At 53.1% G+C, this 69,445-nt stretch overlaps 4 protein-coding genes, 1 long non-coding RNA gene and 1 pseudogene across 6 annotated transcripts; 1 reads left to right on the top strand and 5 right to left on the bottom strand.

The window, feature by feature from the left end:
- Positions 1 to 7,353: 7,353 nt before the first annotated feature.
- On the bottom strand, positions 7,354 to 20,114 carry LOC138102160 (uncharacterized). 2 transcript variants are annotated; one of them, XR_011147335.1, is made up of 3 exons: positions 20,013 to 20,114; positions 19,446 to 19,553; positions 7,354 to 19,087 (listed from the first exon to the last, which is right to left on the bottom strand). It is a non-coding gene; the product is annotated as an uncharacterized lncRNA (long non-coding RNA). The 2 variants fall into 2 exon arrangements; XR_011147334.1 differs by lacking the exon at positions 20,013 to 20,114 and having other exon boundaries at positions 19,446 to 19,770.
- Positions 20,115 to 26,515: 6,401 nt separating this feature from the next.
- LOC138102158 (N-acetylmuramoyl-L-alanine amidase-like) lies at positions 26,516 to 29,483 on the bottom strand (annotated as a pseudogene).
- A 90-nt stretch (positions 29,484 to 29,573) lies between these two features.
- On the top strand, positions 29,574 to 34,692 carry LOC138102163 (ultra-long-chain fatty acid omega-hydroxylase-like). Its single transcript, XM_068999891.1, has 12 exons — positions 29,574 to 29,790; positions 30,576 to 30,720; positions 31,108 to 31,161; positions 31,629 to 31,756; positions 32,175 to 32,305; positions 32,574 to 32,841; positions 33,135 to 33,201; positions 33,276 to 33,405; positions 33,476 to 33,609; positions 33,691 to 33,755; positions 33,834 to 33,916; positions 34,010 to 34,692. Exons 1-12 carry the CDS (start codon positions 29,605 to 29,607, stop codon positions 34,188 to 34,190), a joined length of 1,572 nt encoding a protein of 523 aa, XP_068855992.1. The 5' UTR covers positions 29,574 to 29,604; the 3' UTR covers positions 34,191 to 34,692.
- LOC138102164 (zinc finger protein 892-like) lies at positions 34,598 to 37,356 on the bottom strand. Its single transcript, XM_068999892.1, has 3 exons — positions 37,062 to 37,356; positions 36,334 to 36,412; positions 34,598 to 36,147 (listed from the first exon to the last, which is right to left on the bottom strand). Exons 2-3 carry the CDS (start codon positions 36,383 to 36,385, stop codon positions 35,297 to 35,299), a joined length of 903 nt encoding a protein of 300 aa, XP_068855993.1. The 5' UTR covers positions 36,386 to 36,412; positions 37,062 to 37,356; the 3' UTR covers positions 34,598 to 35,296.
- A 6,584-nt stretch (positions 37,357 to 43,940) lies between these two features.
- Positions 43,941 to 46,045, bottom strand: LOC138102161 (inositol 1,4,5-trisphosphate receptor-interacting protein-like 1). Its single transcript, XM_068999888.1, has one exon. The coding sequence runs from the start codon at positions 46,043 to 46,045 to the stop codon at positions 44,135 to 44,137; it is 1,911 nt and encodes a 636-aa protein (XP_068855989.1). The 3' UTR covers positions 43,941 to 44,134.
- Positions 46,046 to 58,492: 12,447 nt separating this feature from the next.
- On the bottom strand, positions 58,493 to 60,410 carry LOC138102162 (inositol 1,4,5-trisphosphate receptor-interacting protein-like 1). Its single transcript, XM_068999889.1, has one exon. It carries the CDS (start codon positions 60,408 to 60,410, stop codon positions 58,500 to 58,502), a length of 1,911 nt encoding a protein of 636 aa, XP_068855990.1. The 3' UTR covers positions 58,493 to 58,499.
- Positions 60,411 to 69,445: the final 9,035 nt, after the last annotated feature.

Here is a 69,445-nt window from a genome sequence, read left to right on the forward strand (position 1 = left end):
CAACCCAATGTCACCTTTGTTATTCAACCTGGCGCTGGATCCTCTCCTATGTAAACTGGAAACGGAAGGGTGTGGATTCCATCTTGGTGGATTTAAGATTACGGCCATGGCCTTCGCAGATGATCTGGTGCTTCTGAGCGACTCATGGGAAGGCATGTGGTATAACATCAAAATTTTGGAGACCTTTTGTGAGCTTACTGGTCTCCGAACTCAAGGGGAGAAATGCCACGGCTTTTACATCAAGCCGACCAAGGACACGTATACCATCAATGACTGTCCTGCTTGGCAAGTTGGAGGGACTCCCCTCAACATGATCAACCCGGGAAGCTCAGAGAAATATCTTGGCACACAGATTGACCCTTGGACCGGTTTCGCTGATCCTGGCCTTCCTACGAAACTTGAAGAATGGCTTCATCGGATTGGTAGCGCACCACTTAAACCTCTTCAGAAAGCCGATAGGACATATACCATCCCTAGACTGATATATCTGGCTGACCATACCAATGTAAAAACTGGGCTCCTCAAATCCCTTGACTTGATGATAAAAAAATCGGTCAAGGAGCGGCTTCATCTCCCAACTTGTACATGTGATGCCATCCTGTATTCGAGATTTAAAGACGGAGGGCTGGGGTTTATCAAATTGGCGGCGCTTATACCTAGTATTCAAGCGCGAAGATTGCACAGATTAGCTCAATCTTCGGATGGGACCTTGGTTTCTTTTTTGAAGGGTGAACATCTAGAATTGATACATGAGAAATTATGGGTTAAAGCTGGGGGTGTACGAGAGTCCATCCCCCAAATTTGGGACCCCATCCCATTGATGGAAGTTGCTAGCGAGGGGAGTGAAGCCTTGTCTGAGTGGGAGGCACCACGTTCCAAGCTTCACCTTCCTAGGCCCTGTGACTGGCAGAAGGTGGAATTCAATAAATGGAAACATCTGGTTGCCCAGGGCCATGGGATTGAAAATTTTGAGCATGATAAGATCAGTAATGACTAGTTGATGCATTACCGCAGCATCCCTCACAGAAAACTCATAACGGCGCTGCAATTAAGAGCGAAGGTCTACCCCACTCGGGAATTCTTAGCAAGGGGTAGACACGATGTCTGTGTTCGATCCTGCAGACACTGCGGCGCCGAATATGAATCAGCGTCCCATGTCATCGGAAAACGTCCAATTACTCAGGACGCCAGAATTAAAAGGCATAATTTCATCCGCGAAACCCTTAGCCGAGAAGCTAAGAGGGAGAATTGGACGGTTTTCCAGGAGCCGCATTTGAGAGATGAAGAAAATGAGTTATTTAAGCCTGATTTAATCTTTGTGAAGGATGCTAAGGCACTTGTAGTGGACGTAACAGTGAGATACGAGCACAGCAATTCTTCACTGAAAGGGGCCGCTGTGGAGAAGGCAAAAAAGTATCAACACCTTCTTCCACAGATTTGTGACCTCACTAATGTAACATCTGTAGAGTTCACTGGTTTCCCCTTAGGAGCGCGGGGGAAATGGTATGAGAGGAACTCTGAATTGCTACAGGCCTTGGGACTCTCTAAAACAAGGCTAGGGAGACTAGCCCGGGCCCTAGCATCCAGAGCACTCTTCTCTTCTGTAGATATCGTACATATGTTCACAAGCAAAGCCAGATTGTTTGTACCTTTACAATAAAGGCCCCTTCCCTGAGTGGTTCGAGCTGGACAGTGGAATTGGTTTTGGGTGGGAGGGGTTCACCCGTCATAACGCGTCTTGCCCATATTTGGGCTACAAATTTGGATTCGACCAGGTGGACGGGCCACCTTTACTTAACCCAGAAAAGAAACATATCATTTTATATGTTTATTAAATAGCCATAGTTACTAACTGGGCATAGCTGCAGAGGTCACACCTCCCCGTGGTCCTGCTGGATGCCTGAAAGGGTAACTCAGTTGACCTCTGCCCCAGTGTGAGTGAGGGGGCAGTATCTTCCCCTCCCTATTGCTGGACTCGCCCCCCAGTGGTAGTTTCACAAATCGCAGAAATAAAATTATTGGTGCAGCCATTCGCTGTAGCCCAGAGCCTTGTTCACGGGCTTGAGTTGGACACAGTCAGCAGCCTGGTGGAGGGCTCCAGTTGTGGACTTTGAAAACCCTTACTTGACTTTGACTAAATGCCATCTCAAGGTCTTACAATGGTACAGTCTGTGGCATTGCGTTATGTGTCAATGGCCACTCAAACTGACCCATTAGATCTGAGGGTCAGAGGAGCTGGAACTCCATCTCCTCCTGTGGTGGTGTATGAGGATAGATTCGATCTTGTGTCTTTGGAGTTTGTAAACTCCAGACTAGCTTATAAAGTTGGAATCCATTGGGGTAACGCCATGGAGTGTTTGGCCATACTTCCTGAACCTTATGAGATCTTGCCCTCTGGGCCTATTTAGGAAGAGGAATTTGAGCGTGAAATAAGAGAGTCTGAGGAGCCTGCAACACCTGAGGCTCCTCCCGGGACCAGCAATGTTGTGACACTAACTGGAACTGCTGTTGTGTCCATCCTGGACAAAAATCCATCTTGTCAACGATGTTTCAGCCAGTTTACATGGATGCTGGGGCTGACTGACCATCTGAAGAAGGCCCATGGGAAGAAAAAGATCTTTTTTAGATGCACTAAATGTGGTAAATAAAATCTTAAATACCACAGTATTGCCTGTCATGTCCCTTGGTGCAAGGGTGATGCGTGTGTGGTTCCTGCGGGCAGCTGGGTCTGTGAGGTTTGTTCTCGCGGTTTTGTTACCAAGATAGGTCTGGGCCAGCACAAGAGATTGAAACATCCTCCCGTGCGGAATGAGGAACGGATTGTAGCCTCCCATCCTAAAGGGTCATCTTTAAGAGGGGCCCATAAGAGGGTATGGACTGAGGAGGAGGAGGCTCTTCTGAATCAGTTGGTGGTGAAGTACATCAGTAGCAGGAACATCAACTAGTTAATTGTGGAGCACATACCATCAAAGATGGCCAAGCAGATAAGCAATAAGAGATCCCTGCTGGGAAAAGGTCCCTCTGAGAAAGTTCGATCTGCAGAAGGCGGAGGAATAGGGAGAGAAGAACCTCTCCAGACTGCTAAAGGGCGTAGTAAAGGACGCCTGAAGCTCCACTACTTTGATGCCATCAAGCTGAGGCTATTGGCTGGTGGATTCACCATGTGCCAGGAGGCCTTTGGGAAAGCATTGGATGGGCAAGATCTGCAGGTGGTGGCGAATGAGGTGTATGAGAAGTTTCGGGATAGCCTGAGTGGGCTTGGCCTTAAGGTTTCCAGTGGTCTAAAGTCGCAAAGGCCTCGTGGCCAGAAAGCATCCAAAACAAAAACTAAGTGGATGAAGAAGAGAGATGTGAAGCATGGGAAATATCTAAGATATCAGAAACTGTTTCAGTTACACAGAGGAAGGCTGGTGCGTATTATTTTGGATGACACGGAAGCCCTGCAATGCCAAATACCATCGGGCATTGTCCACAGCACATTTAAAGAGAGATGGGAAACATCGGGGTTTTTTTAATGGTCTTGAAACCTTCCCTGTATACAGGGAAGCAGATAACACCATGTATCAGGACCTGATTACTGAAAAAGAGATTGGTAAGAACATGGAAGACATGCGTAAAACCTCTGCTCCTGGGCCAGATGGGATTACTCTGGGTCACCTTATTAAAACAGACCCTAAGTTTTCCCAGTTGACAGAGATCTTCAACCTCTGGCTTGTTACCAGAACTATACCAGATGCACTATGGGACTGCCAGACAGTTTTGATACCCAAGTCTTCCAATGAGGCGAGACTTGGCGATATCAATAACTGGAGACCTATCACCATTGCTTCGGTGGTGTTTAGGTTATTTTCCAGGATTGCTACGGCGAGACTGGTCCGAGCATGCCCCATTAAGCCCAGACAACAGGGTTTATTAGTGCTTCTGGTTGTCGAGATCTGAGGGTTCTTTTTGTGGATATTGCCAAGGCCTTTGACACTGTTTGTCACCAGCATATCATTGCTGGTTTAGTTAAGAGGGGGCCTGATTCCCATGTGGTCCATCTGGTTAGTGAGATGTACAGAAACATCACGACGTACGTTGTCACTAAGAATGGGAAAACATACCCAATTAACATCTGCTCCGGTGTCAAGCAGGGCAACCCTATGTCACCTTTGTTTTTCAGTTTGGCTTTTGACCCTCTTCTCTGTAAACCTAAAGCAGAAGGCAAGGGGTTCCATCATGGTGGGTTTAAACTTACGGCCACAGCCTGTGCTCACGATTTGGTGCTGCTGAGTGACTCCTGGGAAGGTATGTGTCATAACATCAAGGTTCTGGAGACCTTTTGCAACTTTACTGATCTCTGGACACAAGGAGAGAAATGCCATGGCTTTTACATCAAGCCGAAAAAGGACTCATATATCATCAATGATTGTCCTGTTTGGCAGATTAGTGGGTCTCCCCTCAACATGATCAACCCTGGGAGCTCAGAGAAATATCTAGGCACCCAGACTGACCCCTGGACCAGTTTTGCCAATCCAGGCTTGCCTGGGAAACTAGAGGAATGGCTCCATCGGATCGGAGACACACCACTCAAAACTCTTCAGAAAGTTGATATACTTCGGACTTTATACCATTCCTAGACTGATATATCTGGCTGACCATACCGAAGTAAGAGCTGGGCTCCTTGAATGCCTTGACCTGTTCATTAGGAGGATGGTCAAGGAGTGGCTTCACCTCCTATAGAGTACGTGTGTTGCCATCTTTTCCTCGAGGTTTAAAGATGGAGGGCTAGGACTCATTAAATTGGCGGCACTTATACCAAGTATACAAGCAGGGAAATTGCATGAGCTGGCTCAATCTTTGGATGGTGCTCTGGTTGCATTCTTGAAGGAAGAACATCTAGAACTGATATTTGAGAAATTATGGTTGAGAGCTGGTGGGGAAAAGAAGTCCATCCCACCAATTTGGGAGCTTATCCCTGTGATGGAATTTGTTGTAGAAGGAGGTGAACTCTTGTCAGAGTGAGAGGCTCCCGGTTCCAGAACCCGCTTTCCAAGACCCTGTGACTGGCGGAAAGCTGCAATTCCAGCTTTCTAAGACCCTGTGATAGGTGGAAATTTAATAAATGGAAACATCTGGCTGCCCAGGGCCATGGTATGGAGAATTTTGAGAATGATAACATCAGTAACGGCTGGCTGGTGCATTACTGCAGCATTCCTCACAGAAAACTCGTAACTGTGTTGCAATTAAGAGCTAACGTCTACCCCACACGTGAATTCCTGGCAAGGGGTAGGCATGATGTTTGCGTTAGATCTTGCAGACACTGTGGCGCTGATTATGAAACAACCGCCCATGCCATCGGGAACTGTCCGATTACTCAAGATGCCAGGATTAAAAGACACAATTCCATCTGTGAAACCCTTAGCTGTGAGGCTAAGAACGAAGATTGGACAGTGTTTCAGGAACCACACTTGAAGGATGATCAGAATTAATTATATAAGCCGGATTTGACCATTGTTAAAGAAGCAAAGGCATTTGTAGTGGACTTGACAGTGAGATATGAGCATAGTAATTCATCTTTGAAAGGTGCTGCTGCTGAGAAGGCCAAAAAATATCACTGCCTTCTCCCACAAATTTGTGATCTTACAAATGCAACAGTCATTGAGTTCGTAGGTTTTCCCTCAGGAGCGCGGGGAAAATGGTATGAGAAGAACTCTGAATTGCTACAGGCCCTGGGACTCTCAAAAACAAGGCAGGGGAGGATTGCCCGAGCCCTAGCATCCAGAGCACTCTTCTCTTCTGTTGACATAGTACATATATATACTAGTAAAGCCTGACTGTGTGTACCTTTGAATAAATGAACGCCCCTTCTCTGTGTGGTAAGAGCTGGACAGTGGAATTGGTTTTGGGTGGGAGGAGTTCATCCATCATAATGTGTCTGGCCCATATTTGGGCATAAAATTCAAATTGGACCAGCTGGACGGTTAACCTGGAATAGAAACATATAATTTTATATGTCTCTATGATTCGGGACGTGTGTTGCTAAATGGGCTCAGCTGCAGAGGTTGTACCTCCTCGCAGCCCCACTGGATGCCCTGCGTAGGGTAACTGAGCCAACCTCTGCCCCAGTGTGGGAGTATAGAACGCTCTCACCCTACCCTGTGGCTTCACCACCCACTCGGTATACCGTTTCCAAACTGGTGAAACAAACTCATGCAACTCATGACACTCTTGCTGGTGGTACGAGACATGAGCTGTGAGCCCTTCACCCACAGGGCGGTAGAGTTAGTTAGGGTAGGGCAGGTGCTTGGAGGGTAGAGCTGCCATGATTTATGGGACCCTCCACCTTGGAGCCTGGTATTGCTGTTTGCCTGTCAGGGCCAGCTTGTGTGACCTCTAAGTTGTGAGGGAGACATATGTCACTCAAGCGACTGTGCAACAGGGCCAAGGTGCATTCATGCCATCCAGGGCCACGTCACTGGTAGAGCAAGGCATGCCCCAATCTTGACAAAGACTGAGTCTCCAAACTGATTATGGGAATCTCGTTTGCCACATGCTGTGTGGCGTGTCTGATAACCACATCAAAATTTACTGACTTAGGTGGATGGGCCACCTTCACTTAACACGGAACAGGTGCATGTATGTACATGTATGCTCAATAAATGAGGGCATAGTTACTAACTGGGCTTAGCTGCGGAAGCCACGCCTTCTCAAGGCCCCGCTGGATACCCTTTGGGGTAATGAAGTGGGCTTCCACCCGTGTGAGAGAGGGTATAATTGATACCCCTCGCCATCACTTGGACTCGCCATCCAGCGGTAGTTTCCCAAGCCTGCAGAAACAAATTGTTTGGCACACTTGTTTAACTGTCACCCAGAGCCTTGTCCATGGGCTTAAGTTGGACACAGTTAGGAGTTTGGGTGAGGGCCAGCTGCTGACTTCGACTGCCCTCACTTATACCATCATTACTGTTTGTTTGATTTGGACAATGCTGCAATCAATGACTTTGTGGTACATATGAACGGCCACTCAAACTGACCCTTTAGATCTTAGGGCCAGATCAGCCAATGTCATTCCATCTTTATCCCCTGCTTTGGGAGATGTTGGGCTCAATCTGGTGTGTCTGGAGTTTTTAAACTCCTCTTTTTACTCTGAGGTTGGAATCCATCTGGGTAGTGTCTGGGAGGGTTTGGCTGAGTTCCCAGAGCCATATGAGGCCTTGCCATCTCGGCCTGCTTGGGATGATGAATTTGGGCATGATTGAGGAGATACTGAGGAGCCCAAAACACCTGAGGCTCTCTCCGGGATCAGTGAGGTGGGACATCAGTTGGAACTCCTGTGGTGTCCGTCCCAGACAAAAATCCAGCTTGTCCACGCTGTTTTACCCAATTTAATCAGATACTGGGGCTGATTGAACATCTAAAGAGGACCCATGGGCTGAAAAAGATCTTTTTTAAGTGCTCTAAATGTGGTAAATGAAATCTTAAATAACACAGTATTGCCCTTCATGTCCCACGGAGCAAGGGGAATGTGCATGGGTTTCCGACAGGTGATTGGCTATGTGAGGTATGCAGAACGGGTTCTCTACCAAGACTGGCCTGGGCCACCACAAGAGGTTGATGCATCCTCTTGTGAGAAACTTGGAAAGGATTGCTTCCTCCCATCCTAAAGAGTCATCTGTGAGAGCAGCCCATAAGAAGGTATGGACTGAGGAGGAAGAGGCTCTTCTGTCGCAGTTGGTGATGAAGTATGCCGCTAACAGAAACATCAATAAGTTGATTGTGGAGCATATTCCACCTAAGACGGCAAAGAAGATCAATGACAAGAGACACCTTCTCATGAAAGGTCCCCCCAATGTGGTTCAATCTGAAATCAAAGGTGAGTCTAATGTTGAGAGAGAAGAGCTCCACCAGGTCACTAAATTGCCGAGAGAGAGCACAGCTGAAGCTCCACTATTGTGATGTCACCAGGAAAGGGTTATTGGCATGTAGATTTGCTAAGTGCCAGAGCGCCTTTGAGAAGATTTTGGATGGGCAAGATCCCTAAGGGGTGGTGAATGATGCTTTTGAGAACTGTTTTGGTGGCCTGAGTAAGGCTCTGCTAGATTACAAAGGCGACCAGGGATCCAAAGTCGCAAAGGTCCCATGGTCAGCAAGCATCCAGAATGACAGCTAATTGGATGCAAAAGAGAGCAAGAAAGAAAGAGAGCTTAGTTACTAACTGGGCTCAGCTGCAGAAGTCACATCTCCCTGTGGTCCCGCTGGATACCTGCAAGGGTAACTAAGTCAACTTCTGCCCCAGTGTGAGCGAGGGTGTAGCGGCTACCCCTCCCTACTGTTTGGACTCACCACCCAAATAGTAGCCTCATAATTCGGTGCCACAAAACTCATACGAGTCACGACATGAGCTGCTGACCCTTTGCCCTGGGGGTGGTGAGCTGGATAAAGTCGGGCAGCTGCTCAGGGGGTAGCGCTGCCATGACTCTTGGAATCTCCCACTTTAGAGCAGGATATGCTAATCACCTAGCCAGGGCCAGCTTGGTTGACCTCTGTGCTTTGAGGGGAAACACGTCAATCAAGCAACTGCACGCGCAGGGCCATAACTCTAATCCGTCAGAACCTGGGTGTGTACGCCACTTGTTCCAACTACATGGGGGCAAGACTGGACCGGTTGCCATATTCTGCCACCTGGATGCTCTGCACTGCTTGCAACCCAGTGGCACTGAGTGGTGGAGACATGGTCTTGTACCAGACGCCATCTGTGCATACAGCTGTGCCCCAGATTGTCAGAAAGGGCACGCGCATCGTGCCGTACAGGGCCATGTCACTGGTAATGCATGGCTATGCCCCAATCTGTGACCGGTTAAGACTCCAAACCCTGAGTGGGAAACTCGTTTTGCTGCACGCTGCGAGGCGTGTACCATGACGTCATCCATTTACCACCTCAATCTTGAGCCAAGATTTACCAATTTTGACCAAGGTGGACAGGCCACCTTCATTAAACCCAGGAAAGTGTGTATTGTGATATGCTCAATAAATGGGAGCAGAGTTACTAACTGGGCTCAGCTGTGGAAGCCGCACCTCCTCGTGGTCCCGCCAGATACCCTTAGTGGTATCTAAGTTGGCTTCTGCCCCAGTGTGAGAGAGGGTGTACCCCTCCCTATTGCTTGGACTTGCCCCCACAATGATAGCTTCACATCTTAGTTGAAACAAAATTGTTTTGTAACACCTCTTATTCCTGTTGCCCAGAGCCTAGTCCATGGATTTGTGTTGGACACAGAAATGTGGGAGAGGGCCTGCTGTCAACTTCGACTACCCTCACTTGGACTGACATCTATCTTTGACTGGTTTTGGAACAATGGTACAATCAATGACATTGCTCTACGTATCAAGCCACTCAGACTGACCCCTTAGATCTGAGGGTCAGTACAGCCGATATTGCTCCACCTTTACCCTCCACACTGGCAGCTGAGAAGCTCAATTTAGTATGTTTGGAGTTTGTTAACTCCATGATTGACTATGATGCGGGAATCCAACCAGGTGGAAATTGGGAGGGGTTTGCCAAGTACCCTGAGGCATATGAAGCCTTACCAACTAGGTCCACCTGGGATGGAGAAACTGAGTGCTTGCTTAAAGATCACAGAGACAAGGATGAGCCTGACACATCTGCAGCTCTCCCTGGGACAAGCTTGGGCATGATACCAACTGATACACTTGTGGTATCTGCTCCTGACAAAAATCCATCCTGTCCATCCTGTGATACCCAATTCAATTGGATGCTGGGCCTGATTGACCATCTAAAGAGAACCCACAGGAAAAGAAAGATCATCTTTAAGTGTCTCAAATGTGGTAAGGAAAATTTAAAACACCACAGTATCTCCTGCCACTTCCCACAGTGCAAAGGAAATGTGGAAGTGGTCCCAAAGGGTGATTGGATCTTTGAAGTATGCCAGAGGGCTTTCTCCACCAAGATTGGCTTGGGACAGCACAAGAGGCTGGCGCATCCTCTTGTAAGGAACCTGCAACAAATTGCTGCCCCCCATCCAAAGGAAACATCGGTTAGAGGAGCCCACCAATAGGTGTGGATTGAGGAGGAAGAGGCTCTTCTGAGACAATTAGTGATAAAGTATGATGGTAACATCAATAACTTAACCGCAGAGCATATTCCATCTAAAATGGCAAAGCATGTATGTGATAAAAGATGTCTTCTAAAAGTTCCCTCTAAAACTGTTCAACCTGATATAGATGGCTAATGATCCTAATGTGGGGAGAGGAGAACATGCCCCATCTGCCAAATAGCTGACAGAGGGACTGCTATAGCTCCATTATTCATGGGCCTTGAATCCTTCCCTTCACAGAAAGAAGCAGGTAACACCGCTTGTACGGCCCTAATTATTGAAAAAGAAGTGGAAAAGAATATCAAAGAGATTAGGAAGAACTCTGATTCGGGGCCACACAGGATTACGTTGGGCTGTCTTATCAAAATGCATCCCAGGTACTCCCTGTTGATGGAGATCTTCAATTTACAGCTCATAACCAGAACTATTCCTGCTGCCCTGAGTGAATGCCGGTCAGTCTTGATCCCCAAGTCTACCAAGGTGGATAGGCTTAATGACATCAATAACTGGAGGCCTATCACCATTGCTTCCACGGTGTTTAGGTTATTCTTCAGGATTTTAATGGCAAGATTGACCAAAGCGTGTCCCATAAACCTGAGACAAAGGGGATTTATACATGCAACAGGATGTTCTGAGAATCTGAACTTGATACAACTTACTGTCAAACATGCAAAAAAGGAGCACAAAGAGTTTGGGATTGTTTTCGTGGACATTGCGAAAGCTTTTGACACCATATGTCATCAGCATATTACCATGAGTCTGATGCAGAGAGGGGCTGACCCCCACATTAAACACCTTGTTGGCAAAATGTACAAGAGTATCTTTATGTACATCGACACCAAAAAGGAAAAGACAAATCCTTTTAAGTGTCAAACAGGGTGATCCAATGTCACCCTTACTATTCAACCTGGTGCTTGGCCCTCTATTATGTAAATTGGAGAATCTTGGTGAAAGCAACTGTCAAGGAAGTTTCAAAGTTACTGCCATGGCCTTCGTTGATGATTTAGTGTTACTGAGTGACCCCTGGGAAGGTATGTGTACGAACATTAAGATCCTAGAGACGATTTGCCATCTAACTGGTCTCAAGACACAGGAGGGGAAGTGTCATGGCTTTTACATCAAGCCAACTAAAGACTCTTCTTATACCATCAATGACTGTCCAGTGTGGATGATAAATGGCACCCCCCTTAATATGATCGACCCTGCTCACTCTGAGAAATATCTCGGTTTACAGATTGATCCCTGAACTGGCATAGCAGATACAGGTTTATGCGAAAAACCAGAAATTAGCTTTGTCGGATTGCTGACGCACTACTAAAGCCTCTTCAGAAAATCAATACACTGAAAACTTATAGTATCCAGAGATTGGTACACCTTGCCCACCACACCAAAGTAAAAGTTGGGCTCCTCAAATCCCCTGACTTGTTAATTCAATCTTTTGTCAAGGAATAGCTTCATCTTCCACCAAACATCTGTGATGCTATCTTGTACTCGGATTGTAAAGATGGTGGTCTGGGTTTCTTCACGTTGGTGGCGCTTCTTCCAAGTATACAAGCACGGAGATTATATAGACTGACCCAGTCTCTGGATGAGGTTTTGACAATGTTCCTAAGAGGGGAACACCTGGAATTGATGTATGAGAAACTGTGCATACGAGCTGGGGGTGATAAAGAGAATATCCCACCAATCTGGGAGCCTATTCCATTACCAGAAGGTATCCTTGCTGAGGGTGAAGATGCATCTGAACAGGAGGTTGCCGTTCCAAAGATCCACAGCCCAAGACCTTGTAACTGACAGAAACATGAATACAGTAAGTGGAAGTAACTGCTATTCCAAGGCCACGGTATTGAGAACTTTGAAAATGATAGTATCAGAAATTGGTGGATAGCAAGGTACAGAGGAATACCTCACAGGAAATTGATAACTGCGCTACAACTGAGAGCCAACGCCTACCCCATTTGAGGGTTCCTGGCCAGGGGTAGGCAAAATGAATGTGTGAAAACCTGTAGACATTGTGGCACTGGTAATGAAACACCAGCTGATATTATCGGGAATTGTCCAATACCTCAAGAGGTCAGGATTAAAAGACACAATTCCATCTGTGAGATGCTTAGCTGCGAGGCTAAAAAGAAGAATTGGACTGTATTCCACGAGCAGCGTATCAGAGACAAGAACAACAAGTTATACAAGCCAGATCTGATCTTTTTTAAAGGAAAGGCATTCGTGCTGGACATGACAGTCAGATACCAGCACTCCAACTCATCCTTGTAAGATGCTGCCAATGAGTGGTCAAGAAATATTAGCAACTTCATAGACAAGTTCAAGATCTTAAAAATGCAGCAGCAGACATTGAATTCATGGGCTTTCCTGTAGGAGCACAAGGAAAGTGGTACAAGAAAAACTCTGAGTTGCTACTGGCCCTAGGCTTCTCTAAGAAGAGGCAAGAGAAGACTGCCCGGGCCCTGGCATCCACAGAGCTCCTCTCTTCCGTTGATATCGTTCATATCTTTGCAAGCAAAGCTCAATCGTTTCTGTGGATGGAAAATAAATACGGCTGAATGGCATTGCTGGACAGTGGGTAGGACACATGAGAACAGTACAATTCTGCCAATCGTCCTGTGTCGCCCACTGCCCGTATTTGGGATAAATGTAACAATTTGGACCAGGTGGATGGGCCACCTATACTGAACCCAGAAAAGAAACATATAATCATAGATGTGAAAGGAATGAGAGGGATTTATCTCTACAAACAAACTGTGGGTCTGCTGGTGGATAAAGCCAGATACTGAGAAAGAAGCAATGGGAGGAACCATAAATTCCATAGGAATTCCACTGATTGACACAAACTATTACTTACCCAAGGCTGTGCTTAATCCCTGCATTTAGAGAAAAAGAACAGAGACACAAGGAAAAGAAAAGGGGGGGTATACATTAGAATAGGGTCTGTATTAGGTGATTCAGGAAGTCTGTGCCTCTCAAGTACCTCAGCCAATGGGGAAAGAGAGAGGGAAATGCGGCTGGGAAATTAGGATAAAAAGGAGGCGGCATCCTCTAACAATATGAGAGACCCATGGGAAATGCCCATGACCTCTCCCTTTATTCAAATAAAGTAATGGAACTCCTCTATCTCCTTTTTGGACATAAACCTCTGGTGTTTGTGGATTAATTTTCCTGACATATGTTTAGTAAGGAACCATGAAGGTGTTCCTGGAGAAAGATCAAATGGAACAAGCATATAAGAAACTGTGGATTCAAGATGGAGGAGACAGAGAAAAGATACTGTCAATTTGGGAGACCAAAACAGTGACTGAACCAATTGGCTCGTATAGTGCAGACATACTGGAAGCACCGTCTTTAAAAAGCAAATTTCCTAAACCATGCAATTGGCAAAAAAATTGAATTCAATAAATGGACTAAGTTATTGTCCCAGGACTGCGGAATCACAAATTTTGAAGGAGACATAATTAGCAATCATTGGCTGCAAAATAATAGAGGCATACCTCACAGGAAGCTCCTTTCAGCATTACAACTGAGAGAGAATGTCTACCCCACGAGAGAATTTTTAGCCAGGGGTAGACAGGACCAATACCTCAAGGCATGCAGACACTGCAAGGCGGACAATGAAACTTGCACCCACATCATTGGCAACTGCCCAGTTACACAGGATGCTAGGATTAAGAGGCACAGTTACATCGGCGAGCTGCTGTCTAAAGAGGCGAAGAAGAAGGAGGGGGTAGTGTTTCAGGAACCGCATATAAGCGATAACAACAGTTATATAAACCTAATCTGGTACTGGCGAAGGTCACCCAGGCATTTGTCGTGGATGTGACAGTGCAGCAGGAATCAGCCAAAGCATCGCCAGAAGAAGCCACTACTGAGCAAGTGAACAAGTACAAACACCTGGAGAAAGAGGTATGAGAACTTACCAATGAAAAGGACGTTGCGTATGAGGGCTTAGCTACAAACTGGGCATCGCTGCAGAGGTCGCACCTCCTTGTGGTCCCACTGAATACGCTGCTGAATACGCTGACCTCTGCCCCAGCAAGTTATTGTTGGAATCGCCAGCCAACAACAGCCCCAAAATCGGTGAAACAAATTTAAGGTAAGAGCTGTGGAGCTTTTTACCCAAACCCTAGCCCATGGGTTTGTGCTGGCCAAAGAACAGCAAGTGGTTGGGGCTCCACCACCAATCTAATACTTCCTCTCCTTAATTTGCTACAAACTAAAATTCCGGATCCGTAAAATGGGGCCATTGATATGCTTATTCCAGGTATTGACCAGCACCCAGACCAGCCCTTCTGACTGGGTAGACTGGGGCCTAGCAATTTAAAACTGGACCACTTGTCTAACACTGAAGGAGACCTGTTGTCTGCAAATTTACCATCTGACCCCAAGATTTGGTGGAAAATGAAAACAAACTGGTGTTGTTGGAGTTTTATAACTAGGGAGTGTCTGAAACTAATGAATGTGTTCATTTTTCCACAAGTTGGGAGGGTTTGAACAGGCTGCCGGAGGTGTACAAATGTCTTACACCTCATCTGAGTGCGGGAGAAGACAGCTGTCTCCTGTAGACTATGAGTTGTTTGTACTTAACCATGGGGAAAAAAGTGGCGAGGAAAAGACAGAAAGCACATCAGAAACATCACCTCCCGAGCCAGAGAACAACACGCCGGCAAAATCCCCACCCGTGCCAGGGAACAGCGTGAATCGGACGCCGGAGGACGTTCCAACAGTGACGATTCCCGACAAAAATCCACCATGTCCATGCTGTGGAACCTGGGTGGACCGTGTGTTGGGCTTAATTAAACACCTGAAAAGAGCCCACAGGAGAAGGAGGATTCGGTTTCAATGTGCTACATGCGGGAGGAAAAACAGTAACTATCAGTAACTATTGCTAGTCATTTTCCTAAATGCAGGGCAATGGCTGAAACAGCTCCAGCATGGGAGTGGGTCTCTGAGGTTTGCAGCCGTGACTTCAAAACAAAAATCGGCCTGGGACAACACAAAAGATTGGCACACCTGATTGTCAGAAATCAGGAAAGGATTGTTGCTTCCCACCCGAATGAGACCTCTGCCCGAGGAGCTCACAAAAGGTGTTGAACCAAGGAGGAAGAACATCTGCTGCTAAGGTTAGAGGCTCAGTTTTGGCAAAACAAAAACATCAATAAACTATTAGCCAAACACATTCCATCCAAGACAGCAAAGCAAATCAGTGACAAAAGGAGATTGCTGCCCGAGGAACCAGCTGTGGGCATGGGAACAGAACCTGGGATGAGTCACCATCCAGATAATGAGGAGGAACAGCTGGGGAATATCAACCAGCAGAGGGAGGGGCAGCTGCAGGCCCATTAGCAGAGAACTCTGGGTGAATGGCTTTCAGCTGGCAAACTCAACACCTTCCCACAGGCATTCAAGCAGTTACTTCATGGCCACGAGATGACATCACTGGTCAATGAGTCAGGGCAGGACTGATTCGGGATGCCTCCATAGAATAAGCCAGATAAGAACATCAACCCAAGATAAGAACAAAAGGAAGACCCAGGAAAGAAACTCAAGAAGACCTGTCAGGGAGCAATCAAGAGAGGTAATTACCTGCACTTCCAGTGCCTGTTCCATCTAGATAGGGGGAAATTAGCCAAGATTACTCTGGATGATGTTGAATGTTTGTCCTGTGACATCCCACCCTGCGAAATTTATTCAGCATTTAAAGCCAGATGGGAAACACCTGGCAAGTTCAAGAGCCTTGGGAACTTCCAAATTAAAGGGAAACCTGACAACAGTGCTTTCAGGGACTTAATTATGGCTAAAGAAATTGAGAAGAATGTGCAGGAAATTAGCAAAAATTCAGCTCCTGGTCCAGATGGGATTACCCTAAGGGACCTCAAAAAGATGGACCCCAAGTTCTCCCAGACTATGGAGATTTTCAACCTTTGGTTAACATCAGATAAAAATCCCAAACATGGTGAGGGGATGCAGGACTGTATTAATACCAAAGTCAGCCAAACTGGATTGTTTAAAGGACACTGATAACTGGAGACCATCACAATTGGCTCCATCTTGTTAAGACTCTTCTCCAGAATAATGACAGCAAGGTTGACTAAGTCATGCCCCCTCAACCCAAGGTAAAGTGGCTTTATAAGAGCAGCAGAATCCTCTGAAAATTGGAAACTCCTACGAACAATAATTCCATCTCCCAAAAGAGAATACAGACTGCTGGGTGTCGTATTCATGGGCATTGCTAAGGCTTTTGACACCGTGACCCACCAGCACATTCTACATGATCTGCAGCACAGGGTAGCGGACCCCCATGTCACCAGACTGGTGAGCAATATGCATGAGAACATCCATACATATCATCACATTAAAACCTGTTCAGAAAATGGACTTTCCAAACAAATAGACACCATCCCTACACTAATATACTTGGCAGACCACACGGATGCAAAGCAGGGCTCCTTGAATCCCCTGACCTACAAATTCAATCGACTGTCAAGGAATGGCTACACTTAACACCGTGCACACGTGATGCCGTCCTGTACTCCAGCGTGAAGGATGGAGGTTTGGGTATCACCAAATTGATGGGCCTCAATCTAAGTATACAGGCCCGAAGATTACGTCGACTTGCCCAATTGTCGGATGATGCCTTAAAATCGTTCCTGAAAGAAGAATGCTCCGATCAAATCTACAGGAAATTATGGATAACAGCTGGAGGAGATAAAGAAAAGATCCTGTCCATATGGGAGCCTAAACCTAAGACAGAACTGCTGGATGGTGCAGGTGATGACACAACATCAGAATGGGAAGTAGCTACTCTGAAAGCTCAGTATCTGTGACCATGTAACCAGAGGAAAGAGGAATTTACTAAAGGGAAACAGCTGGTATCCCAGGGCCCTAGTATTACAAACTTTGAGGAGGATAACATCAGCAATTTCTGGATCTTTAGATACAGAGGCATACCTCACAGAAAAGTAATAACAGCATTGCAGCTGAGAGCCAATGTCTACACCACAAGAGTTCCTTCCTGGCAAGAGGAAGACAAGATCAGTGCGTCAAAAGCTGCAGGCACTGCAAGGCTGAAAATGAAACGTGCTCCCACATCATCGGAAACTGTGCAGTAACACAAAATGGCAGAATTAAAAGACACAACTACATCTGTGACATGTTGATCAACAAAGCTAAAAAGAAGGATTGGACAGTGTTTCAAGAGCCACATGTGAGGGATGACAACGGTGAAATGTACAAACCAGACCTGATCTTTGTAAGAGAAAAACAGGCATTGGTGATGGAGGTGACAATCAAATGTGAATGCACTGAAGCATCTTTACAGGAAGCTGCAACTGGAAAAGTGAGAAAATATCAACATCTTCATGAACACATTCAGGAACTCGCCAATGCAGGAGATACCAAGTTTGGGGGCTTTCCTGCTGGAGAGTGGAGAAAGTGGTTCTATGGAACAAATGAGCTCCTAGAGGCCCTGGGTCTCTCCAAAACATGGCGGGAGAAGACTGCCCGGGCCCTGGCCTCCAGAGCCCTCCTCACCTCAGCTGATATTGTTCATATCTTTGCAAGCAAGGCTGGCTCGGTTGCATAGAGTTCTTATTGCTTACACTAATTTAAAAAAAAAAGTTAAAAGCCTGATGGTACATAAGGACAGTGGGAATGACACAATTCTTCCAAGGATGTAGCATTGTGTTTCACCCACTTTTGAGACTAAATTCTACTGATTTGGACCATGGTGGATGGGCCACCTATACTTAACCCAGAAAAGGAACATATATGAAAATAAATGCTCAGTAAATAGCCAAATGCCTCATCATCTAATCAGTGATGTGAATGAATGGATCAATGAGATTCCCACTGTCCCTACTTACTATCCAGAGAAACCACAGCCAACGGAACAGGCTTGGCAGAAGCAACACGGAAAGAAGACCCTGTTGAGCTTGACTCTGCTCTGGTGCTCCGACGAGACACGAGAGGTGTGGAATACGTGGGAGGCGTGGTGCACACTTGGCAGTGTTGGGTGACCCGCCCACTGGTGTCCCGGCCAGCGGTGAAATACCACTACTCTGATTGTTCTGGTGAGCACACCTGGCCTCCCGGGTAGAGGAGGGAAGGCTCCCCATGCCCCATGCTGGCAGCAGGCAGACCGTGTCTGAGACCCCAGTGGAGAGACCCGGCCTTCCGTGACCACACTTGGCATGCTGGGGACACGGGGTACACCTGGTCCCCTGTTCCAGTGGGGAGATGTGGCATCTCATCCCAGTGGAGGGCAGACCTGCTTCCTGTGACCAGACTTGGCCAGTGGGAGACATGAGTGTTTCCCAGGCCTGGGTACCGCTGTGGTCCCTGCTGACTCAGTGCCTGAGCAGGTCCCAGTGAGCCCTAGCACATGTTCCTCCCCCCACCCTTACCTCCCTGAACCACCAGCCCATGGTGACATCAGAGTTCTCTCCAGCCTGCTCAAAAGTAGAGAGATCACAGACAGGCATCCACGCTGACATCTCAAGTCTCTCTGGGCTGCTAAAGAGCAGTGAGGTCACATGAGGTCACAGGGCCTCCATGGTGACATGCCAGGGCTCTTAAATCTTCCACAGACTTGAGAGGTCACGATCAGTCACAGTGGCTGCATGGTGAGAACACTACGGTCTCTATGTGCTCAGGAGCCCATTTGGCACAGGCACTCACTGAGGTTCTGTGGTGACATCCCAGTGGTCTCTATGCTCCTAAAGAACACTGAGGTCACAGGCAATCCCAGGGGTTCCATGGCGACATCCCAGGAGTCTCCCATCTGCCAAACTACACTGACTTCACACGCTGTCACAGGGTCTCAATGGCAACATAACAGGTGTCTCCAGGCTGCTGAGCAGCCGTGATGTCACAGGCTCTCACAGGGGTTCCACAGTGACATCCTAGGTGTCTCCATGCTGCTGAAAAGCTGTAATGTCACAGGCACTCACAGCGGCTCTACGGTGACATTCTGAGGGTGTCAAAGGCTGCAAAAGAACCATCAGGTCACACGCTGTTACAGGGACTCCATAGGGACATCCCCCCAGGTGTCTCCAGGCTGCTAAAAAGGTTCTTCCTCACAGACACCCAGAAGTGTTCCATTGTGACATCCCAGTGCTCCTAAAGAACACTGAGGTCACAGGCAATGACAGCAGCTTTGTACTGACATCCCCCGTGTCTCTAGGCTGCTAAAGAGCTCTGATGTCAGCGGCAGTGACAACGGCTCCATGGGGACATGCCAGGTTTCTCTAAACTGCTGAAGAGCAGTCAGGTCAAAGGCCCTCCCCAAGGCGTCCATCCTCACATTCCAAAGGGAGCCAGGTTTTTAAAGAGCCCTGAGCTCACCTGCACTCACACGGCTTCCATGGTGACATCGCAGGGCTCTCTGGGCCTTCTAAGGAGCCCTGACAGTGACAGACGCTCCACGGTCACATCCTAGAAGATTCTGGGCTGCTAAAGACAGGTCAGGAGCAGTCACGGGCACTCCATGGTGACATCCCAAGGCTCTTTAATCTCCCTCCTCTCTCTCTCACCGCCACCACCGCCACTGCCCCTCTCCTGCGCCTCACCACTCCGCACTGCTCCCGGGGAGAGAAGGAGGGAGTCTTTAGGAGCCGCCGGAGTTCCTGCCCCCCGCCCCGCCCCCGGACAGGCAGCAGCGGGAGCTCTCTAAGCCCGGGGCCCGGGTCTCTAAACCCGCCGTGCCCCTGCCCCGCCTCCCGCCTTCATTTCTGCATCGCTCCCTCGCCCCGCTGCGCTCCTGCTCGCCCCCGCCGCGGGATGAAGAAGAAGCGCGGGACCGCGGGAAAAACGCCGTAAAACCAAGACTCCAAGCGACCCAGCCAGAAATCTTTTCGCAAAGAGACGCCGCGCAGCCCCCCGCCACCACCCGCAGCCCGTGCCCAGCCTCACCCGTGCCCGGCTCCCCCTGCTCGCCCAACGCGCCCGCTGCCCCCGCGCAGCCTCCTCCTCTCCCGGCCGCCGCCGCCGCCGGCCGCGCCTGGGACCCTGGGCGGCGGCGGGAAAAGCCTTTCCCGTGCTGCTCCGCGCCACCGCCGAGCCGGTGAGGGCGGGGCGGCCTGGGCCGCGCGCGGGCCCTGCAAGGCGGCGCGGGGAGCGAGGGGAAAACAGAAGGAAGGAAAGAAATGCAGAAGAAAAAGCCGCCTGGGCTGGTGCAAAAGGGAAACAACCAACTACCACGCTCCCCTCTAACACCCCTCCCCATACCCGCACCTCCGCCTCCCGCGCCGAAAAATAAACCACCCCGCAACAGACACACAAAATTACCTCCTCTCACCTCGCGCAACCAAAGCCGAAAGCCGGCCAAGGGCGCCCGGCCCTGCGCTCTCGCGGCGGGCGGGGGAACTCGCGCCGGGGCCGGCGGCTTGGGGCCGGGCTCGGCCGCCCCGACGCGATCCCCGCCGGCCGGGCTGTGTGTGGGGGCTGTGTGGGCTCTGGGGCAGCGGGGCCGTGGCGGCGCAGGCGGAGCGAAGGGAGGCGGCTCGCCGGGAGCGCGGCGGGGCTGCTGTGGGTGCAACAGAAAACAAACCTTGGGGAAAAAAAAGTGTTCTGGTAGGGCCTGATGGTGAAAAATGAAGGAGTAGGATTTAGGGGACTGGTACCCCTCCGGGGCAGAGGAGCCCTCGAGCGTCCTGCCCGAGCCGGCTGCTGCCGGTTTCCTGTGCCATCCCATCTCTTTAGCAGCGTGGAGCCCCCTGGAATGTCACCACTGAGGTCCTGTGAGTGCCTGTGACCTCCCAGCTCCTTAGCAGCCTTGAGACACGTGGGATGTCACCACTGAGACCCTGTTATGGGCTGTGAGCTCCGTGCGGTTTGCAAATGGGACACTCCTGGGATGTCCCCGTAGAGCCCCTGGGGTTGTTTGTGCCCTCAGTGTTCTTCAGGAGCACAGAGAGCGCTGGGATGTCCTCATGGAACCCCAGTGAGTGCCTGTGACACAGCGGTGCCGTAGCTGACTAAAGTCACCTCGGATGTACCCACTGAATGGCTGTGAGTGCCTCTGAGCACACGGGTCTTCATCATCCCCAGAGAGCTCTGGGATGTCCCCATGGGAGCCCTGTGAGTGCAGGTGAGCTCAGGGATCTTTGGAAACCTCGAACCACCTAGGATGTGAGGATGGAAGCCTTGGGAGTGCCTTTGACCTCCCTGCCCTTTAGCAGTCTGGAGACCCCTGGGAGCTGTAGCAGGATGCTTTGGGCTGGCTGCTTTGCCTTGGAATGTGGTCAAGGCACTTGGACAATGGCTGCTTTGCCTTGGAATGTGGTCAAGGCACTTGGACAATGCCCTATTTACAAAGCTCTCAGGGTGGATTGAGAGGAAGCACCATGTGTTGTTTTGGTGTTGGATTCTGCTGAAACTCCTTCAGGCAAGTAAGCCAGAATGAAGGTGCTGATAGTGAGGCAAAACATTTGCAGAGAAGCTGCTAAAGTGCCCTGAAGGCCTCTGCCAGCCAGTCAATCCCTTTCAACTGTAAAAGTGCAGTCCTCTTTGCTAGGGTAGGTTCTTCTAAAATCTTCCTCCTTGGAGTATGTGGAGGTTCCTTCCTGGCAGTGACGCCCACCAAGGCTACTCCTGGAGGTGAAGAGAAAGAGAGCTGCCACGAGTGTTGGTGTGGGGAGTTAATCGAGCTCTACTTCATAACTGTTTCTGTTTGCTTGCTGAAATATGACTGCTTCCCTACTGCTTTAATAGAGTGCACTCTATTGTGCTCTACTGTACACTGCCAGGAGCAGGTTTGGATTTTCTCCTGTGTAGTCAATAATTGTGATCGAGTTCTTTGTGTCAAATAATTTCTCCTACTGAATAATTTGTTTTCTATAAGTTGATCTATAAGTTTTGCCATGTTCAAGTCCTGCTGGACAGAGTTACTGAAACCAGTGACAGTGTGAGGCTGGGCTTGGATGCAGCTGCCCCAGGCTCCTGTCTGTGAGAAGGACCTGAGAAAGCCAGGGGTCCCTCTGTGCCCCTCGTGACTCAGTGGCCGTGCTGCTCTAGGAGCCTTTGTCTGAAGCTGCCACTGCAGCAGCGACAGAGATCCCCAAGGAGCTTGTGTCACTGCTGGTGACATCAGAGCTCTTGAGCAGCCTGGAGAGCCCTGGGATATCCCCACGGAGCCCCTGGGATTGCTGGTAACCTCAGTGTTCCTCTGAGCAGAGACCACTGGGATGTCACAATGGCACCTCTGTGACTGACTGTGACAAGAGACCTCTTTTTCAGCCTGCAGACCTCTGGAATGTCCCCGTGGAACCCCTGAGAGATCCTGTGACATCAGGGCTCCTCAGCAGCCTAGAGACACCACTGATGTCACAACTGACATCCTGTCGCAGCCTGTGAGCTCAGTCTGGTTTGGTAGATGGGAGACCCCTGGGATGTCCCCGTGGAGCCTCTGGGATTGCCCATGACCTCGGTGTTCTTTAGGAGCATGGAGACCACTGGGAGATCTTTCTGGAACCCTTTGTTTCAGTGCGTGCCTGAGCCAAATGGGCTCTGTGGCACGTAGAGACCCCTCTGTTGTCCCCACAGAGCCCCTGTGAGTGCCCATGACCTCAGAAGTCTTTGGAGGATTAAGAGCCCTGTGATGACACAGGATGTCAGCACGGAGGGCCTGTGATCGGGTGTGATCTCACGGCTTGTGGTGGTGCATTCCCCTTCCCTCCCATTTTTCAGCCTCCCCATGATCTGAGAAATGCTGGTTAGGCCTCGGCCTTGACAAACTGCAGCTTGGCTGAGCTACTCTTGAGCTTATCAAAGACAACATGCGCTCCCGGCAACTGGTGCTGTCTAATGTGTTCCTGTTTTTTTTTTATTTTAACAGCCTTGGAAACTTTGTTTGTGCCTGAATGGTAAACACTGCGTGCAGGTGTGCATGTCCTCTCTGGAATGTGGGAGAGGGGCTGCTCTCCTGGATCTTTAAGTGCTTTACAACTGTAAGTAAGTTATGCTTGTGAGTAAAGTTACTATAGAGGTATGGTGAATCCTGTATGGGTCCTGTTCTGAGGTGTCGGGTTTGAGTTCAGTTCTAGGTTAAGTGTTGTTTAAAATGAAGTATGGTTGAGTCTAAAAGCTTTTCAGTGTTATTCCACTGCTAAATGGTTAAGTTTAACTTATAAGTTTAAATGTTGCTACCTTTTAGTTAAGTGAAGTGCTGTTGAGCCTTTAGGCCATGTTCTTTTTATCCTTACTCTTTATAGCATCTTGACAAAGACATGCACACACTCACACACATGCACAGATGATTTTCATGGTATTTCATTTTGGATTGACTGACTCTGGATTTTGTTTGTTGCTTTTCCTCGCTGTGCTTTAACCGTTGTGTCAGTAGTAGAGTGAAGCTTGTCAAGGAACCCTGTCCTGCTGTGGCTTTGATATGAAATCTTTCTTTCCTGATTTCCTGATACCTTTCCTATGATTCTTTAAGTGATGTTAAAGTTCCTGTGCCATCCCATCTCTTTAGCAGCATGGAGAGGCCGGGATGTCCCCACGGAGGCCCCTGTGGCAGCACGAGTCCTCATGGTTCTTTTGCAGCCTTTGAGACCCCTGGGATGTCCCCATGAAGACCCTGTGAGTGCCTGTGACATCCCAGCTGTTTGGCAACATGGAACCTCCTGGAATGTCTCCAGGGGCCAAGTGTGAGTGTCTCTGACATCAGTGCTCTCCAGCAGCAGCAGAGAGCCCTCTGGAATGTCACTGTAGATGGCCTGTGAGTTCCTGTGACATCGTGGCTCATTAGCAGTGTGGAGATTGCTGGGATGTTACCCTGGAGGCCCTGGGATTGCCCTTCCCCTGCCTGTTCCTTAGGAACATAGAGAGCCCTGGGATGTCCCCATGGAACCCCGGGGAGTGCAGTTGCCAAAAGGGCTCCTTAGCACCTAGAGACACCTCTGGTTTTGCCACGGAGTCACTGTGAGTGGCCCTGCCCTCAGATGTCTTTGGAAGATGAAAGAGCCCCAGGATGACATGGGATGTCAGCATGGAGGGCCTGTGAGCAGGGGTGATCTCACTGCTTGTGCTGGTGCATCCCCCCTGCCCTTTTTCCGGACACACCATGATCTGAGAAATCCTGGTTAGGCCTCAGCCTTGATGGACCCCACCTGGGCTGAGCTGCTCTGGAGCTTCTCAGAAACCCTGTGTGCTCCCAGGAACTCCTGTGTTCTACTGTGCTTCTGCTTTTGTTTTTTTTGTCTAACAAACTTTGGCATTTGTTTTTGCCTGAGTGGCACCACATTCTCATTCTCAGACTTTCAGAGAAAGCTGCCAACCCCAAGGGGGGCCAGGATGAAACCTTGTTGTGACTGAAGGCCATCCCTTGGGGCCCTCTAAGCAGGGGTGCCAAAGGAGCCCCCTGGAGCTGTGCTGGGCCGCAGCAGCGGTGAGCAGCAAAGTCCCTGTGAGTGGGGCCCCTGTGAGCCGGGAACTCTCCTGTTGGCTGCATTTGGAAGTACCCTGCAAACACAACAGTGTCACCGGAACCCCCCAAACTGCTCCGGTGGTGAACCTGCAGGGACAGGACTGTCACCAGGATTGTCACCAGGACTGCCCCAGCACCCGCCCACCCCCCCAAATGGCTCCGGTGGAGACCCTGCAGGGACAGTAGTGTCACTGGGGCCCCCAAACAGGGACTGTGTGGGGACAAGAGTGTCACTGGGACCCCTTCCATCGTGCTGTCCTGCAACTCTTGCCATCAGGACCGTCACCGCTGTCTCAACTGTATCACTCTCTACAGCTCCTGGAAAGGAGGTTGTAGTCAGGTGGGGCTGGTTCTCCCAGGCAACCACTGACAGAATGGGAGGACACAGTCTTAAGCTGTGCCAGGGGGAGTTGAAGCTGGACATTAGGAAAAAATTCTTCACTGAAAGAGTGATTGGGCACTGGAATGGGCTGCCCAGGGGGGTGGTAGAGTCACCGGTCCTGGCGGTGTATAAAAAAAGACTGGATGTGGCACTCAGTGCCATGGTTTAGTTGATAAGGTGGTGTTAGGTCATAGGTTGGCCTTGATCTCAAAGGCCTTTTACAACCCAGTTAAATCTGTGATTCTGTGAGCTTTGGTGCCACTGTAACTTTTCCTCTCTTGGAGGAGACTCTTCCATAAGAGCACCTGGAGGAGGGGCCAGGGACAGCTCCATGTCACCCCTGGGGCCAGCACCCTTGGGGGGTGGGATCAGGGGTGGGGGGTGCCCACCTTGGCGTTGCTGGACTGGGAGGTCGGGGAGGTCTCATTTTAGGGCTTCTGGCAGCCCCCCAGGGGGTCCTCTCATCTGGGTCTGGGGGGGACCAGAGTCAGCACACCCAGTACTGCCAGACCACCCCTCATCCTGTGGGAAACATCCCCCAAAGGTGCCAAATCCTGCCAGGATCTGGTGCAGCCAAGCTTTGGGTAGGCAAAGGGGGGGCTCAGGGGGACAAAGGAGAAGGGGCAGAGGGGCTTATCCTGCTCCTGGTTCAGTGCCCAGTGCTGGTGCCCAGTGCCAGTGTCCAGCCCCAGCACCCAGTGCCAGTGCCCAATGCCGATGCCCAGCCGCAGTGTCCAGCCTCACTGCCCAGTATTGGTGCCCAGTCCCAGTGTCCATTCCCAGTGTCCAGTCCCAGTGCCTGGTGCTGATATCCAGTGCCAGTGCCCAGTGCCAGCATCCAGCCTCAGTGCCTGTCCCCATTGTTCAGTCCAGCTGTCAGTCCCCAGTGTCAGTGCCCAATACTGGTGGCCAGTCCCACTGCCCACAGCCCAGCCTCAGTGTCCAGCCCCACTCCCCAGCCCCAGTCCCAGTTCCCAGCCTCAGTTCCCAGGCCTGGTGCCGCAATGCCAAGCACTGGTCCAGGACAGTCCCCACCCTGGTCCCAGGTGGGTGCCAGCCCCACTGCCAGCCCTGATACCAGGTGTGTGCCAGCTGTGTGCCAATGTCACCCCCCACCCTGGGGGACACCTTGGGCAGCCACCAGCAAGGCCCAGGGCTGGGCAATGCCATGCTGGCCCCGAAGGAAGCCGAGGGTTTTAACCCGGGGATTGGCCAATGCAGCAGCAGGAAGGAAGCAGTGATGGGGACAGTGACAGGGATGGTGACGGTGACAGAATGAGGCAGCCATGCACGGCTTGGGGCATGGCCTGGGGCATGACGTGGGGCATGGTGTGAAGTGTGGCGTGGGACATGGCACAGGATAGAGGGCATGCCGTGGGTTGGGACATGACCTTGGAGCATGGCACAGGACATGGGACATGACACAAGACACAGGGCACAGCTAGAGAGCACAGGGACATGGGACATGACTGTGGAGCATGGCACGGGACACAGGGCATAGGACATGGCACAGGACACAGGACATGGCACGGGACATGACCATGGAGCATGGCACAGGGCACAGTCAGTCCCAGCATCATCACTCCAAACCCTCTCCCACCAACCCTACTGGGACACCCACCCCAAGCCCTGGAAGCTGGGCCAGCTCTGGATCTCCTGGAAGAGGGCGTTGCCAGGGCAGTTGGCATGGCTGAGCTGGCGGTGGCCACACAGGGTGAAGTCTGGCCGGACGGGGCCAGAGTGGACGGCACAGGGCAGGAGCTCGTCCTGCACCAGGGCCAGGGTGTCGGGGTCCAGCAGGGTGGCCGAGAAGTCCCAGGTGATGCCAATGCCCAAGCCTTTGGTATTGTAGTCCTTGGTGTGGGCACCGACCCAGCGCCACCCCCGACCCTCGTACAGGTATCCGTCTGAGCCCACCACGAAGCTGCAAGGACCTGATGGGGACAATGGTGGGGATCATGGAGGGGACAATGGTAGGGACTACAAGGGGACCATGGGGGGCAAAAGGGACCACAGAGGGTGACAGAGACCACAGTGGGACAGTGATAGGGACAGTGGGGGGACAATGGTGGGGACTACAAGGGGACAGTGATGGGGACCACAGTGGGTGACATGGACCACAGGGGTCACAGTGACTGCAGGGGGTGATGGGGACCTTGGGAGGCAACGGGTCTCTCAGGGGGTGACAGGGTCCACAAGGGTACAATGACAGCTCCCTTGAGGGGTGACAATGACCTGCAGCCAATGTCGTCCCAGGTGCGGGTGTCCTGGTGAAAGCTCTGCCTGTCCCTCGTGGCACGGGCACAGGGGCAGAAGCTCTGGCATGGCCGTGTCGGCTCCAGGGTGTGGTGGAGGAACATGGAGCCCAGCAGGAGCTGCAGCAATTACAGGGTGCCCCAGCAGGGACGAGCCCCCCACATGCAGCGGGGCACGATGGCCAGGCACTCTGCAGGGGCAAGGGGCTCCATGTGTCCCATGAGCCCTTGGGGACATGGCAGAGTCCACGTGGGGACAAGGGGCTCAATGGGTCCTTTGGGACACGTGGGGACACCTGAGGGACCTTCAGCCTGGATGTGGGAGGGTCCTCCTGGGAGTTACTGAGGGGACGGGGAGGGGCTGCTCAGGGTGTCCTCTGGCCAGGACATGAGGTGGCCAGTGTCCAGGGGACACAACAGTATTGGCCATGGAGACATGGTGGTGGCCACCCAGGGACCATCACCGAGGGGAGAGTGGTGGCCATCTGGGGGACAGAGTGGTGGCCATACAGAGGACATAGTGGAGGTCATCAAGGGGACACAGTGGTGTCCACCCAGGCAGCATGGTGGTGGCCATCCAGGGGACATGGTGGTGACCACCCAGGGGACCCGAAGATGTCCCACCACACCAAGCCACCTGTCCCTGCCCTCATCTCTCAGTGCCTGCCCACCAGAGTGACCCCACCCCACCCACCTGGGGTCCCCTCCCACACCCTCCCACCCCATTTGTGCAGTGACAACCCCCATTTGTGTGGTGACAACCCCGTTTAGGGGGTGACATCCCCTGCCCATACCCATGTAGTGCTCGCTGAACTCCTGTGACACCCAACGAGCCATGGTCACCACCTGCTGTGTCCTCACATCCCTCAGGAGATGCCAGGTGAGTGACAGCATCCACAGCACCCCCAAAACCTCCTTTTGTCTTCTCCTTCTCCAGCTGTCCTGGCCCCACCAGCGCCCTGAAATCCCGGTGCCAGTAACTGCTGGGGAATCTCCTCATTTCCAAGCCATTGCTGGTCCTGCAGTAGCCTCAGAGCAGCTTGGCCAGCAGGAGGGGCTCCCGGGCCAGTCACACCCCCAGGACCACCCCATCCATAGTGGCCACAGCATCAGGGACAGGGGATGGGAGGCCCTGCAAGATGTAATTTTGGCAGTTCCCCATGTCATCCCAGCAGCCGCTGGGTCCCAGCATGATCCCATTGTCGTCACCAGGAGAGATGTCCCCAAAGCCTCGGCGGTGGTGACAGTGAAGAGAGGATCAGCAGGGGGTTGAGGCTGGGGAGAGGCCACCCAAATCCTCCAGATCTCAGCCCCATCTCGATGCTGGCGAGGAGGGGACTGAGGGCCACCGTGGAGCCGTTGAGTGTCCAGTGTCGCGGGGTCACGGCAGAGGAGCTCGGTCAGGAGCTGCCACTGCCCAGGAGTGAGAGCTGGGGAGGTCCCAGGGGTACTTGCCCAGCACGGCCTGGCACTCCAGGGTGCTCCAGCAGGTGCTCCAGCACCTGCCCCAGTGCCGTGGTGGTGACGGGGGAGCCCCGGGGCTGGGGACTCGAGGACATCCATGTCACCTATGGAGTCCATGTGGCGTGGAGGACATCCGTGGGGACACCTGGGGGAAAAAGGGTGGGCAGGGGGTGAGGGTGTGTGAGGGGAAGGGTGGGGAGGGGGTTGAGGGGAGAAAGACACCCAAAAATGCATCAAAGCAGGGGGAGGGCACCCAAAATTAAGGGAAAGGACCCAAAATCTGAACAATGCACCTAAAACTGGGGAAAGGACTGAAAACGGGGGGAAAAGACATAGAAGAAGGGAAAGTACCCAAAATAGAGTTAAAGGACCCAAAAGAGGTGGAAAGGACCCAAACCAAGGAGAAAAGACCAGAGACAAAACCAGAGGTCAAAAGGTGTCACGGGGTGTCGTGGCATGTCCCTATGTGTTCCGGGACGGGCACAGATGCTCCGCGCAAGGAACAGCCACGGCAACATCCTGCGGGACATGGAGACACCCTGCGGGACACGGGGGGGGCGGGGGGCAGGGGACATACGGGGAGGGACAGGGACACACAGAAGCGGACAGGGTCACACGGGGAAGATGGGGACGGGGACACTCGGGGGGGACAGGGACACACGGCAGTGGACAGGGGACACGTGGAGAGGGACAGGGACACAGGGGTGGGGGACAGGGACACAGAGTGGGACACGGAAGGGGGACGGGGACACATGTGGGGACAGGGACACACACAGTGAGACGGGGACACACGGAGGGGAGGGGACACGATGCCACCAGGACGTGTCAGGGGACGCTGCCACCAGGACGCGCATTGCGACAAAAGCCACCTGGAGGCATCCGGTGACACCCAGCGCGGGGCCACGTGACCCCGCGGGCGACACCGCCCGCGCCCGACCCTTGCCCTGTCCCCAGCCTGTCCCCAGGAGCGGTTCCATGGCGGTGGCCGCGGCGCTAGGTTCCCTGGGCGCGGTGGCCCTGGGCACCTTCGTGGTGGCCCTGCTGCTGCGGTGGCTCTGGGATGCGCTGGTGGCTGTCACCCGATTCCGGGCCACTTGTCGCCAGCTGAACAAGTTCCCCATCCCACCCTGGCGCAATTGGTTGCTGGGACACACCGGCATGGTGAGGGCACGGCCGGTGGCACCTGGGGTGGTGGCACCTGCAAGGGGACAGGAGGAATGGAGTGGTAGCACTTGGGGGGACAGTGAGGACGGGGTGGGGGCACCTGCAAGGGGACAGGAGGAATGGAATGGTGGCACTTGGGGGGACAGTGAGGACGGGGTGGTGGCACTGGCAAGGGGACAGGAGGAATGGAGTGGTGGCACTTGGGGGCACAGTGACGATGGAGTGGTGGCACTGGCAAGGGGACAGGAGGAATGGAGTGGTGGCACTTGGGGGCACAGTGAGGACGGGGTGGTGGCACTGGCAAGGGGACAGGAGGAATGGAGTGGTGGCACTTGGGGGGACAGTGAGGACGGGGTGGTGGCACCTGCAAGGGGACAGGAGGAATGGAGTGGTGGCACTTGGGGGCACAGTGACGATGGAGTGGTGGCACTGGCAAGGGGACAGGAGGAATGGAGTGGTGGCACTTGGGGGCACAGTGAGGATGGGGTGGTGGCACTGGCAAGGGGACAGGAGGAATGGAGTGGTGGCACTTGGGGGCACAGTGAGGACGGGGTGGGGGCACTGGCAAGGGGACAGGAGGAATGGAGTGGTGGCACTTGGGGGCACAGTGAGGACGGGGTGGGGGCACTGGCAAAGAGACAGTGAGGATGGGGTAGTGGCACCTGTGAGGGGACAGAGGAGGCAGACACACATGTCCCCAGGGCTGGCAGTGTCCTGAAGACACATGTGTCCCCAAGCCTGTCTGTGCCCCTGATGACACACATGTCCGCTGCTGTCCCCAGGGGCAGAGTACGGAGCAAGGCCTACAGCAGGTGGACGCCTTGGTGGCCCGGTACCGTCACGGCTGCCTCTGGTGGGGACTTCCCTGGCTGCCTGTCCTGCGTCTCTTCCACCCCAGCACCCTCCGGCCACTCCTCAGTGCCTCAGGTGGGACATGGGACATCCAATGGGTCCCCAGGGCCACCCACGGGTGTCACCACAGCTGGCACAGAGACCTGGCAGTGCCCGGGCAGTGGCCACCAACCCAACCCCACAGGTCCTCAGAGGCGTCACCATGGCCAGGCCAAACGCCACCCTATAGTGGCCACCAATCTGTCCTTGAGGTTCCCCAAGACCACCCAAAGGTGTCACCATGTCCAGCCTCTGGTTGCCCCCCATGTAGTGGCCATGGGTGCTGGGAGAGGGTGCCCACCCCGGGGTCCCCACCTGAGGGTTATGGGTGCAGACAGGGGGGCCCCACCCCCAGTGTCCCCACCCAGGGGACCTGATGCCACCCCAGTGAACCCCTGCCCACCCCGTCTCTGTCCCCCACAGCCTTTGTGGCTCCCAAGGACGAACTTTTCTACAGCTTCCTCAAGCCCTGGCTGGGTGAGTGGGGGGGGGGGGGGGGGGTTGGGGTGGGGACACCACCCCTGGCTGCCCCCCGAATGGAGCTGGGTGTCACAGGGGTGGGGACAGCACCCCTGAGTGCCTCCCCAGATGGATCCGGGTGTGTAACAGGGGCAGTGGGGGACGTGAGAGACCCCCTGGGTGCCCGCAGGATGGATCTGGGTGTGTCACAGGGGTCAGGGGCAGCGGGGGACAGGGACAGCCCCCCTGGGTGCCCCTGGTGGGTACAGATGTCACAGGGGAGGAGACAGCAGGTTTTGGGGGCAGAATCCCTGGGTACCCCCGGTGGATCCGGGTGTGTCACACAGGACAGGGCACTGGGGGACAGGGACAACCCCTCTGGGTGCCCCCAGGATGGATCTGGGTGTGTCACAGGGGCCAGGGGCAGCGGGGGACAGGGACAACCCCCGTGGGTGCCCCTGGCGGACCCCCGTGTCCCCCCCCAGGGGAGGGGCTGCTGCTGAGCCGCGGGCAGCGCTGGGCGCGGCACCGGCGACTCCTGACGCCCGCCTTCCACGGGGATGTGCTTCGGAATTACCTGGGAATCTTCAACCAGAGCACCCGCGTGCTGCTCGTGAGAGATCCGAGATGCGCACGAGTCCCCATTCGCACCCCAAATCCTGACCTGCACCCCAAATCATGAGTGCTGCACCCCAAATCCTGACCTCAACCCCAAGTCCTGAACTCTGACGTGCATCCCAAACCCTGAGTCCTGCACCCAAAACTCTGTCCTGTACCCACTGCTGCACCCTGAGTCCTGTCCTGCACCCCGAGTCTTGTCCTGTACCCCAAATCCTCTACTGTACCATACCCCAAACCCAAACCTGCCCTCAAACCCCAACCCCACCCCTCGCTCATCACCCCATCCCTGTCCCACACCCCCACTCCAACTCTGCCCCCTGTCCCACCCCCAATGCCCCCCCCGGTCCCCATCCCTTGTCCCTGTCCCTGTCCCCTCCCTGTTCCCTCCCTGATGCAGTCCATCCCCGCAGGCCAAGTGGGGGGTGACAACAGTGGCAGCCGGTGGGGGGCCGGTGGGGTTGGAGGTGCTGCAGCCCCTGAGCCTCCTCACCCTGGACACACTCCAGAAGTGCATCTTCAGCCACGAGAGCCACTGCCAGGAGTGAGTGTCACCTGTCCCACCTGACCATCCTGGTGGCCGTGGTGACCCCACCATTGTCCCTGTTGACCATCCTGGTGACCACGGTGGCCCCACCATAGTCCGCGTTGGCCCTCCTGGGGGCCATGGTGGCCCCTCCATTGTCCCTATTGGCCATCCTGGTCCCACCATTGTCCCCACTGGCCATTCCGGTGGCACAATGGCCCTGCCATCCTCCCTGTTGGCCATCCTGGTGGCCATAGTGTCCCCCCACTGTCCCTGGTTCCTGCAGGCAGCCCAGTGAGTACATCCAGGCCATCCTGGAGCTGAGCTCATTGGTGGTCCGGCGCCAGCTCCAGCCACTTCTCCACCCGTGGTGGCTCTACAGCCTTTCCTCTGATGGCCAGCGCTTTGCCCGTGCCTGCGCCACTGTCCATGCCTTCACTGCTGATGTGGTGCAGCGCCGGCGCCGTGCCCTCGCCCGCCTGGGCCACCAGGCCTGGCTGGATGGCCACCGGGGACGCAGCATGGACTTCATCGACCTCCTGCTGCTCACCAAGGTGGGGCTGGGGGGTCAGGGGTGGTGGCCATGGGGGCATGGAGGTGGTCAAGAGGGTGGCGGTGGCCATGGAAATGTTTGTCATAGACCAGTGGGATGCTGGTGGCCATGGGGGGGTTTGGGCATATACTGGTGGCCAAGGGGGGAAAACAGTGGTGGCCATGGGCAGCACTGACCAGAAAGGTGGTGGCCAGTGGGATGGTGGTGGCCATGGGTGAACAGTGGTGGCCATGGATGGGATTTGGTCATAGACTGGTGGTCCCAGGTGGCCGATGGCTCATCTCACTCCTGCAGGACGAGAACGGCCACACTCTGTCCGATGAGGACATCGCGGCTGAGGCTGACACCTTCATGTTTGAGGGTGAGCACGAGCTCCCAGGCGCCATTGGGGACGAGCCACTCTGGTGTCCCCTCGCTCATCCAATGTCCCCACAGGCCACGACACCACGGCCAGTGGCCTGGCGTGGCTATTCTACAACCTGGCTGGCCACCCTGAGCACCAGGAGCGGTGCCGCCAGGAGGTCCAGGAGCTCCTGGCTGGCCGGGACACTGCGGACATTGAATGGTGAGATGTCCCCAAGGCCACCTCCGGCCATGTGGCTCGGGGACATGGTGCCACCCCCACTTGTCCCTAGGGAGGACCTGTCCCAGCTGCCCTTCACCACCATGTGCATCAAGGAGAGTCTGCGGCTGCACCCTCCTGTCACTGCTGTGTCCCGGCGCTGCACCGAGGACATCCCCCTGCGTGATGGCCGCATCATCCCCAAGGGTATGGCATGGCCAGGGTGTCCCTAATGTCAGCACCCACCCTCATCTGCTGTCCCTAAAGTGGTCATTCCCATCACACCAGGGGTCACCTGCCTGATGAGCATCTACGGGACCCACCACAACCCAGACCTCTGGCCTGAGCCTGAGGTAAGGCCACCCTACGAGGCATCCCTGTCACCACAGTGGTGACAACTGTGTCCCCTCAGCGTGACACTGTCACCCCAGGTGTTCAACCCCCTGAGGTTCAGCCGAGAGAACAGCAAGGGACGGTCCCCATCGTCCTTCATCCCCTTCTCTGCTGGCCCCAGGTACGTGGTGGGGTGGGGACAGGAGTGTCCTGAAGTGCCACCCTCGTCCCTGGTTGGGTTCATAGTGGGGTGACAGTGGAGATGTGGTGGCAGGAACTGCATCGGGCAGAGCTTCGCCATGGCTGAGATGAAGGTGGTGGTGGCACTGACGCTGTCCCGGTTCGTGCTGCGGAGGGACACAGCGAGGCCACCCCCACGCCGCAAGCCCGAGCTGATCCTGCGTGCCGAAAACGGGCTTTGGCTGCTGCTGGAGCCACTGCCAGGAGTGGCCTGAGGGACATGGGTCACCAGGACATGGGGACACCCCGTGAGGCAGGTGTCACATCCAGGGGAGGAATGGGGAATAAATGGTAGCATGAAGGGGACAGTGTCATCATGGTGGTGGTGGGGATGTGTTGTCCTTGGTCACGGGACACCTCATGGCATGGATATATCAACCCATGGACTTGTCCCCTAGGCCACTTGTCACCATCCATGGCTACGTCCCCCACGTCCTCATCCATGGCCATATACCCCCACGTCACCATCTATGTCTGACCCCCCACACTCAATATCCCCATCCACAGCCATGTCTGCACCCATGACCATGTCCCTGTCCCCACCATGTCCCCACCCATGTCCCACAATGTTCCCATCCATGCCTGTGTCCCCCACGTCCCCTTCCATATCCCCATCCATGTGTTAGTTCAATGTCTTTATTTTTACCCCAATGTTGGGTGAAGGGATGAAGAAGAATGAAAACAAAATCAAGGCTAAAATAAAAGGATTTAAGTGTCCATGCTGGCTGAGTATCCATGTGCTTGGGTGGGTGGGAAGAACCTTTTTTAGAGAGGTTTCCACTCCATTGTCTCCAAAATCTTGCTTTTTGCCCCAGTCCATCACGGTTTGGCTGTGGAAGATGTCTGTGGGCCAGAGAGAATTAGAATTATGGAATGATTTAGGTTGAAAAAGACCTCCAAGACCATCCAGTATTTCTTGATGCCACCAGAAGAAATTATTGGATGCAAAAGGTGAGAGGTTTTGGGGTCAAAATTAAAAAGAAAATGCTGTCCCCAATGAATTCCTGACGTCAGTCTGCATCCCAGTGAATTTTTGTCCTGCTGCGTCCAGGTGCCCACAGGGAGCCAGGCAGATGTGGAGACCACCAGCCAGGATGATCCCAACACGGATCACCAGGAGCATGGATCACCAAGTCTCTGCCCAAGGGGGGGTCACTGTGCATCATCTAACAGGGGTCCTCCAAAGGGGGATGGAGTTGGAACAGCACACAAAGCTCTTCCTGCACTCAGGGGACTCACAGGGCTTCCCTTACTGGTGGCTCTGTTGGGGTTGGGTCAAGTGACAGCTCTGTGAAAAGCTCTTCCCACATTTGGGACACTCTTAGGGCCTCTCCCTGGTGTGGGTCTTCTGGTGGGAGGTCAGGCTGTATCTCTGGCTGAAGCTCTTCCCACATTCTGAACACCTGTAGGGGCATTCCCCAGTGTGGACTGTCTGGTGCATGATCAGGCCAGAGCTGTCGCGGAAGCTCTTCTCACATTCCTCACACTTGTAGGGTCGTACTCCAGTGTGGATCATCTGGTGGCGGATCAGGTGGCAGCTCTTCCTGAAGCCCCTCCCACATTCCCCACACTCATAGGGCCGTTCACCAGTGTGGATCCTCTGGTGGCGTTTCAAACTGGAGCTCAGGCTGAAGCTCTTCCCACATTCTCCACACTCGTAGGGCCGTTCCCCAGTGTGGATCCTCTGGTGGGTGATCAGGTGGGAGCTGATGCTGAAGCACCTCCCGCATTCCCCACACTCGTAGGGCCGTTCCCCGGTGTGGACTGTCTGGTGGCGGATCAGGTCGGAGGTGTCTCTGAAGCCCTTTCCACATTCTCCACACTCATAGGGCCGTTCCCCGGTGTGGATTGTCTGGTGGCGGACCAGGCGGGATCGCTTGCTGAAACTCCTTGCACATTCCAAGCATTTGTAGGGCTTCTCCTCATCATGAAGATGCTCATGGATCCCCAGCTCCGAGCTCTGGCTGGATCTCCAGCCTCCTTCCTGACCCAGGGTGGGTCTTTCTGCCTCAGAGCTCCCTGGGCTACGTTTGCAGCCCCTCCTCCTGCAGGATCTCCAGGGCTTTTCCTCCCCATTGGATTCCTGCACTGTGGAGCCACTCAAAACGGCCTCTTCCATCAGGTTCTGCCGCAGGGATTTGTCCTCCCTGGGCTCCGTGCTCAGCTCGTTGTCTGGGGAAGGAAGGACAAGGAGAGGATGGGATTTGCCTCCGTGCCAGAGGGAAGGGGAAGGAGATCCCCCCAGTCTGTCCCCGGCAGGACGGCGTCGGCAGCGGGGTTGTCCTGCAGCCGGGGGCGATGCTGGGCTGAGAGATGGAGCAGGAGAGAGGGGGAAAGGGGCAGGGACTTCCTCCTCACCTGCCTGGGGGTCCCAGGGCATCTTCCTCTTCCTCGCCGCCTCATCCTCCATCCGGCCAAGGTTTGGGAATGGGAAATCCTGGTTTGGAGGGAAAAACAAGATGCGAGAGTGTTGGCTTTGGGGGTTCCGCTGTCCAAGTCCATCTCTAGAAGTCACCGTGGGTCTGGTGTCCACAAAAACCTCCAGAAATCAAGGAGTCCAAAACAACTCTCCCAGGAGTTCCCTGTTTCCAGTGTCCTTACTTTGGGGTTATGGCGGTCCCTCTTCTCAGGGCTGCTGGGGGGCCTGTGGGTCCTGAGGATATCCTCTCCCAAGTCCTGCTTAGGGATGCTGGGGGCATTTCGGGGGTCTCAGGGGTCATCCTCCCCTGATTCTGCTTCGGCTCCTAGGGGTCCTATGGTCCCCCTCCTCAGCATCCCCCCCCTCCAAGTACTCGGGGCTTCCCTCTCCCTGCCAACACTTTCAGGGTCAGGGGGCCCGAATCCCACTCATCTCCAGGCTCCCCCACCCCTCCAGGCTGCCGGGAGTCCCCCAGCTCTGTTAACGGGGGGCTCCCGTGTTTCACCCCCCGGCTCTCCCGGGGATCCCCAAAACCCATGTCCTGCCCGACGGTACCGGGCGATCGCCACGCGGGCCCCTCAAAATCCCCCCAAGGGGCATTTGCGGCTCAGCTTTGGACTCCTGCAAGATCCAAAAATACCCCCTCATCATATAGATAAAAAAATACCTTCCCAGGGACACCGAAATAGATTTGCGACTCGATTCCGGAATCTGCGAGCTCCAAACACCTCCCCAGAAAAAATCCTCCCGGAGATCCCGCGATAGATTTGGGGCGAACTTCCCCTCCCCGGTCACCGGCGGAATGCGGGGGGATGCGATGCAGTCAGGCCCAGGGGAGCTATGGACTCAGCGAGCGGCGGCGGATCCCCCCGATTCTCCTCCTCTTCTTCCGGTTCGGGCTCCTCCTCTTCCTTCCCCTCCTGTTCCTGCTCCTCCTGCTTCTCTCTCCCCCCTCGTCCTCCCGCTCCTCCCCCGCTCCCACCCCGGACTCCCCTTCCCACCCGTCGCTGCCCCACGGCCGCCGCAGCACCGGCTGCTGGGTGGGGGGAGCCCCCCATGAGCCCCCAGGGATGGGCAGGGGCTTTGGGGACCCCCCAGTGCGGATCCACCCCTCCCGAGCCGCAGGGAATCGCTCCAGGGCTCAGGTGCTGGGGGACAGGGCTGGACACCCCTGGAACGGCCCTTCTTCCATCCCCACCCCACCTTTCCCTCCCCCCTCCTTCCCTTTCCCAGCGTTCCCCCAATCCACAGACCCCTCCCAACTCAATTTGGGTGTCCCACCCTGCTCCCGTTCTGTCTGGGGGTCCCAGACCCCTCTTTTCCCCAGCTCTTCTGCCCCTTCTTCATCGTCCCCCCCATCCCCACCCTCCCCCGTGCTTGGTTTTGGGGGTTCCAGGCCCCTCTCCCCATTGTCACCTCGCCCCCCCGCTCACCCGGCGGCCGGGGCGGCTCCCAGAACCTCCAGTAACACCAGTACGGCCCCAGCTCCCCCCACATGCCCCATGGCCATCGCCGGGCAGGTGCCAACACCCCAAAAGCAGCCGCGCTGTGCCCTGGGATGCCCAGTCCCAGGAGAGCCGCTCTCGCAGGAAGAAGCAGCTCCCGGGATTCCTCTGCGCAGAGCACGACAGAGATGCATAAGGACAAGGCGAACTCCGACTCCCGGCCACCCAGGGGGAGGGATACTGGGAGCACCGGGAAAGAACTGGGAGCACTGGGAGGGAACTGCCAGGGGGCGTGGTTACCCGCGGTGGGCGTGACCGACGGGAGCGGGTGTGGCCACAACGCTCGGGCCGTGTGGGGGCGTGGCCATGCAAATAAGAGAGCGGTCGCGCGCGGTGATTGGTGGAGCCAGAGCGGTGGGGTTCGGCTACGTGAGACCGCGGCCGAAGCCCGGGCGGGGGCGGTGTCCGGTGAGCAGGGAACGGGAACGGGAGTGGGAACGGGAACGGGAGTGGGAACGGGAACGGGAACGGGAACGGGAGTGGGAACGGGAACGGGAGTGGGAACGGGAGTGGGAACGGGAACGGGAACGGGAGTGGGAACGGGAACGGGAGTGGGAACGGGAACGGGAGTGGGAACGGGAGTGGGAACGGGAGCGGGAGTGGGAACGGGAACGGGAGTGGGAACGGGAGTGGGAACGGGAACGGGAGTGGGAACGGGAACGGGAGTGGTAATACGGGAACGGGAACGGGAGTGGGAACGGGAACGGGAGTGGGAACGGGAACGGGAGTGGGAACGGGAGTGGGAACGGGAACGGGAGTGGGAACGGGAACGGGAGCGGGAGTGGGAACGGGAACGGGAGTGGGAACGGGAGCGGGAGTGGGAACGGGAACGGGAGTGGGAACGGGAGTGGGAACGGGAACGGGAGTGGGAACGGGAACGGGAACGGGAGTGGGAACGTGAGTGGGAACGGGAACGGGAGTGGGAACGGGAACGGGAATGGGAGTGGGAACGGGAACGGGAGTGGGAACGGGAGTGGGAACGGGAGTGGGAGTGGGAACGGGAACGGGAGTGGGAACGGGAACGGGAGTGGGAACGGGAGTGGGAATGGGAGTGGGAACAGGAACGGGAGTGGGAACGGGAACGGGAGTGGGAATGGGAACGGGAACGGGAGTGGGAACGGGAACGGGAATGGGAATGGGAACGGGAGTGGGGGGTAGGGAACGGGAGCAGGAATGTAGGGTAGGGAACGGGAGCGGGAATGTGGGGTAGGGAACGGGGCAACGGGAGCAGGAATGTGGATGAGAAAGGGGATGGGGGATGGGAGTGGTAATATGGGATAAGGAATGGGGGAATGGGAATGTGGGATAGAGAATGGGGGAATGGGAGTGGAAATGTGGGATAAGGAATGGGAACGGGACTGGGAATGGGAACAGGGATCTGGAACGGGACTGGGATCAGGAGCTGCGATGGGAATGGGACCATGACACAGGAACAGGAGGCACCGGAGACTGGGTGGGGGGGGTGACACCGGGGTGAGGGGGGTCCGGGTCAGGGGGACACAGGGAAAGGGGCACCAGGAATCGGAATGGGATGGGACAGAGGGGAGATGGGGACGGGGGGGTACTGGGGATCGGGTGGGGGGTAATAGGGGGGGTGACAACGGGACAGGGCGTGACAGCGGACCAAGGGGGACACGGGGACACTGTGGACCGGCTAGGGGAGACACCCTGGACAGGGGGTGACACACAGACCGAGAAGGAGACACGGGCTCTGCTGGGTCCCCCCAGAGACCGAGCAGCTTGTCTTCGGGTGATTTTATGATGTGTATCCCATATCGCTGCCCTATGCCCAGAAATTAATTTTTGTGCCTTTCTATGCCTTTAAACTGAGCCTGAGAGGGAGAAGGAAAAACAGCAAAACTTTTTCAAAGCAGTTTGCAGCTTGTTCAAGGTCACACAGAGATAGGGATTTTTTTTTCCAGCTGCGGCAGGGGAGTGAGGAAGCACCCAGCTTGCTGCTTTCCAGTCAGCTTTTGGCCAGTGGTTCAGCTTCTTTTTCTCCGGAGACAGAGAGATGAATTTTTTCCTTCCCTGGAATTTTGGATTTTCTCCCTTTTCTACTGGACTGCTTCAACATCAGAGCACATCCCCAGGTGCCACATCCACACATTCCTTAAGTCCCTGCAGGCATGGCAATCGCCTCAATTCCGTGGGTGGCCTGTGCCAGTGCTTGACAACCCTTTCAGAGGAGACCCTTTGCCCTAATACCCAATCTAAAGCACTCCTGGCACAACTTGAGGCCATTTCTTCTTCTCCTGTCCCTTGGGAGCAGAGCCTGACCTGCACTAGCTCCACACTCCTGTCTGGGAGTTGCAGGCAGTGAGAAGGTTCCTGTCTGATCCTGCTCTTCTCCAGTGTCAGCCCCTGCAGCTCCCTCAGCCCCTGCTCATCAGACTTCTCCAGCCTCTTCCCCAGCTCCCTTCCCTTCCCTTCTCTTCTCTGCACACACTCCAGCCTCTCAAGGTCTTGCTTGATGGGAGGGGCCCAAAACTCATCCCAAGACTCCAGGAAACTTACAGCTGCTCCACTGAACTCTCCAAAGAGAGCAAGGGTGAGTGATGCTGACATTTCTCCCAGCTACTCAGGGAATATCTTGCCTGCCTCTTCACGCTGCCTGCCTGCTTTATACCAGAGCCCCTCCACGAAATCTGCCTTGTTGGCCTTCGCCCATGAATACTCAACCCCATAAGCACCAGCATGAAGCTCGAGACAGTTGGAATCCTCCCTTACACAGACGCCAACCCCAGCGCCTCTCCTTCCTTGCCTGTCCCTTCTGAAGGCTTTCTAGCCATCGGCAACAGTGCTCCAGTGTGGGACTCATCCCACCATGGCTCTGGCATGGCAACCATGTCCCGCTTTTCCCGACCTGCAACCACTCCCAGCTGCTGCACTTTGTTGGCCATGTTGCACAAAGTGGCGAGGAAGCACTTCAGTTGAGCTCTTGATCTCGCTACCTTTTTGGAGGGGGATGAAAGGAATAAGAGAAATGTGTCTTGACACACAGACTGCGTGAATCTGCTTGTCCATAGGGCCAGGAACTCACAGATAGGGAAGGCACAAAAGAAGTTCTCCCTTCTAGAAAATGTTACTGATTGGCACGCACTGTCGCTCAGCTAAGGCCGTGTGAAATTCCTGAACTTAGAGAAGAAGAACAAAGGCTTAAGAGAGTTAAGAATAGTGTTTGGTTCTAGATCTGTATATAAAGAAACCAGAGGGTGCATATTAGAGGGGGCCAGAGAGACAGCGATTTGGGAAGTCTGTACCTTCCGAGTACCTCAGGCAATGGGGGAAGGAAGAGGGTGATGCACCTGGAAATTAGGATCAAAAAGGAGGCTGCGCCCCACAACAATTGGAGACACGCCATGAGAAATGTCCCGTGGCCTCTGCCTTTATTCCAATAAGACTACGGGACACCTGTGTGTCTTTTCCAGACTAAAGCTCAGGTGTTGTGAATTTTTTCTGCACAGGGAGAGGCCCTAATCCTTCAGAGACCATTCTCAAGCTCTTCTCTGCTTTCTGACCCATCAAGAAGCCCTGTGTCCTTGCTGCTGCACGCATCTCCCACGGCTCTCTGCCGGCCGCACAGCGGAGCCGCCGGCTCCGGCTGGCAGGGCCTCAGCGCCCTGTGCCCTGTGCCCTTTGGCCCCGCTGGCCGCGCCAGGCCCTGCCTGCTGCCCTGATGGTGGCACTCGTGGCCCCAGTGCTCTCCAAGGGCTTCTCCGGGGGCACCTTCCTGGGGCCTTTCAGTCCCTGCACGAGGCCCAGCCGAGACCTGCAGAGGGGCTGTTCCCAAGGGCCTGGAGGCACAGCCCCAGGGGCAGTGGCTTGCCACTGACAGAGGGTGGGCTTAGGCTGGAGATGTGCAAGAAATTCTGGGCTCGGAGGCTGGCGAGGCCCTGGCCCACGCTGCCCACAGAAGCTGTGGCTGCCCCATGGCTGGCAGTGTTCCAGGCCAGCTTGGCCGGGGCTCAGAGCAACCTGGCCTAGTGGGAGGTGTCCCTGCCCTTGGCAGCAGGCTCGCAACAAGACGATTTTCAAGGAGCCTCCCAAGCCAAGGCCTTCTGTGATTCTGTGATCACAGGATCCCGGGGCAGCTGGCCTTCATTTCTGCTTAGAACCACTTCAGCACGCTAAGTTGGGCTGAGTTCAAGGAGACTGTTCACGAGCCCAGATTGCCAGCGCCTGAGATTCACCAATGCTCTGGGTCTGGCTGAGATCAATCAAGTCTTGCACGCTCCAGATTCTGGAATATTGTCGTTTATTGAAGCAAGGACAAAGCAGCTTCTGGCCTTCCACTCATAAATGCACTAACTGTAGAGCATGAGTAGATGTCCCAGCAGAGAGCGACACTATACAAGGCTTGACTTGTGCATAAAAATAATATCATCGAGGTAATCTATCATAGGCATGTCATAAATGGATCTATTTTCTTAAAATCTTTCCAGACATAAATGCACTGAGAGCAATATTATGTGTCACAACAGATAGTGACACTAAATATGTGCTATATTGTTATTATTTAAACCTAATTACCTACTCAACTCTTTCTAAATATTTTGTAGCATATTTTATCTAGATGATCATTTGATCATTTTCATTCTATTTTATCATAGAATAATGACGTATTTGGTATCTTTTCTATTATTTAGATTAGTGTATTGTTTTCTTTGATTATACTATACTATTATATATGATCATTAATAAACTTTAGAGTATCCACTATGTATAGATGATCTATATACATCTATGAAATAAAAATCTAGATTCTTATATAGTCACAGTTTTTGGCCAGCTCCGACACAGTCAGACCCAAAGGTGTCCCTTCTGGGGAAATGGAGAGACACCGTCCATTGGCTGATGGCGGGCAAGCAGCGCTGATTGTTCCCCTTGGTCTTTTGTTCCCTGTTTCTGTTTCCTTTTTCTGTCCCACATTCCCGCTTCTTTCCTCCTCTAAGTTTTGGCCCTTGCCAAAGGCCGGGAACAATTGCTGGTTACAGCTGGGCTTTGGTGGCTTTGGCCGTGCACATAAGGCAGGCGCTCTCTTGGTGCGAGTCCTCAGGAGCGGCAAAGGTCATATGCAAGTAGGGCTCAGTGCGGATCTGGGTGACTTGTTTTGGAGATGGAAATGATACGAGGAGGTAGAATCAACCCTGCCATGGCCCTGCACCTGCTGAGGAGGCAGGAAAGGCCGTGGGACCTGGGCCGGAGTCTTTGCACACATCCTCTTCTCCTTGAAGGACCAGATTTGTACGACAGCTTGTTCTGCACAGTGAAGGGCAGTGAGGCCAATGGTGCTAGAGAGGTGCAGGTGCTCTTCTGGGCCTCAGGGAAACAACATGGGGCCGAGAGGCCTCTGCTTCACTGCAGACGTCATTCTGTGCTTAGGCCTTGCTGCAGCCAGGGGCAAGAGAGCTGAGAGGCCCAGCTGATGTTTTTCTCAAGCAGCCCCATCAATTCTCTGCTGACTTCAAGCAGCTCTGCAGCACATCTGGCATTCAGCGCAGTGAGCGAGCACTGCAGCACATTGCCCAGAGGTTGTGGAGTCTCCCTGAGCGCAGATAGTCAAGAACCATCTGAAGGCAATCCTTTGCAAGGCGCAGCGGGAAGACCCTGCTGGAGTAGCCCTGGCCAAGATGATCCCACCGGTGCTCCTTCCAAACGTTAACTCCTCTGGCATTCGCAGATCTGCATCTTTGTACAAGGTGAAGCTCTCAGAGGGAAAGTGGAGTCTAAGAAAGAGTTGGGGGCAGTTGCAGTCCTGGTGCTAATGGGAGTCTCTCTCACAAGGCCCCTGGCCATGGCCTCTTCAACTCCATCAGCTTTGACTCCCCGAATGTTCTTTTGCTCTTGAGGAAAGGTGTGGCAGCAATTCCCACTGTCTGTTGAGCAGTGCCCTCCCCACATTCTGCACGCTCAGGTCAGCGTCAGCTGCAGCCCAGGGAGCAGATTGTGCCCACAGAGCCCAGAGAACACAAAATGGAATCAGAGTATTTCCTCTTGCGTGGTCCCCGATCTGTGTAGCCAACTCGGTCATCCGTGCATGCAGTGCTGAGGAGACTGTTGAGATGACACCGCTGCTGCTGCTGCTGCTGCTGCTGGCAGAGTGCTGCTGCACAGCATTTTCCCTTCCCTCTCTGTGTCCCACACTGTTCCTTCTTTTCCCCTGTACAATGAGGGGCTTCTCTGCCGCCAGCTGCCGGCCCCACAAGCACAGCTCTAAGCAGGAGAAGCTCTTTCAGTGCTCATCGTTCAGGGTTCGTGTGAACCGCTTTCGCAGATCCACGTACTCACTCATCGCCTGGGAGTGGGCAACGGGATCCATCACCAGGTGGTGGAAAAGATTGCACATCTCGGCCATCTGCACCTCTGGGGGCAACCTGATCTCCCCAGGAAGGCTCCGGTTGCCCACGATGAAGTGGTTGAGGCATCTCACTTGCACGCAGAAGCGCAGGCCCTCGCTGATATCCACCAGTCGCCTGACAAAATCTCTCCTGCGCCACCGTGACACGGGGATGATGGACAGGAGGTGCATGACAATGGTCTTGATGGTGTAGGTGGAAAAGCCTGAGCCCAGCTGCAGACGGCTGAAGAACTGCAGGCATTTGAGGTGCAAGCTGTCAGGGGGGGCCTGCCTGGCGATGGACTTGAAGAACTTCATCTCTGCCACGGCGTAGCTCTCAGGCCATGTTGTGCTTGGCGTGCAGGCCTCCCTCGGCTGGCTGCTCACAAAGATGTCTGAGTCGCCTTGCCGCACCCCAAACAGCACCTCAATGCGGAAGCTTGCTGCGCCGTTGCTCGCCTGGAATTGGCAGGAGCGTCTGGAGGGCAGCAGCACTAAATGCCAATTGTGGGACTGAGGCAAAGCTGGCCAGATTGCTCTCACCAGTTGGTAGAACCAGCGGGCAGTTTTCTGCACGTCGAGGTAGGAGCCGGTGCACAGGGTGTGTAGGAGGCTGGCATGCTGATTGCTCTGCAGCTCCTCCTGGGGCTGGTGCAGGAAGCACAGCATCTTCTCACCCTGCTGCTCCCTGCTGCAGGTGCACTCCAGCTGCACGCGGACACGGAAGTTCCTCCCGCGCCTCTGCCCTGCAGTGTCCAGCTCCAGCTGGAAGGAGTGGCCTCGGGGAGGATTCATGGGTACCAGCACACGGTACACAACATCCTGCTCACGGGGACTCCAACCTTCGAAGGCACTGCCCACCCCGATGGCTCGTTGCAGCACCGGGTAGAAACTGTTGGACAAGACGTGGCCAAAGTAAATGGCAAAATTGTCCATCAGGTTGGTTGTCCACTCACAGCCTTCCTGCAGGTCCTCTACAGGCCACTGGATGCGCTCCATTGCAATCCTTCCGAAGTTATCTTCACCCTCGTCCTCTTCTTCTTGGACTCCATTTGCAGCATCATTGTTGTTTTCTGCATTTGCAGCCTCACGGACAACTTCATTTCCAACATCGTCTTCTTCATTTGCAGCAACATTGCCGACTTGCTGTACATTGCCATCATCATTGTTGTCTTCCTCCCGATTGGCATCATTGGCTTCTTCTTCTTCTTCATTTCCAACATCTTCTTCTTGGTTTGCATCCGCATTTCTGACTTCCTCTTCATTTGCACCATCATTTTCTTCTTCACGTTCCTCTCTCCTCAGGCTCCTTTTCCGCCAGATAAACCATAGGGCCAAGAGAAGGAGCAGGAGCCCAGCAAATTCCCAGACCTGCCAGTGCTGCAAGGCAGACCACGGCAGGTCTCCCCAGGCCCCTCCACTCTGCCTCAGCATAAGCTGCTCCACCTCCCGCTCCAGAAGAATCCTCTCCACTTCCTGGTGCATCGCATGCACCTCCATGCTCAGACGCCTCGCCTCATCCAAAGCATCTCCCGCGGGCTGTGGGTACGGGATAAGGCTTTGCAAGAGCAAGAGCCAGAACAGCCAGTGACCCGTGGTCTGCAGGAGGATGGAGAGAAGGCCTTGAGTGGGCTGGGGAGGGAGGCAGCTGCCACTGGGGGCAGCAGGGACGGCAGTCACAGGCATCTGGGGCCAGGAAGGACAGGGCCCCAGACAGCTGGCAGGCAGCAAGGCCTGTCCCGCTGCCCCAGCAGCAGCGGCACCGTGCCCTGCCCCAGGCTCTCCCATGAGGGGCTGTCCCTGCATGCGGGGGGACAAGCCAGCCTCGGGTGCAGCGTTTCCGCCCCGGCCCTCGTCCCCAGCCCAGCCTCCCCGCCACGTGTGCACTCACCGCTTGCCCAAGCAATACAGGGCCAGCGTTACCTGCTGGGGCCTTTTAGAGCTGCCCCCATTGTGACACGTCGCCCGGGATGTCACAGGGGGCACAGCACAGCACAGCCAGGCCAGCAGCACCCTTTGTCTCCAGCCCAGCTCAGGCACTCAGTGTAGCCTGAAGCAATCAAAGGCTGGACACACACAAAGTGCAGACAGGACTGCAGGTCAGGTAGGCAAAGAACTCCAGGTGTGGTTTCTGTGAGAACCTTCCAGAAGGGTTATAGCTGCAGCTTGAGAAGCTCTTTTGCTGACACAATTTGCAGTGGAGTGGAAGACCTGACCCTAGTGGCTCCATGGGTGTGGTCCCTCTAAAGGGCCTCTGTACCTTCACTATGGTTTAGGAGGAGTATCCACCCGCTCACACACACAGTCTGTGCATGAACCAGAGACAGAGGGGTGAGAGGGGTTCTCTGCATGCAATTCCGAGGCCTTTAGTGGCAACACACCCGAAGGGAGGCAGAGGCAAAAAGAACACCAAATCAAAAGCCCGTGCCAGTTTGATCCCAAAAACTCCCAAAGGCGGGCAGAGCATCCAATAGCAATAGTCTGAGGGCTAGGGGGCAGAGGCAAGGTTGAATGACAGAACAGGGGCCAATGGGGAAAGGGATGGGAGGGGGGAGAGGGCCAGTGACCAGCAGAATCTAGACAAAGGGAGAGCTTTCTAGCACAGTGTTGTTAGGAGAGACCACTTTTAGGGAAACTTGAGGGGTGTGACGTGCACTGAGCCCCTGCTACATCTCCCCCTAATTTACTTTAAAAGGAGGCCTCCCCCAATTACTTGCAACTAACTAAGGTGGGAACCATTCTTCCCCTTTCTGTGAGCGGGGAAAGTGGATTTTGATTTTAGCAGTGAGCATCCAGGGTTGTGGCAGTATTGGAAACAACGAATGGATGGCAGAACAACCAGAAACACCCCCAAAGCCTCAGGAGGGAAGCAACCCCTCCCCCGAGTTCCCAATGTCCCAACAATTCCCAAGTTCCTTTTTGACGGTGCTGGATGTGGTGGACCTTTCTGGGCTACCGAGGCTGCTATTTCCATGCTCTCATCAGCCACAGCATCCACAGCCACAGCAGCGTCTCTGGGTACTTGCTCGGGTTAGGGACATCTAGGAGACGGCAGGGTGACAGGTGCCGGGTTCCATGGGGGAGTTGGGGCCGATGTCTCTGTAAGGGTCTCAAACAAGGATGTTAAGGATCATGGCAAGATTATTGAAAGGTCGAATCACTCGAGAATACCTGAAACTGGAAATGTTCATTCTCCCTTTATCAATTTCCCTTTTCCATCCCCCCTCTTAAAAAAGAACAGGGTATAGGAAGGGGAAGGGTTTATTCGGGCAGGGAAACCATGAGGGAAGGTCAGGGGGGTTCAGGGGGATTTTAAACTGAAACAGTCTGGAGGGGCCCCAAATTAGATGTTCACATGGCTTGTCACTTGGTGTCGCCGTCGCCTCCAGGCGGCACTAGTCTCGTCTTTGTCTGCTTCAGGGTCAGGGTTATCTGTGTTTTTTCTTGTGTCTTCGGGGGCTGTTGTCGGTGGTCCAAGGTAGGGCTTGATATTCTTTCCCAGCACCCATTTCAAACCTGCTGGTGTGGAAACACAAGCATATCCCCTCCCCCAGGTGGGGAAAGGGTCCCCGAATTTGACAGCTCTCTGGATCCTTGACCAGCACTGGCGGCTGTTCCTTTAATTTGGCCTGTGTGGAATTGGTAAAGTGTCAGAACACTGGGGGAGGGGGTGGGTTCTGAGAAGGAGTGGTTTAAGAAATTGATGGTAAAGAGAGCTTTGCAGAGTCTCACAATGGGAGAATCAACCTCTGCACCTCCGCCTTGTTGGTCAAGGACCCTCTGGAGAGTTTGGTGGGTCCTTTCAACAATAGACTGTCCTGTGGGGGAGTGAGGTATGCCTGTGGTGTGCTGGATGCCCCACTGACTAAAGAAATCTTGCAAATTATTAGAAACATAGGCAGGACCGTTGTCCGTTGTCACTTCTTTGGGCATTCCCAGGGTGGAAAAGGCAAGGAGAAAGTGTTTTATCACGTCTGTTGCCTTTTCTCCCGCAGGGCAGATGCAAAGATGGCTCCAGAGAAAGTGTCTACTGACAAATGGACGTATTTCAGTCTCCCAAACTGGGGGACAAGGGTGACATCTGTCTGCCACAATTGGCAGCTGCTGAGGCCGTGGGGGTTTACCCCTGTGCCCAAAGATGGTACCTGGTACTGTTGACAGCAAGGGCACGTCGCTACAATTGCCCTTCCTTCCTTCCTTCCTTCCTTCCTGCCTGCCTTCCTTCCTGCCTGCCTGCCTGCCTTCCTGCCTGCCTTCCTGCCTGCCCTCCTGCCTGCCTTCCTGCCTGCCTTCCCTACCTTCCCTACCTTCCCTACCTTCCTTCCTTCCTTTCCTTTCCTCCCTCCGTCCCTCCCTCCCTGCCTCCCTCCATCACATGTGAGGGGGGAGTGGGAGAGATTTAGGATAAGGTTTTGGCTTTCTACTCTTGTCCCTCCTGAACGTTTGCAGCGATTGTAGGCTGCAAAAGCAGCCTGTTTTTGGAAAACACATGGAAAACCTGCAGAGATTTATTCTTAAATTGTTGAGCTAGCTCTCCATTCTCAAGCCTTCTGCTTTGTTTTGCACTTTGATTACTCTCTGTCTATTTGGTCCTTGTCTACTGAAACTGATAAACTCAGGTGGAACAGGGAGTAAAAGAGACAGAACCATGAAATGGGGAAAGAGTTGGTGAGAATCCTTTGAAAGAAATGGCACTGGTCTAAGAGGCAGGGACATTCCCTTTCTTCCTGCTGAGAAAAGAAAAGTGGAGTGGAGGACATCCAGATTTCATAGCAAAAATCCCCACGTACACTTCTTAGGCAGAGACAGTAAATGCTGGCCCTGGGCATCTGCTCCAGGAATGACAGTGGGGAGGAAGACAACCTAGTCCTGTGTCTCAGCTCATGCAAAGGGCCCGTCCAGGAGCAGCACAGGGAAGACGAGGAGCAGCAAGAGCACGGCCCTGGGCTGGCTGAAAGGGGACTCCTGGGCCCATGGGCAGAGTGGGGGTACATGAAAACCATCAGGGTCACAAATTCCTGCCTCGGGACCCTTCCAGGACTCCTTGGGCATTAAGCATCTGGATAGGACACCAGGACTGGTGCTTCCAGGCTGAGCACCACCCCTTCTGTTCTGCACAAATCATCTTTCAGTGCCACAAACATTTCTCAGCCTTTTCAGAGTATTTCTGTAGCATCGTGACAGACACTAAATAAGAAAGAAAAAGAGGTCTGTATGGTTTCTCCAAGACCAAAAGAAGTGATTTCTATATGCAATTCACAGCCCAAAAAAGCCATCTATTGAAATAAATAATAAGTGATCAAATGGATCCTGTAGGGTATAACTGGATTATATCCAGAGAAAATGTAAAATACGGCTTTGGAAAGTCATTTTTAAAGCTTTAAGTACACTTGCATTTTTAGGGATAGCCATTCCTCAGGCCTCTGTCTTGCAACACATTCTCCTGGCATCCCCGGGAAATTCTCAACTCCACAGACAATGCCTGTCTCCGGGACTTCCCTGCCAGCCACCAGGTTTCTTTTCCTGGGCACTGTATTAGTGAAAGTTCAGGCAGAAAGCATTCTGCTGCTTTCATCTGTGCTCCTGAGAAATGAGGCTTTTGTGAGGCCCATTTCACTTTTCTCGGGGAAGAACCCCAGGCCAGCTTGTGTCATCTGAGCTGTGCTTTCTTCTCGCGCTTTCCTGAGCCTGAGGGTGCTGCAGTGTGCACAGGGTGAAGCTCTAATCCCAGCTGGCTCCATCTGGCTGGGCAGGCTGTGTCAGCCACCTGGAAAAATGAACGTCACAAGGGCTAAAGAGTGCAAGGAAACCTTCAAAACAAAAAAGCCACAGTGACACAGGCAGAGCTTCAGCAGCACCAGCTGACGGTGTAAAATCCCTTAAACAGATGATGTAAAGCTGGAATGGATTGATTCCAGCATCGCAGTGCACCATCTTCTCAGTACCTGCTTAAAACGTGGTTAAAACCTGGTCCAGGCAGCGCTCCTCTGAACCTCTGGGAACACCCGAGCCCATAAAACACCTGCCAGGCCTCACCAAATCCCAGGCTTGCTCACAGAAATACCACACTTCGATTAAGCAGCACATTTAGAATTTTGCCGCTTGTCCTCTTATGTTCTGCGTCCTTGAAAGTGGAAATGTGGCTGGAATTTACTTCATTTTGCAGCTGTGGGAGGGAGGAAGTTACTACCAGGTTGCTTTATTGCACAGAGACTTTTAAGGGATCAACACTGGAATGCAACCATCACATGCAAAGGTTCTGCTTGATAGCAAGTATCCAGAAACTGACAGTCAAAGTAAGTTCCATGGAAACTGGAAACCTTGGGAACTAAATACAGAAAGGGCTCCTGGAAGGCCTGAAAACCCAGTATTCATCTTTCTGGAAAGTCCCCTTCCACTGGCCGCATGGACCAGCAGCCAACTTGTGGGAAAACAAGATGGCAATGAGGGACAAATGAGCTGCATTTCATGAAGAAAAGCTACTTCTGTTTAAAAGGAGAATGAGATCGATAGAGCAAAACCCCTTGGGTCTTTCCCCACTTCTTAGAGTCTTTTAGATCCATTTGATGTTTGGGTTCTTTCTGGGACTAAGGTCTGCACAGAGGTCCTGCCTACCTCTATTTGAGCACAGCAGGCTCACCTGAGGTCAGAACTGGCCTTGGAACAGCAGTGGCAATACACCTCTTTCCAACTGACTCGATTCCAGCAATGTCCCAGCAGCAATGGCTGTGCAAGGCTCAGAGAAACAAACCAGAAGATGCCATAGCTGTGCCAAAAGCAGCAGCCTGAAACATTCCTAAAGGAGAAGTGCATAATTGGGATGGAACTAAGAGTAGCTTCCATTCCATTGAAATAGAAGCCTTTTCAATGGGCATCATGAACACAGCGTCTGAGGCTTTGGGGACACTGGCATGGCACCACGTGGCACAAGGTGCAAGGGCCTTGGAGTGTCTGAGCAGTGTGACACTCAAAGTGTGAGTAGGCAGGACATCCTGCTCAACAAAGATCACTCTCAAATCCAAAGCCCAAGAACAGCAGCACAGAGAGGAGATAAAAACCCCCTGCGGGGAAGGGGAAAGCAGCATAAACCCCTCAGCACTGATTTCCACAGACCACGGCCATCTCTGCTGACCAGGTGTGTGTGGTATTTTATAGCCACAGATGCTGTAGAACATCAGAGTTAAAGATCAACAGCTCTGCATGTGTAGGGACAGTGTTAAATCATGGACTCACAGAGTCGCAGAATCCCTAAGGCTGGAAAAGGTCTCTGAGATTATCGAGTCCAAGCTGTGCCCGACCCCCACCGTGTCACCCAGCCCAGAGCCCTGAGTGCCACGTCCAGGCCTTCCTTGCACACCTCCAGGCATGGGGACTCCGAAAGCTCCCTGGGCAGCCCCTGCCAATGCCTGACCAACCTTTCCAGCAAGAAATCCATCCTGATGGCCAACCCGAGCCTCCCCTGTAACAGCTTGAGGCCCTTTCCTCTCATCCTGTGCCTTGTTCCCCGGGAGCAGAGCCCGACCCCCAGCTGGCTGCCCCCTCCGGTCAGGGAGTTGTGGAGAGCCAGAAGGTGCCTCCTAAACCTCCTGGAGAAATCCAGGCTGAGCCCCTGCAGCTCCCTCAGCTGCTCCTGGGGCCCCAGACCCTTCCGCAGCTCCGTTCCCTTCCCTGGACATGCTCCAGCCCCTCCAGGCCTCTCTGGCCGCCAGAGACCCAGAACTGGACACGGAATTCAAGGGACCTCAGCAGTGCCCAACACATGGGGGTGATCACTTCCCTGGCCCTGCTGGCCACACTACTTTTGATCCAAGCAAGGATGTCATTGGCCCTCTTGGCCTGGGATCTAACCATTGCTATCAAGTTCTCTGCTAATGAATGGATTTAGCACAATTTGGGTTTCAAGTTTAAAAGTGGCCTGATTTGTTCACCCTCTAAACACTGCCATGAAAGCAATCCCTGCATCTCTGATCAATCTCCATATGTTCACTTGGAAAGGGGTTGGATAGCACAGATTGCTGTTCAGAACTCCATGCCCAGCTGACATTTACCGTAGGTTCACCCTGGAAGCTCCGGTTCTATGGCCTGGCCATTCAATACCTGTTACTCTAGGGTTTAAGAGCAGAATCATTTGGTTTCTGATGCAGCTGCAGCCCTGACAGGCAGGTGACAAACAAGGCCACCTGGCCAGGCCCACTCCTGCCAAGGCCTGGCTTTTGTGTCAGAGGGGGTTTTTACAAAGACTACAGGCAGCAAAATGGGCATTTCAGCTCCAAGAGCAAGCAGATCCATTCAGTTGAAGAATTTCTGAGCCTGAAGTGGAGCCACAGGAAACGTATGCAAGCAAGTCAACCTTCTCAATGCATCCTTTTTCTAAAGGGGGAAACTAGGCCTGCAAAGGTGAGGTGCCTGCTGACAAACAGGGAAAGGCTGGATGGTTTTTGGGGAGACATATGGAATAGTCCCCAGATAAAAACTCGTTTCCCCACAGCAGTTAAAATGTGGTATCACTCTCAGCCAGGAGCCCCTTTTGGCCACCTGGAACTGCTGCTTGGCTGCTCCTTGGCTTGGCTGCATGCCACCAGGGAAAGTTGAAGTATGGTTGAGTCTAAAAGCTTTTCAGTGTTATTCCACTGCTAAATGGTTAAGTTTAACTTATAAGTTTAAATGTTGCTACCTTTTAGTTAAGTGAAGTGCTGTTGAGCCTTTAGGCCATGTTCTTTTTATCCTTACTCTTTATAGCATCTTGACAAAGACATGCACACACTCACACACATGCACAGATGATTTTCATGGTATTTCATTTTGGATTGACTGACTCTGGATTTTGTTTGTTGCTTTTCCTCGCTGTGCTTTAACCGTTGTGTCAGTAGTAGAGTGAAGCTTGTCAAGGAACCTTGTCCTGCTGTGGCTTTGATATGAAATCTTTCTTTCCTGATACCTTTCCTATGATTCTTTAAGTGATGTTAAAGTTCCTGTGCCATCCCATCTCTTTAGCAGCATGGAGATGCCGGGATGTCCCCACGGAGGCCCTGTGGCAGCACGAGTCCTCATGGTTCTTTTGCAGCCTTTGAGACCCCTGGGATGTCCCCATGGAGCCCCTGTGAGTGCCTGTGACATCCCAGCTGTTTGGCAACATGGAACCTCCTGGAATGTCTCCAGGGGCCAAGTGTGAGTGTCTCTGACATCAGTGCTCTCCAGCAGCAGCAGAGAGCCCTCTGGAATGTCACTGTAGATGGCCTGTGAGTTCCTGTGACATCGTGGCTCCTTAGCAGCGTGGAGATTGCTGGGATGTTACCCTGGAGGCCCTGGGATTGCCCTTCCCCTGCCTGTTCCTTAGGAACATAGAGAGCCCTGGGATGTCCCCATGGAACCCCGGGGAGTGCAGTTGCCAAAAGGGCTCCTTAGCACCTAGAGACACCTCTGGTTTTGCCACGGAGTCACTGTGAGTGGCCCTGCCCTCAGATGTCTTTGGAAGATGAAAGAGCCCCAGGATGACATGGGATGTCAGCATGGAGGGCCTGTGAGCAGAGAAAGCGGCAGATCGCAAGTGGGGCCAGGATGAAACCTTGTTGTGACTAAAGGCCACCCCAGGGGTGCCAAAGGAGCCCCCCTGGAGCTGTGCTGGGCCGCAGCAGCGGTGAGCAGCAAAGTCCCTGTGAGTGGGGCCCCTGTGAGCCGGGAACTCTCCCCTTGGCTGCTCTCGGGGGATCCCTGAAGGACGACGGCTCCTGGGCTGCCGACACCCCCACTCCTGGAGGCCTCGGCCTTTTCCCTTTGGTGAGAAGATGCCAAGGCATCTGCAGGGAGTATTTCAGTGCCTTGGAGGGGAATTTTTCACAGGTACCTTGTGCAGGCTCTTTGTGTGCTTGTGTGTGTGCAGGTGTGCATGTGCTCTCTGGAAGGCGGGAGAGGAGCTGCTCCCCTGGACACTGAAGTGCTTTAGGTTTGTCCCGAGGTCAGGCCTGTAAGTTGCTCTTGTGCTGTGGTAAAGCCTGTGTGGGTCCTTTGCTGAGGTGCTGGGTTTCAGGTCAGTTCTAAGTGTTGTGTAGTTGAAGTACGGTGTTGCTCCTCCGCTGAATTGTAATTTGAACTTAGGTTACCAAGTGAAATGTTGCTAAGTTGAAATGCTATCAAGTGAAATGCTATCAAGCCTCTTGGCCACATTCTTTTTTATCCTTACCCTTTCTATTCCTTTCACACACACACACACACACACACAGAGACAGATAAAATTTTCACTTTCTTTCAGTTTGGGTTGAGTGGCTTTGGATTTTTGTTTGTTGCTTTTCCTCGCTGTGCCTTAACCATTGTGTAAGTAGTAGAGTGAGGCTTGTTATGCTGTCACTTTTATAATGAACCTTTTTTTACCCATACCTTTGCCAGTGATTCTTTAAGCAATCTCAAACACTCCTTGGTAACTTGTCTCTTTAGCAGCCCAAAAAGCCTTGAGAAGTCGCCGTGGGGCCTATTTACCTCTCTTTGACCTCTCTGCTTTGGAGCAGGATGGCGCCAAATGTGATGTCACCATGCAGTCCCTATGACTGTGGGTGGCTGCAGGGATCTTTAGGAGCCCAGAGGGCTCTGGGAGTGCAGGTGAACTCAGGGCTCTTTAGAAGCCTGTAGCCCTGTGGGACTGAGGATGGAAGCCCTGGGAGTGCCTTTCAGCCAAGTGCTCTTTAGCAGTCTGGAGACCGCTGGCAGCTGTAGCAGGATGCTTTGGGCTGGCTACTTTGCCTTGGAATGTGTTCCAGGAACTTGGACAATGTCCTATTTGCAAAGCTCTCCTTGCCTGTCCCTTCTGAAGGCTTTCTAGCCATCGGCAACAGTGCTCCAGTGTGGGACTCATCCCACCATGGCTCTGGCATGGCAACCATGTCCCGCTTTTCCCGACCTGCAACCACTCCCAGCTGCTGCACTTTGTTGGCCATGTTGCACAAAGTGGCGAGGAAGCACTTCAGTTGAGCTCTTGATCTCGCTACCTTTTTGGAGGGGGATGAAAGGAATAAGAGAAATGTGTCTTGACACACAGACTGCGTGAATCTGCTTGTCCATAGGGCCAGGAACTCACAGATAGGGAAGGCACAAAAGAAGTTCTCCCTTCTAGAAAATGTTACTGATTGGCACGCACTGTCGCTCAGCTAAGGCCGTGTGAAATTCCTGAACTTAGAGAAGAAGAACAAAGGCTTAAGAGAGTTAAGAATAGTGTTTGGTTCTAGATCTGTATATAAAGAAACCAGAGGGTGCATATTAGAGGGGGCCATAGAGACGGCGATTTGGGAAGTCTGTACCTTCCGAGTACCTCAGGCAATGGGGGAAGGAAGAGGGTGATGCACCTGGAAATTAGGATCAAAAAGGAGGCTGCGCCCCACAACACGAGAGAACACGCCATGAGAAATGTCCTGTGGCCTCTGCCTTTATTCCAATAAGACTACAGGACTCCTGTGTGTCTTTTCCAGACTAAACCTCACGTGCTGTGAATTTTTTCTGCGCAGGGAGAGGCCCTAATCCTTCAGAGACCATTCTCAAGCTCTTCTCTGCTTTCTGACCCATCAAGAAGCCCTGTGTCCTTGCTGCTGCACGCATCTCCCACGGCTCTCTGCCGGCCGCACAGCGGAGCCGCCAGCTCCGGCTGGCAGGGCCTCAGCGCCCTGTGCCCTGTGCCCTTTGGCCCCGCTGGCCGCGCCAGGCCCTGCCTGCTGCCCTGATGGTGGCACTCGTGGCCCCAGTGCTCTCCAAGGGCTTCTCCGGGGGCACCTTCCTGGGGCCTTTCAGTCCCTGCACGAGGCCCAGCCGAGACCTGCAGAGGGGCTGTTCCCAAGGGCCTGGAGGCACAGCCCCAGGGGCAGTGGCTTGCCACTGACAGAGGGTGGGCTTAGGCTGGAGATGTGCAAGAAATTCTGGGCTCGGAGGCTGGCGAGGCCCTGGCCCACGCTGCCCACAGAAGCTGTGGCTGCCCCATGGCTGGCAGTGTTCCAGGCCAGCTTGGCCGGGGCTCAGAGCAACCTGGCCTAGTGGGAGGTGTCCCTGCCCTTGGCAGCAGGCTCGCAACAAGACGATTTTCAAGGAGCCTCCCAAGCCAAGGCCTTCTGTGATTCTGTGATCACAGGATCCCGGGGCAGCTGGCCTTCATTTCTGCTTAGAACCACTTCAGCACGCTAAGTTGGGCTGAGTTCAAGGAGACTGTTCACGAGCCCAGATTGCCAGCGCCTGAGATTCACCAATGCTCTGGGTCTGGCTGAGATCAATCAAGTCTTGCACGCTCCAGATTCTGGAATATTGTCGTTTATTGAAGCAAGGACAAAGCAGCTTCTGGCCTTCCACTCATAAATGCACTAACTGTAGAGCATGAGTAGATGTCCCAGCAGAGAGCGACACTATACGAGGCTTGACTTGTGCATAAAAATAATATCATCGAGGTAATCTATCATAGGCATGTCATAAATGGATCTATTTTCTTAAAATCTTTCCAGACATAAATGCACTGAGAGCAATATTATGTGTCACAACAGATAGTGACACTAAATATGTGCTATATTGTTATTATTTAAACCTAATTACCTACTCAACTCTTTCTAAATATTTTGTAGCATATTTTATCTAGATGATCATTTGATCATTTTCATTCTATTTTATCATAGAATAATGACGTATTTGGTATCTTTTCTATTATTTAGATTAGTGTATTGTTTTCTTTGATTATACTATACTATTATATATGATCATTAATAAACTTTAGAGTATCCACTATGTATAGATGATCTATATACATCTATGAAATAAAAATCTAGATTCTTATATAGTCACAGTTTTTGGCCAGCTCCGACACAGTCAGACCCAAAGGTGTCCCTTCTGGGGAAATGGAGAGACACCGTCCATTGGCTGATGGCGGGCAAGCAGCGCTGATTGTTCCCCTTGGTCTTTTGTTCCCTGTTTCTGTTTCCTTTTTCTGTCCCACATTCCCGCTTCTTTCCTCCTCTAAGTTTTGGCCCTTGCCAAAGGCCGGGAACAATTGCTGGTTACAGCTGGGCTTTGGTGGCTTTGGCCGTGCACATAAGGCAGGCGCTCTCTTGGTGCGAGTCCTCAGGAGCGGCAAAGGTCATATGCAAGTAGGGCTCAGTGCGGATCTGGGTGACTTGTTTTGGAGATGGAAATGATACGAGGAGGTAGAATCAACCCTGCCATGGCCCTGCACCTGCTGAGGAGGCAGGAAAGGCCGTGGGACCTGGGCCGGAGTCTTTGCACACATCCTCTTCTCCTTGAAGGACCAGATCTGTACGACAGCTTGTTCTGCACAGTGAAGGGCAGTGAGGCCGATGGTGCTAGAGAGGTGCAGGTGCTCTTCTGGGCCTCAGGGAAACAACATGGGGCCGAGAGGCCTCTGCTTCACTGCAGACGTCATTCTGTGCTTAGGCCTTGCTGCAGCCAGGGGCAAGAGAGCTGAGAGGCCCAGCTGATGTTTTTCTCAAGCAGCCCCATCAATTCTCTGCTGACTTCAAGCAGCTCTGCAGCACATCTGGCATTCAGCGCAGTGAGCGAGCACTGCAGCACATTGCCCAGAGGTTGTGGAGTCTCCCTGAGCGCAGATAGTCAAGAACCATCTGAAGGCAATCCTTTGCAAGGCGCAGCGGGAAGACCCTGCTGGAGTAGCCCTGGCCAAGATGATCCCACCGGTGCTCCTTCCAAACGTTAACTCCTCTGGCATTCGCAGATCTGCATCTTTGTACAAGGTGAAGCTCTCAGAGGGAAAGTGGAGTCTAAGAAAGAGTTGGGGGCAGTTGCAGTCCTGGTGCTAATGGGAGTCTCTCTCACAAGGCCCCTGGCCACGGCCTCTTCAGCTCCATCAGCTTTGACTCCCCGAATGTTCTTTTGCTCTTGAGGAAAGGTGTGGCAGCAATTCCCACTGTCTGTTGAGCAGTGCCCTCCCCACATTCTGCACGCTCAGGTCAGCGTCAGCTGCAGCCCAGGGAGCAGATTGTGCCCACAGAGCCCAGAGAACACAAAATGGAATCAGAGTATTTCCTCTTGCGTGGTCCCCGATCTGTGTAGCCAACCCGGTCATCCGTGCATGCAGTGCTGAGGAGACTGTTGAGATGACACCGCTGCTGCTGCTGCTGCTGCTGCTGGCAGAGTGCTGCTGCACAGCATTTTCCCTTCCCTCTCTGTGTCCCACACTGTTCCTTCTTTTCCCCTGTACAATGAGGGGCTTCTCTGCCACCAGCTGCCGGCCCCACAAGCACAGCTCTACGCAGGAGAAGCTCTTTCAGTGCTCATCGTTCAGGGTTCGTGTGAACCGCTTTCGCAGATCCACGTACTCACTCATCGCCTGGGAGTGGGCAACGGGATCCATCACCAGGTGGTGGAAGAGATTGCACATCTCGGCCATCTGCACCTCTGGGGGCAACCTGATCTCCCCAGGAAGGCTCCGGTTGCCCACGATGAAGTGGTTGAGGCATCTCACTTGCACGCAGAAGCGCAGGCCCTCGCTGATATCCACCAGTCGCCTGACAAAATCTCTCCTGCGCCACCGTGACACGGGGATGATGGACAGGAGGTGCATGACAATGGTCTTGATGGTGTAGGTGGAAAAGCCTGAGCCCAGCTGCAGACGGCTGAAGAACTGCAGGCATTTGAGGTGCAAGCTGTCAGGGGGGGCCTGCCTGGCGATGGACTTGAAGAACTTCATCTCTGCCACGGCGTAGCTCTCAGGCCATGTTGTGCTTGGCGTGCAGGCCTCCCTCGGCTGGCTGCTCACAAAGATGTCTGAGTCGCCTTGCCGCACCCCAAACAGCACCTCAATGCGGAAGCTTGCTGCGCCGTTGCTCGCCTGGAATTGGCAGGAGCGTCTGGAGGGCAGCAGCACTAAATGCCAATTGTGGGACTGAGGCAAAGCTGGCCAGATTGCTCTCACCAGTTGGTAGAACCAGCGGGCAGTTTTCTGCACGTCGAGGTAGGAGCCGGTGCACAGGGTGTGTAGGAGGCTGGCATGCTGATTGCTCTGCAGCTCCTCCTGGGGCTGGTGCAGGAAGCACAGCATCTTCTCACCCTGCTGCTCCCTGCTGCAGGTGCACTCCAGCTGCACGCGGACACGGAAGTTCCTCCCGCGCCTCTGCCCTGCAGTGTCCAGCTCCAGCTGGAAGGAGTGGCCTCGGGGAGGATTCATGGGTACCAGCACACGGTACACAACATCCTGCTCACGGGGACTCCAACCTTCGAAGGCACTGCCCACCCCGATGGCTCGTTGCAGCACCGGGTAGAAACTGTTGGACAAGACGTGGCCAAAGTAAATGGCAAAATTGTCCATCAGGTTGGTTGTCCACTCACAGCCTTCCTGCAGGTCCTCTACAGGCCACTGGATGCGCTCCATTGCAATCCTTCCGAAGTTATCTTCACCCTCGTCCTCTTCTTCTTGGACTCCATTTGCAGCATCATTGTTGTTTTCTGCATTTGCAGCCTCACGGACAACTTCATTTCCAACATCGTCTTCTTCATTTGCAGCAACATTGCCAACTTGCTGTACATTGCCATCATCATTGTTGTCTTCCTCCCGATTGGCATCATTGGCTTCTTCTTCTTCTTCATTTCCAACATCTTCTTCTTGGTTTGCATCCGCATTTCTGACTTCCTCTTCATTTGCACCATCATTTTCTTCTTCACGTTCCTCTCTCCTCAGGCTCCTTTTCCGCCAGATAAACCATAGGGCCAAGAGAAGGAGCAGGAGCCCAGCAAATTCCCAGACCTGCCAGTGCTGCAAGGCAGACCACGGCAGGTCTCCCCAGGCCCCTCCACTCTGCCTCAGCATAAGCTGCTCCACCTCCCGCTCCAGAAGAATCCTCTCCACTTCCTGGTGCATCGCATGCACCTCCATGCTCAGACGCCTCGCCTCATCCAAAGCATCTCCCGCGGGCTGTGGGTACGGGATAAGGCTTTGCAAGAGCAAGAGCCAGAACAGCCAGTGACCCGTGGTCTGCAGGAGGATGGAGAGAAGGCCTTGAGTGGGCTGGGGAGGGAGGCAGCTGCCACTGGGGGCAGCAGGGACGGCAGTCACAGGCATCTGGGGCCAGGAAGGACAGGGCCCCAGACAGCTGGCAGGCAGCAAGGCCTGTCCCGCTGCCCCAGCAGCAGCGGCACCGTGCCCTGCCCCAGGCTCTCCCATGAGGGGCTGTCCCTGCATGCGGGGGGACAAGCCAGCCTCGGGTGCAGCGTTTCCGCCCCGGCCCTCGTCCCCAGCCCAGCCTCCCCGCCACGTGTGCACTCACCGCTTGCCCAAGCAATACAGGGCCAGCGTTACCTGCTGGGGCCTTTTAGAGCTGCCCCCATTGTGACACGTCGCCCGGGATGTCACAGGGGGCACAGCACAGCACAGCCAGGCCAGCAGCACCCTTTGTCTCCAGCCCAGCTCAGGCACTCAGTGTAGCCTGAAGCAATCAAAGGCTGGACACACACAAAGTGCAGACAGGACTGCAGGTCAGGTAGGCAAAGAACTCCAGGTGTGGTTTCTGTGAGAACCTTCCAGAAGGGTTATAGCTGCAGCTTGAGAAGCTCTTTTGCTGACACAATTTGCAGTGGAGTGGAAGACCTGACCCTAGTGGCTCCATGGGTGTGGTCCCTCTAAAGGGCCTCTGTACCTTCACTATGGTTTAGGAGGAGTATCCACCCGCTCACACACACAGTCTGTGCATGAACCAGAGACAGAGGGGTGAGAGGGGTTCTCTGCATGCAATTCCGAGGCCTTTAGTGGCAACACACCCGAAGGGAGGCAGAGGCAAAAAGAACACCAAATCAAAAGCCCGTGCCAGTTTGATCCCAAAAACTCCCAAAGGCGGGCAGAGCATCCAATAGCAATAGTCTGAGGGCTAGGGGGCAGAGGCAAGGTTGAATGACAGAACAGGGGCCAATGGGGAAAGGGATGGGAGGGGGGAGAGGGCCAGTGACCAGCAGAATCTAGACAAAGGGAGAGCTTTCTAGCACAGTGTTGTTAGGAGAGACCACTTTTAGGGAAACTTGAGGGGTGTGACGTGCACTGAGCCCCTGCTACATCTCCCCCTAATTTACTTTAAAAGGAGGCCTCCCCCAATTACTTGCAACTAACTAAGGTGGGAACCATTCTTCCCCTTTCTGTGAGCGGGGAAAGTGGATTTTGATTTTAGCAGTGAGCATCCAGGGTTGTGGCGGTATTGGAAACAACGAATGGATGGCAGAACAACCAGAAACACCCCCAAAGCCTCAGGAGGGAGGCAACCCCTCCCCCGAGTTCCCAATGTCCCAACAATTCCCGAGTTCCTTTTTGATGGTGCTGGATGTGGTGGACCTTTCTGGGCTACCGAGGCTGCTATTTCCATGCTCTCATCAGCCACAGCATCTGCAGCCACAGCAGTGTCTCTGGGTACTTGCTCGGGTTAGGGACATCTAGGAGACGGCAGGGTGACAGGTGCCGGGTTCCATGGGGGAGTTGGGGCCGATGTCTCTGTAAGGGTCTCAAACAAGGATGTTAAGGATCATGGCAAGATTATTGAAAGGTCGAATCACTCGAGAATACCTGAAACTGGAAATGTTCATTCTCCCTTTATCAATTTCCCTTTTCCATCCCCTCTCTTCAAAAAGAAGGTAGGTACAGGGTATAGGAAGGGGAAGGGTTTATTCAGGCAGGGAAACCATGAGGGAAGGTCAGGGGGGTTCAGGGGGATTTTAAACTGAAACAGTCTGGAGGGGCCCCAAATTAGATGTTCACATGGCTTGTCACTTGGTGTCGCCGTCGCCTCCAGGCGGCACTAGTCTCGTCTTTGTCTGCTTCAGGGTCAGGGTTATCTGTGTTTTTTCTTGTGTCTTCGGGGGCTGTTGTCGGTGGTCCAAGGTAGGGCTTGATATTCTTTCCCAGCACCCATTTCAAACCTGCTGGTGTGGAAACACAAGCATATCCCCTCCCCCAGGTGGGGAAAGGGTCCCCGAATTTGACAGCTCTCTGGATCCTTGACCAGCACTGGCGGCTGTTCCTTTAATTTGGCCTGTGTGGAATTGGTAAAGTGTCGGAACACTGGGGGAGGGGGTGGGTTCTGAGAAGGAGTGGTTTAAGAAATTGATGGTAAAGAGAGCTTTGCAGAGTCTCACAATGGGAGAATCAACCTCTGCACCTCCGCCTTGTTGGTCAAGGACCCTCTGGAGAGTTTGGTGGGTCCTTTCAACAATAGACTGTCCTGTGGGGGAGTGAGGTATGCCTGTGGTGTGCTGGATGCCCCACTGACTAAAGAAATCTTGCAAATTATTAGAAACATAGGCAGGACCGTTGTCCGTTGTCACTTCTTTGGGCACTCCCAGGGTGGAAAAGGCAAGGAGAAAGTGTTTTATCACGTCTGTTGCCTTTTCTCCCGCAGGGCAGATGCAAAGATGGCTCCAGAGAAAGTGTCTACTGACAAATGGACGTATTTCAGTCTCCCAAACTGGGGGACAAGGGTGACATCTGTCTGCCACAATTGGCAGCTGCTGAGGCCGTGGGGGTTTACCCCTGTGCCCAAAGATGGTACCTGGTACTGTTGACAGCAAGGGCACGTCGCTACAATTGCCCTTCCTTCCTTCCTTCCTTCCTGCCTTCCTGCCTGCCTGCCTGCCTGCCTGCCTGCCTTCCTGCCTGCCTTCCTGCCTGCCTTCCCTACCTTCCCTACCTTTCCTACCTCCCTTCCTTTCCTTTCCTCCCTCCGTCCCTCCCTCCCTGCCTCCCTCCATCACATGTGAGGGGGGAGTGGGAGAGATTTAGGATAAGGTTTTGGCTTTCTACTCTTGTCCCTCCTGAACGTTTGCAGCGATTGTAGGCTGCAAAAGCAGCCTGTTTGTGGAAAACACATGGAAAACCTGCAGAGATTTATTCTTAAATTGTTGAGCAGGCTCTCCATTCTCAAGCCTTCTGCTTTGTTTTGCACTTTGATTACTCTCTGTCTATTTGGTCCTTGTCTACTGAAACTGATAAACTCAGGTGGAACAGGGAGTAAAAGAGACAGAACCATGAAATGGGGAAAGAGTTGGTGAGAATCCTTTGAAAGAAATGGCACTGGTCTAAGAAGCAGGGACATTCCCTTTCTTCCTGCTGAGAAAAGAAAAGTGGAGTGGAGGACATCCAGATTTCATAGCAAAAATCCCCACGTACACTTCTTAGGCAGAGACAGTAAATGCTGGCCCTGGGCATCTGCTCCAGGAATGACAGTGGGGAGGAAGACAACCTAGTCCTGTGTCTCAGCTCATGCAAAGGGCCCGTCCAGGAGCAGCACAGGGAAGACGAGGAGCAGCAAGAGCACGGCCCTGGGCTGGCTGAAAGGGGACTCCTGGGCCCATGGGCAGAGTGGGGGTACATGAAAACCATCAGGGTCACAAATTCCTGCCTCGGGACCCTTCCAGGACTCCTTGGGCATTAAGCATCTGGATAGGACACCAGGACTGGTGCTTCCAGGCTGAGCACCACCCCTTCTGTTCTGCACAAATCATCTTTCAGTGCCACAAACATTTCTCAGCCTTTTCAGAGTATTTCTGTAGCATCGTGACAGACACTAAATAAGAAAGAAAAAGAGGTCTGTATGGTTTCTCCAAGACCAAAAGAAGTGATTTCTATATGCAATTCACAGCCCAAAAAAGCCATCTATTGAAATAAATAATAAGTGATCAAATGGATCCTGTAGGGTATAACTGGATTATATCCAGAGAAAATGTAAAATACGGCTTTGGAAAGTCATTTTTAAAGCTTTAAGTACACTTGCATTTTTAGGGATAGCCATTCCTCAGGCCTCTGTCTTGCAACACATTCTCCTGGCATCCCCGGGAAATTCTCAACTCCACAGACAATGCCTGTCTCCGGGACTTCCCTGCCAGCCACCAGGTTTCTTTTCCTGGGCACTGTATTAGTGAAAGTTCAGGCAGAAAGCATTCTGCTGCTTTCATCTGTGCTCCTGAGAAATGAGGCTTTTGTGAGGCCCATTTCACTTTTCTCGGGGAAGAACCCCAGGCCAGCTTGTGTCATCTGAGCTGTGCTTTCTTCTCGTGCTTTCCTGAGCCTGAGGGTGCTGCAGTGTGCACAGGGTGAAGCTCTAATCCCAGCTGGCTCCATCTGGCTGGGCAGGCTGTGTCAGCCACCTGGAAAAATGAACATCACAAGGGCTAAAGAGTGCAAGGAAACCTTCAAAACAAAAAAGCCACAGTGACACAGGCAGAGCTTCAGCAGCACCAGCTGACGGTGTAAAATCCCTTAAACAGATGATGTAAAGCTGGAATGGATTGATTCCAGCATCGCAGTGCACCATCTTCTCAGTACCTGCTTAAAACGTGGTTAAAACCTGGTCCAGGCAGCGCTCCTCTGAACCTCTGGGAACACCCGAGCCCATAAAACACCTGCCAGGCCTCACCAAATCCCAGGCTTGCTCACAGAAATACCACACTTCGATTAAGCAGCACATTTAGAATTTTGCCGCTTGTCCTCTTATGTTCTGCGTCCTTGAAAGTGGAAATGTGGCTGGAATTTACTTCATTTTGCAGCTGTGGGAGGGAGGAAGTTACTACCAGGTTGCTTTATTGCACAGAGACTTTTAAGGGATCAACACTGGAATGCAACCATCACATGCAAAGGTTCTGCTTGATAGCAAGTATCCAGAAACTGACAGTCAAAGTAAGTTCCATGGAAACTGGAAACCTTGGGAACTAAATACAGAAAGGGCTCCTGGAAGGCCTGAAAACCCAGTATTCATCTTTCTGGAAAGTCCCCTTCCACTGGCCGCATGGACCAGCAGCCAACTTGTGGGAAAACAAGATGGCAATGAGGGACAAATGAGCTGCATTTCATGAAGAAAAGCTACTTCTGTTTAAAAGGAGAATGAGATCGATAGAGCAAAACCCCTTGGGTCTTTCCCCACTTCTTAGAGTCTTTTAGATCCATTTGATGTTTGGGTTCTTTCTGGGACTAAGGTCTGCACAGAGGTCCTGCCTACCTCTATTTGAGCACAGCAGGCTCACCTGAGGTCAGAACTGGCCTTGGAACAGCAGTGGCAATACACCTCTTTCCAACTGACTCGATTCCAGCAATGTCCCAGCAGCAATGGCTGTGCAAGGCTCAGAGAAACAAACCAGAAGATGCCATAGCTGTGCCAAAAGCAGCAGCCTGAAACATTCCTAAAGGAGAAGTGCATAATTGGGATGGAACTAAGAGTAGCTTCCATTCCATTGAAATAGAAGCCTTTTCAATGGGCATCATGAACACAGCGTCTGAGGCTTTGGGGACACTGGCATGGCACCACGTGGCACAAGGTGCAAGGGCCTTGGAGTGTCTGAGCAGTGTGACGCTCAAAGTGTGAGTAGGCAGGACATCCTGCTCAACAAAGATCACTCTCAAATCCAAAGCCCAAGAACAGCAGCACAGAGAGGAGATAAAAACCCCCTGCGGGGAAGGGGAAAGCAGCATAAACCCCTCAGCACTGATTTTCACAGACCACGGCCATCTCTGCTGACCAGGTGTGTGTGGTATTTTATAGCCACAGATGCTGTAGAACATCAGAGTTAAAGATCAACAGCTCTGCATGTGTAGGGACAGTGTTAAATCATGGACTCACAGAGTCGCAGAATCCCTAAGGCTGGAAAAGATCTCTGAGATTATCGAGTCCAAGCTGTGCCCGACCCCCACCGTGTCACCCAGCCCAGAGCCCTGAGTGCCACGTCCAGGCCTTCCTTGCACACCTCCAGGCATGGGGACTCCGAAAGCTCCCTGGGCAGCCCCTGCCAATGCCTGACCAACCTTTCCAGCAAGAAATCCATCCTGATGTCCAACCCGAGCCTCCCCTGTAACAGCTTGAGGCCCTTTCCTCTCATCCTGTGCCTTGTTCCCCAGGAGCAGAGCCCCGGGGACCCCCAGCTGGCTGCCCCCTCCGGTCAGGGAGTTGTGGAGAGCCAGAAGGTGCCCCCTAAACCTCCTGGAGAAATCCAGGCTGAGCTCCTGCAGCTCCCTCAGCTGCTCCTGGGGCCCCAGACCCTTCCGCAGCTCCGTTCCCTTCCCTGGACATGCTCCAGCCCCTCCAGGCCTCTCTGGCCGCCAGAGACCCAGAACTGGACATGGAATTCAAGGGACCTCAGCAGTGCCCAACACATGGGGGTGATCACTTCCCTGGCCCTGCTGGCCACACTACTTTTGATCCAGGCTAGGATGTCATTGGCCCTCTTGGCCTGGGATCTAACCATTGCTATCAAGTTCTCTGCTAATGAATGGATTTAGCACAATTTGGGTTTCAAGTTTAAAAGTGGCCTGATTTGTTCACCCTCTAAACACTGCCATGAAAGCAATCCCTGCATCTCTGATCAATCTCCATATGTTCACTTGCAAAGGGTTGGAAAGCACAGATTGCTGTTCAGAACTCCATGCCCAGCTGACGTTTACCGTAGGTTCACCCTGTAAGCTCCGGTTCTATGGCCTGGCCATTCAATACCTGTTACTCTAGGGTTTAAGAGCAGAATCATTTGGTTTCTGATGCAGCTGCAGCCCTGACAGGCAGGTGACAAACAAGGCCACCTGGCCAGGCCCACTCCTGCCAAGGACTGGCTTTTGTGTCAGAGGGAGTTTTTACAAAGACTACAGGCAGCAAAATGGGCATTTCAGCTCCAAGAGCAAGCAGATCCATTCAGTTGAAGAATTTCTGAGCCTGAAGTGGAGCCACAGGAAATGTATGCAAGCAAGTCAACCTTCTCAATGCATCCTTTTTCTAAAGGGGGAAACTAGGCCTGCAAAGGTGAGGTGCCTGCTGACAAACAGGGAAAGGCTGGATGGTTTTTGAGGAGACATATGGAATAGTCCCCAGATAAAAACTCGTTTCCCCACAGCAGTTAAAATGTGGTATCACTCTCAGCCAGGAGCCCCTTTTGGCCACCTGGAACTGCTGCTTGGCTGCTCCTTGGCTTGGCTGCATGCCACCAGGGAAAGGCTCAGCTTCCAGGCCACACTTGTGTCCTCCTGCACTGCAGCATAGTGTGAGCTTCCGTATTTCTGTGGCTACACAGACATCAAATTTCTCATTTCATGGCACAAATCCCCAGGGAAATACTGCCAGGGCCTGTTTATTTCTTCAGGACAGACTACTGCTCCTGGACTCTCAGAAGTCACAAGCCCACTGCAGCAAGAGCAAAATATACACCTCATATGTACTTCTAATGCAAGGGACAGCATCATCATTTAAGTTATTTCCACAGTTTATCGTCAGTTTAAATGAGGGATCAGCCATCAAGTAGCTTGGACGGCTTTCCTTGGAGTAAAAGCACCTTGCATGGTGCCTGTTGTTCCCCCGGAGTGATTCTATTTGAACACCCAGCAGGGAATCTAGAGACGTATTCCTTAGTCTCCTTCCAGCAAGAATAATTGTCAGAATTGTCAGGGAAAATCTGCCGTAAAATACCTGTGGAAATTCAAATGAACACCAGCAAAGACGAAAGCACAACTGGCTCGGCTTTGACAAAGATGCTGTAGAAACTGGAAGTGACCAAAGTCATCCAGCTCCATGAATGAGGACCAAAGCTGCTCTGGGCCGCTTGTGCTTATAAATTCAGCTGCAAATAAAATGGGATGTCAAGCACTGCGTGATTTCCTCACAGTAAATCACAACAGCTACCTATGAAGCACTGAGTAAATAAGCTTCCAGGAGACTTCCAGGCTCATTGTCATGCCTGATTTTTAAAGTTATCTGGAAACCCTTTAGATACCTTAGAGATTTCTATCTCTCTCTATCTCATCAGCTTTTCATAAGAGATCCCCCGCAGACACTTCCAGGGCACACTTTAGGAGACATCCTTCTCCTGTTTATGCCCATGCAGCCCATGGCATTGCTGGTGATTGACAGGTGTTGTAAACAGGAGAAGTCCTGTTCCAAGGCACCCCTCAGCACAGGCTTCCCCACACAAGCCACAGGGAAGGCATGGTGTTAAGAAGGGACACTTGTCTAGTGCCAGTGCCTTCACCTCTCTGCCTGGGCCTGAGGGAGCCTATGTGTAAATCACCAGCCGGTGATGAGGACTCAAGGTCCACAACAGGCGCATTTCTGAGAGTTTGAGCTTGGACCAGCCCTGCTCCAGTCTTGGAGACCAAATACCCATGAAGGGCTGGAGTATTTCAGTGTCTCTTAGGCTTTAGTTGCATGCAAATGGTTTCCTTTCCCAAGTGATTATCAGCAAAACACTGAAAAGCCTTTCAAGTGTGCCTTTTCCTTCGGTACCTTTTACCTAAGAATACCACCACTGGTTCATCACATAAAAGGTACAAACTGCTGAAATGCTGTGAATTGCTGTGAAGTCTGGGCTGAAGCTGGGTTTAGATGTGACTCTGGTCAGGATGCTCTTAGGGCCAGCTCTGAAGTTATATCAACTGATACTGTAAGCTTGACTTAACAGTGGCACTGGCTAAGGGAGTCAGTCTTTACATGCTTAGGAATATTTCACCTCACTGCCTGCTGCTTTTATGGGCACAGGTGTAGTTACAGGTGCTTGAGGCAAAGCACAGCGGGCAGATTCCTGTTTCCCATTCCCACCTTTCTACAGGACATTGGCAGAACATGGTTGTTTCTGTTACAGAGTGGTTTTCACAGGCTGGACTCCCTGGGCTTGCATTAGAAGGAAAAATAAGGAGGGTCACAGCGGCACTGGGATAAATTCCCAGCCATGTCTTAACTCCAAAGGGGTGCTGCTTAGTCATTCAGGGCTAGATTAAATGGATTTATAGGTTCTAAGACAGTGTCTTGCTACCACAGGGAGCCTGACACCCCAGGAGCTCAGGCTGGGCCCACCCACTGCCAGCCCAGCCCCACCTCGCTCCCCCACATCCCAGGCAGGCAGACTCCACTGAGGAAAAGTCATTGCTTCTCAGTTAAAACAGGCGTGCAGGTTAAGAAACAAAGACAAATGAAACCAACTCCTCCCGCTGCCCACACTCTCCTCAGGCTGGAGAGTGAAATCAGTGGATGTGCTACAGCTTAAAAGAAGTGTGTTTTCACATCGTGCACAGCTGTTAAATTGTAGAAGGCATATCACTGCAGGGTAAAATTTATTTATAAACGATTACAAGTTGTAAAGAATGGTGGAAAATATTCCAAACAAATCCAAGAGCATGATTTTCTTTGTTTCCCTTAACTCTGATAATTTCACACTCACCAGAGAATTCCCTTCTAAAATCAGGAGAGAGGGCTCACCGAAAAATGCAGAGGCTGT

This window comes from Aphelocoma coerulescens, unplaced genomic scaffold (genome assembly GCF_041296385.1).
Source record: "Aphelocoma coerulescens isolate FSJ_1873_10779 unplaced genomic scaffold, UR_Acoe_1.0 HiC_scaffold_63, whole genome shotgun sequence".
Classification (NCBI taxonomy): domain Eukaryota; kingdom Metazoa; phylum Chordata; class Aves; order Passeriformes; family Corvidae; genus Aphelocoma; species Aphelocoma coerulescens.

Coding starts and splice junctions, on each gene's coding strand:
- LOC138102163 (XM_068999891.1), top strand. CDS start 29,605: ATGGCGGTGGCCGCGGCGCTAGGTTCCCTGGGCGCGGTGGCCCTGGGC. Junction 30,721..31,107: donor GCCACTCCTCAGTGCCTCAG/GTGGGACATGGG, acceptor TGTCCCCCACAG/CCTTTGTGGCTCCCAAGGAC. Junction 32,306..32,573: donor CACGAGAGCCACTGCCAGGA/GTGAGTGTCACC, acceptor TGGTTCCTGCAG/GCAGCCCAGTGAGTACATCC.
- LOC138102164 (XM_068999892.1), bottom strand. CDS start 36,385: ATGGAGGATGAGGCGGCGAGGAAGAGGAAGATGCCCTGGGACCCCCAG. Junction 36,148..36,333: donor GCCCTGGGACCCCCAGGCAG/GTGAGGAGGAAG, acceptor TTCCTTCCCCAG/ACAACGAGCTGAGCACGGAG.
- LOC138102161 (XM_068999888.1), bottom strand. CDS start 46,045: ATGCAGGGACAGCCCCTCATGGGAGAGCCTGGGGCAGGGCACGGTGCC.
- LOC138102162 (XM_068999889.1), bottom strand. CDS start 60,410: ATGCAGGGACAGCCCCTCATGGGAGAGCCTGGGGCAGGGCACGGTGCC.